The sequence below is a fragment of the Coregonus clupeaformis genome, unplaced genomic scaffold (genome assembly GCF_020615455.1).
Source record: "Coregonus clupeaformis isolate EN_2021a unplaced genomic scaffold, ASM2061545v1 scaf1876, whole genome shotgun sequence".
Taxonomy (NCBI): domain Eukaryota; kingdom Metazoa; phylum Chordata; class Actinopteri; order Salmoniformes; family Salmonidae; genus Coregonus; species Coregonus clupeaformis.
In genome coordinates, this window is record NW_025535330.1 from 4665 (window position 1) to 76753 (window position 72089).

The 72089-nt window shown below is 49.5% G+C and overlaps 1 protein-coding gene across 2 annotated transcripts; it reads left to right on the forward strand.

Annotated features, from left to right (window-relative positions):
- Positions 1–5211: 5211 nt before the first annotated feature.
- LOC121558506 (TBC1 domain family member 30) lies at positions 5212–41606 on the forward strand (the record flags this gene model as incomplete). 2 transcript variants are annotated; one of them, XM_045218889.1, is given in 12 exon segments in its annotated part: positions 5212–5273; positions 5722–5787; positions 15475–15600; positions 18358–18543; positions 18624–18792; positions 18931–19099; positions 19743–19848; positions 24051–24154; positions 25367–25506; positions 32141–32356; positions 38911–39236; positions 39390–41606. In XM_045218889.1, coding segments are annotated over 12 exon segments (2933 nt in total), but the record flags the coding sequence as incomplete, so codon positions are not given.
- Between the last annotated feature and the right edge of the window lie 30483 nt (positions 41607–72089).

A 72089-nucleotide genomic window follows, 5' to 3' on the forward strand; every position in this document is an offset into this window, starting at 1 on the left:
TTAATAAGATGATTTCATTCATTCAGATCTAGGATGTGTTATTTTAGTGTTCCCTTTATTTTTTTGAGCAGTGTATATAGGCAGCAGCCTCTGTGCTAGTGAAGGCTATTTAACAGTCTGATGGCCTTGAGATGGAAGCTGTTTTTCAGTCTCTCTGTCCAAGCTTTGATGCAGTGATTGTTAGTGATGTGTACGCCGACAAACTTGAAGCTTTCCACCTTCTCCACTGTGGTCCCATCGATGTGGATAGGGGGGTGCTCCCTCTGCTGTTTCCTGAAGTCCACAATCATCTCCTTTGTTTTGTTGATGTTGAGGGAGAGGTTATTTTCCTGGCACCACACTCCGAGCCCTCACCTCCTCCCTGTAGGCGGTCTCGTCATTGTTGGTAATCAAGCCTACTACTGTTGTGTCATCTGCAAACTTGATGATTGAGTTGGAGGCGTGCTTGGCCACGCAGTCATGGGTGAACAGGGAGTACAGGAGGGGGCTGAGCATGCACCCTTGTGGGGCCCCAGTGTTGAGGATCAGCGAGGTGGATGTGTTGTTTCCTACCTTCACCACCTGGGGGCGGCCCGTCAGGAAGTCCAGGACCCAGTTGCACAGGGCGGGGTTCAGACCCAGGGCCTCGAGCTTAATGATGAGCTTGGAGGGTACTATGGTGTTGAAGGCTGAGCTATAGTCAATGAACAGCATTCTTACGTAGGTATTCCTCTTGTCCAGATGGGATAGGGCAGTGTGATGAAGATTGGATCGTCTGAGGATCTATTGGCGCGGTAAGCAAATTGAAGTGGGTCTAAGGTGTCAGGTAAGGTAGAGGTGATATGTTCCTTGAGTTGTCTCTCAAAGCACTTCATGATGACCGAAGTGAGTGCTACGGGGCGATAGTCATTTAGTTCAGTTACCTTTGCTTTCTTGGGTACAGGGACAATGGTGGCCATCTTGAAGCATGTGGGGACAGCAGACTGGGAAAGGGAGAGATTGAATATGTCCGTAAACACACCAGCCAGCTGGTCTGCGCATGCTCTGAGGACGCGGCTAGGGATGCTGTCTGGGCCGGCAGCCTTGTGAGGGTTAACATGCTTAAATGTCTTACTCACGTCGGCCACGGAGAAGGAGAGCTCACAGTCCTTGGTAGTTGGCCGCGTCGGTGGCACTGTATTATCCTCAAAGTGGGCGAAGAAGGTGTTTATGGGTAAAAACATTTTTTTTATTAATGCTGTAACACAACAAAATGTGGATTAAGTGAAGGGGTATGAATACTTTCTGCTGTCCCGGTCTGTTCTGTCAACCCCCACCCACCCAGTTGACCCCCTTCAACCCCCACCCACCCAGTTGACCCCCTTCAACCCCCACCCACCCAGTTGACCCCCTTCAACCCCCACCCACCCAGTTGACCCCCTTCAACCCCCACCCACACAGTTGACCCCCTTCAACCCCCACCCACCTAGTTGACCCCCTTCAACCCCCACCCACCCAGTTGACCCCCTTCAACCCCCACCCACCCAGTTGACCCCCTTCAACTCCCACCCACCCAGTTGACCCCCTTCAACCCCCACCCACCCAGTTGACCCCCTTCAACCCCCACCCACCCAGTTGACCCCCTTCTCTTCAGTTGTTGATGTCTTTGTCTTCAGGGTGGATGTGGATGGTTGCAGGCAGCTTTACTTTTATTGGCCAGGAAGTGTTGTGGGTGTTTCCCCCAGAGAGCTGAGTCGGATATCATGTTCCACGTCTCGGCACCATATTATAACCCTTTCCACAATATCCTGCCCAGTGTAGCCTACTCTGCTCTCTGGGATATCATGTTCCACGTCTCAGCACCATATTATAACCTACCAACACCTTTCCACAATATCCTGCCCAGTGTAGCCTACTCTGCTCTCTGTGGGATATCATGTTCCACGTCTCAGCACCATATTATAACCTACCAACACCTTTCCACAATATCCTGCCCAGTGTAGCCTACTCTGCTCTCTGGGATATCATGTTCCACGTCTCAGCACCATATTATAACCTACCAACACCTTTCCACAATATCCTGCCCAGTGTAGCCTACTCTGCTCTCTGGGATATCATGTTCCACGTCTCAGCACCATATTATAACCTACCAACACCTTTCCACAATATCCTGCCCAGTGTAGCCTACTCTGCTCTCTGTGGGATATCATGTTCCACGTCTCAGCACCATATTATAACCTACCAACACCTTTCCACAATATCCTGCCCAGTGTAGCCTACTCTGCTCTCTGGGATATCATGTTCCACGTCTCAGCACCATATTATAACCTACCAACACCTTTCCACAATATCCTGCCCAGTGTAGCCTACTCTGCTCTCTGGGATATCATGTTCCACGTCTCAGCTCCATATTATAACCTACCAACACCTTTCCACAATATCCTGCCCAGTGTAGCCTACTCTGCTCTCTGGGATATCATGTTCCACGTCTCAGCACCATATTATAACCTACCAACACCTTTCCACAATATCCTGCCCAGTGTAGCCTACTCTGCTCTCTGTGGGATATCATGTTCCACGTCACAGCACCATATTATAACCTACCGACACCTTTCCACAATATCCTGCCCAGTGTAGCCTACTCTGCTCTCTGGGATATCATGTTCCACGTCTCAGCACCATATTATAACCTACCGACACCTTTCCACAATATCCTGCCCAGTGTAGCCTACTCTGCTCTCTGGGATATCATGTTCCACGTCTCAGCACCATATTATAACCTACCAATATCCTGCCCAGTGCCCAACCAGATGGTATTCTATGTCTGCTTGGATAGGTTCTTTTCACATAGTACTTTCCCAGCAGGACTCCATGATCTACAGTAGATGTGGGACTGTAGCCAGGCGAGTGCAGGATCAGGACGTCTTGTTTCTTCCTTCTTACAGCTCAGTTTTCTTAATGTCCTTCTCTGTTTTGATCAACATGCAGCATGGCACCTACCATGGAGGTAAAGTGTATCAGTGACAGTGTGTTAAAGTGTGACTTGTCTTCTCACTGTACCAGCAGCATGTTACTGTAACCCGACCTGAAGTCATCTGGCATGCCTTGTTATTTAGGGATGTAGCAGCACTGACTGTCTTTCCATTCACAATGGCTCTCTCTCTCTCTTCTTTTTGGGGAGAGGTTGTTTCCCTACTCATCTCCTCTCTCTCTCTACCCCTCCACCCCTCCCTTCACATGACCTCATCACTGCTCTCTTCCCCTCCTTCCATCATACCGCATTCCTCCCTGTGACGCTGGGTAGGGGTGTATACCGGGGCAGTAGCTCAGGAGCCCGCTGCAGAGCCGCGTCTCCTCTGTACCATTAGAGGGAGAACTGATATCTGATCATCGATTTAAGACCGATCTATATATTTTAACAACTCCTAAATAAGTGTTTTTAAAGGTATAATTACGCGCGATTTCCTCCTGGATGTAACAAGACATCAAGGCCATTTTTCCTGTGGGCGCGAGACTGTAAAGAGATCTTGGGCTGGAGACAGAAAGATCAATCTGATCGATCAACCTCCCTCCTCCCCGGAAGACACCGTGCTGTTCTGGAGCAGCTAGGCGACGGGATTCGCGAGGCACGGAGGGAATAACGGACATTTTAGATTGAAGCAGAGCCGCGCACAAAGGGAAACATGTTTTAATGTAGCCAACCGACAATAACTTTTAGGCTACACGGTGCGTGTGTCGGTTTGATTGGGAAATGAAGCAGGCCCGGTTTAACGCGGGGAGGAGGTCTCGGTCTGGGGCGTGTGTGTTGCGGCAGGGCTCGAGCGGCGTCGGTAACATCATCAGCAACGTCCTGAAGAAAAGGAACGGCATCTCCCGGAGCGCGCCCCGTCTGCTCTGCATGCTCGAGCCAGGTGACCGACCGGAGCCTGATTTGATGCACTCTGTCCGTTTTTGGCTCAGGGGAGTGGGCACTGTGGTCTGTCTGCACAGAGTCACATGCCACTGGTGGGGCGTCATGGGCGCTGTCAAGTCATTGTGGTTCTGAAATGATGGCGATACTTTTTTATAAGGCGTTTCATTGATCCGATTCCTTGTCAACTCGGTGTGTTAGAACTGATAGAACTATCAGCCTAAAGCCCAGTAGTTGAATTCCTTCATTCATGTTGTCTTCTGTTGGATGCTGCTGTCTGACGTAGCCTAGCCTATAGGTCTAGCCGGCTGTCAGCGTCCGTTAGGCTACGGGTTTCTACGAAGGAGGGTGTCACGGTAATACGTCGCTGTAATGGAAACACGGTGTCGGGGCGACTCTGGTGGCCAGCAGCTAGCCAGCTAGAGAAGACCTGACCCAGATCTCAAAATGTCGGAGACAGACAGCGCTCAGAGAGACCCAGGTTGGAGCTATACTCTATACTGTATAAAGGTTAGTGTAGGTGGGGGGAGTTGGAGAGGCCGGTGTGAGCTGAAGCCGCAGGGAGCCGGGGAAAATGGCGGCTGTGTGGTCGCTGGCTGGCCGCCAGACAGGTTAGGGCTGGAGGAACGGGTTCAGTCTGAATCATTATCTCTTTCACGTTTGTTTCATTTAAGGATGCTCTGATATGGGTTTATAGTTTCTTTACTTCCGTTGTGTGAGAGTGTCGGAGCGTAAGCCGTGTCGTTAGGACCTGTTGTAGTGTAACCGGAAGGATTCAGCACCACAGCAGCAGACAGCGACATCCAATAAAACACAACCTGGGGCAGATTCATTATGGAAACGTTTACCGTTTAAGAACCAAACAGAAGCAAACAGAGCAAAACTAGAGTTTTTAGTGGACAAATTCGGGTAGATCCTTCCCTGTTTTAGTTCCGTTTGCTCCCGTTTTAAGAAACGTTTTGCAACAGAATTGGCATGGCGTAATGAATACGCCCCAGAGAGCCTAGCGTTCGGTCCTGGTGAAAATAAAGAGTAAATCATTGGAAGAAGGCAAAGTCATTGTCACTAATATATTTCCACATCGCCATGTTTCAGTACTGTGATAAATGTTGGTTTGTTTAGCCCTGGTGGAGACGGGAGAGCAGTGACGTCATTATTGATGGACGGGCTTATTTTCCTCCCTGCATGTCACTGTACTTTTCAATAATAATTTAAATAGTAATAAGTTGACGTAAATGATTAGTCAGTAAGCCTTTGTTGGAGAGCTTTCAATGTCTGTGTTGAGTGGCGCCTGACAGTCCTGCTACAGTGGGGTTTTTCAGTCTGTGCATTGTGCTCTGTAGGAGCGGACACCAGGCTGAAGTTCACCATAGAACCTGCTCTGGGCAAGAACGGCTTCCAGCAGGTCAGTATGGTGGCGTCTCATCACATCTTTAGCTCAGTTTGAGGTGTGTTTCTGTGTATCTAATATTTATATGATGTCTGTCTAATGTGTGCATCTGATCTGTGTGACGTCTGTCTGTCTGTGTGTATCTGATCTGTGTGATGTCTGTCTGTCTGTGTATCTTATCTGGGTGATGTCTGTCTGTGTGTATCTGATCTGTGTGATGTCTGTCTGTCTGTGTGTATCTGATCTGTGTGACGTCTGTCTGTCTGTGTGCGTGACGTCTGTCTGTCTGTGTGTATCTGATCTGTGTGATGTCTGTCTGTCTGTGTGTATCTGATCTGTGTGACGTCTGTCTGTCTGTGTGTATCTGATCTGTGTGACGTCTGTCTGTCTGTGTGCATCTGATCTGTGTGATGTCCGTCTGTCTGTCTGTGTATCTGATCTGTGTGTGTTCTCTCCTTCCCAGTGGTATGATGCTCTGAAGGCTGTGGTCAGACTTCCTACCGGCATCCCTAAGGAGTGGAGGAAGAGGGTACGTCAAATATTAGTACTACTGATGTAACCGATGTGATCGTACTTTGTAAATCTCTTGCGTTGTGTTTATAAAGAAAGGACTGTCCAGCCAGCGATCCCCAGTTGATTGGTGTTTATTCTGACGATAGACACAAGGAAGGGTATTAGATGTGCAGGACAACAGTATGTTGATGGCTGTAGATTAGTCTGTTAGCATGGAAATAACTAACTAACTCTCTTACAGCAATAACATACAAAACTACATCCCAGGATGCCCTCCATTTTTTAGAATGGAAGTTTAATAGTCACATGTACAGGGTTGCCGGTGTAATTACACGGTACAGTGGAAATCTCCAAGCTCCGAGCTCCAACCATGCAGCTGAAATAAAACAATACATATAATAATAAAGAATGTAAATACATGTAAAATAGATACATATTACCAATGGGGTGGGGGCAGGGTACAGGGTGGGGGCAGGGTACAGGGTGGGGGGCAGGGTACATGTCCATTGGGGTGGGGGCAGGGTACAGGGTGGGGGCAGGGGTACAGGGTGGGGGCAGGGTACATGTCCATTGGGGTGGGGGCAGGGTACAGGGTGGGGGCAGGGTACATGTCCATTGGGGTGGGGGGCAGGGTACAGGGTGGGGGCAGGGTACATGTCCATTGGGGTGGGGGGCAGGGTACAGGGTGGGGGCAGGGTACATGTCCATTGGGGTGGGGGGCAGGGTACAGGGTGGGGGGCAGGGTACATGTCCATTGGGGTGGGGGCAGGGTACAGGGTGGGGGCAGGGTACATGTCCGTTGGGGTGGGGGGGCAGGGTACATGTCCGTTGGGGTGGGGGGGCAGGGTACATGTCCATTGGGGTGGGGGCAGGGTACATGTCCGTTGGGGTGGGGGCAGGAGCTTGATTAGATAGCGGACTAGTGGTGTCTATTCAGCAGCCTGATGGTCTGGGGGGTAGAACCAGCTGACTAGTGGTGTCTATTCAGCAGACTGATGGTCTGGGGGGTAGAACCAGCTGACTAGTGGTGTCTATTCAGCAGACTGATGGTCTGGGGGTAGAACCAGCTGACTAGTGGTGTCTATTCAGCAGACTGATGGTCTGGGGGGTAGAACCAGCTGACTAGTGGTGTCTATTCAGCAGACTGATGGTCTGGGGGTAGAACCAGCTGACTAGTGGTGTCTATTCAGCAGACTGATGGTCTGGGGGGTAGAACCAGCTGACTAGTGGTGTCTATTCAGCAGACTGATGGTCTGGGGGTAGAACCAGCTGACTAGTGGTGTCTATTCAGCAGCCTGATGGTCTGGGGGTAGAACCAGCTGACTAGTGGTGTCTATTCAGCAGACTGATGGTCTGGGGGGTAGAACCAGCTGACTAGTGGTGTCTATTCAGCAGACTGATGGTCTGGGGGGGTAGAACCAGCTGACTAGTGGTGTCTATTCAGCAGACTGATGGTCTGGGGGTAGAACCAGCTGACTAGTGGTGTCTATTCAGCAGACTGATGGTCTGGGGGGTAGAACCAGCTGACTAGTGGTGTCTATTCAGCAGACTGATGGTCTGGGGGTAGAACCAGCTGACTAGTGGTGTCTATTCAGCAGACTGATGGTCTGGGGGGTAGAACCAGCTGACTAGTGGTGTCTATTCAGCAGACTGATGGTCTGGGGGTAGAACCAGCTGACTAGTGGTGTCTATTCAGCAGACTGATGGTCTGGGGGTAGAACCAGCTGACTAGTGGTGTCTATTCAGCAGACTGATGGTAGAACCAGCTGACTAGTGGTGTCTATTCAGCAGACTGATGGTCTGGGGGTAGAACCAGCTGACTAGTGGTGTCTATTCAGCAGACTGATGGTCTGGGGGTAGAACCAGCTGACTAGTGGTGTCTATTCAGCAGACTGATGGTCTGGGGGTAGAACCAGCTGACTAGTGGTGTCTATTCAGCAGACTGATGGTCTGGGGAGTAGAACCAGCTGACTAGTGGTGTCTATTCAGCAGACTGATGGTCTGGGGGTAGAACCAGCTGACTAGTGGTGTCTATTCAGCAGACTAATGGTCTGGGGGTAGAACCAGCTGACTAGTGGTGTCTATTCAGCAGACTGATGGTCTGGGGGTAGAACCAGCTGACTAGTGGTGTCTATTCAGCAGACTGATGGTCTGGGGGGTAGAACCAGCTGACTAGTGGTGTCTATTCAGCAGACTGATGGTCTGGGGGTAGAACCAGCTGACTAGTGGTGTCTATTCAGCAGACTGATGGTCTGGGGGGTAGAACCAGCTGACTAGTGGTGTCTATTCAGCAGACTGATGGTCTGGGGGTAGAACCAGCTGACTAGTGGTGTCTATTCAGCAGACTGATGGTCTGGGGGGTAGAACCAGCTGACTAGTGGTGTCTATTCAGCAGACTGATGGTCTGGGGGGTAGAACCAGCTGACTAGTGGTGTCTATTCAGCAGACTGATGGTCTGGGGGTAGAACCAGCTGACTAGTGGTGTCTATTCAGCAGACTGATGGTCTGGGGGTAGAACCAGCTGACTAGTGGTGTCTATTCAGCAGACTGATGGTCTGGGGGTAGAACCAGCTGACTAGTGGTGTCTATTCAGCAGACTGATGGTCTGGGGGTAGAACCAGCTGACTAGTGGTGTCTATTCAGCAGACTGATGGTCTGGGGGTAGAACCAGCTGACTAGTGGTGTCTATTCAGCAGACTGATGGTCTGGGGGTAGAACCAGCTGACTAGTGGTGTCTATTCAGCAGACTGATGGTCTGGGGGTAGAACCAGCTGACTAGTGGTGTCTATTCAGCAGACTGATGGTCTGGGGGTAGAACCAGCTGACTAGTGGTGTCTATTCAGCAGACTGATGGTCTGGGGGGGGTAGAACCAGCTGACTAGTGGTGTCTCTTCAGCAGACTGATGGTCTGCGGGTAGAACCAGCTGACTAGTGGTGTCTATTCAGCAGACTGATGGTCTGGGGGGGTAGAACCAGCTGACTAGTGGTGTCTATTCAGCAGACTGATGGTCTGGGGGGTAGAACCAGCTGACTAGTGGTGTCTATTCAGCAGACTGATGGTCTGGGGGTAGAACCAGCTGACTAGTGGTGTCTATTCAGCAGACTGATGGTCTGGGGGGTAGAACCAGCTGACTAGTGGTGTCTATTCAGCAGACTGATGGTCTGGGGGTAGAACCAGCTGACTAGTGGTGTCTATTCAGCAGACTGATGGTCTGGGGGTAGAACCAGCTGACTAGTGGTGTCTATTCAGCAGACTGATGGTCTCGGGGTAGAACCAGCTGACTAGTGGTGTCTATTCAGCAGACTGATGGTCTGGGGGGTAGAACCAGCTGACTAGTGGTGTCTATTCAGCAGACTGATGGTCTGGGGGTAGAAACTATTGGCCAGTCCTGTACTGCCCAAGGGCAGGCGGTGTGTGCACCCAATGGTGTCCTGAAGGGCAGGCGGTGTGCGCACCCAATGGTGTCCTGAAGGGCAGGCGGTGTGCGCACCCAATGGTGTCCTGAAGGGCAGGCGGTGTGCGCACCCAATGGTGTCCTGAAGGGCAGGCAGGGTGCGCACCCAATGGTGTCCTGAAGGGCAGGCGGTGTGCGCACCCAATGGTGTCCTGAAGGGCAGGCGGTGTGTGCACCCAATGGTGTCCTGAAGGGCAGGCGGTGTGTGCACCCAATGGTGCGTTCGGCTGAGCGTAACACCCTTGCGGTCCGGGGCGGTGGAGTTGCCGTACCCCGGCTGTGATGCAGCCTGACAGTATGCTCTCGATGGTGCTCCTGTAGAACACTGAGGGACGAATTTCTTCACCACCTGAGGTTGGAGTCTCTGTTGTGCCTTCTTCTCCCCAGTGGTTTGACCAGTTCAGCTCCTCAGTCAACATCAGTCCTGACTTACCACTCCTGTATGTAGTAGATAAGTTGTGAAATATGTATTATTGAGGAGAACTTGTCAGGTAGTGACCAATACTAAGTTGTTTTTTCATGAGGCGATATACTGCCATCTGGTGGCGATATACTGCCATCTGGTGGTGACTAGAAACAATGGCATAATAGGAACTATTACAAGTTGATGGTAATTGAAAATAGATATTAGTGCTTGAAAAAGTACTTGAATGTCCTTGAATTTGACTTGCCAATGTCTGTACGGACGCACCCTTGTGGGGCCCCCGTGTTGAACATCAGTTTCGAGGAGGTAATGTTGCCTACCTTCACCACCAGGGGGTGGTCTGTCAGGAAGTCCAGGACCCAGTTGCATAAGGAGGAGTTCAGACCCAGGGCCGTTGAGCTTTGTAATGAGCTTGGAGAGCACTATGGTATTGAAGGCTGAGTTGTAGTCAATGAACAGTATCCTCATATATGCATTCCTTTTGTCCAGGTGGGTGAGGGCAGAGCGCAGTACAATGGCGATTACGTCGTCTGTAGCTCTGTCAGGGTGCTAGGTGAATTGGAGAGGGTTGAGCGTGTCGGGGAGGGAGGAGGTGATATGGACTTTGACTAGCCTCTCAAAGCACTTCATGATGACAGAAGTGAGAGCTACGGGTCGGTAGTCATTCAGTTCAGTTACTTTCCCTTCCTTGGGCAGGGGGATGACAGTGGACATCTTGAAGCAGGTGGAGATAACGGCCTGAGCTAGAGAGAGATTGAAAATGTCAGAGAACACAACAGCCAGCAGGTCTGCACATGCTCTGAGGGCGCTGCTAGGGATGCCGTCTGGTCCGGCAGCCTTGCGAGGGTTAACAAGTTTGAATGACTTCCATACGTCCTCCGTGGAGACCGTAAGGACATATCCTTCGTTGTCCTCAGCAGGAGAAAGAGGTGTTTAGCTCGTCTGGTAGGGCGGCGTTGGTGTCCGTGGCTGTTTTTTTTTGTAATCTGTGAACGTTAGGAGCCTGTTCCACATCCGACCCGCTGAGTTGCTCCTCCACTTTGTCTCTATACTTGTGTTTCACCATCTTGATCCATCTGTGTAAGTCCTATTTGTGCCGTTTAACCAAACTATTGTCCCTGGTCACCTTGCCCTGTCTATAAGCAGCATCTCTCTCCTTCAGTTTCCCTACAAGGCTGCTATCAATCCATGGTTTTTGATTCGGGCACGTTTTGAAAGAGACTATCGGTATCACGTCATCTATGCATTTTTTTGATGAATCCGGTAACTGAGTCGGCATATTCATTGATTTTATCCCGAGAGGCGACCCGTAACATAGAAAAACAGAGTATGTTGCAGAATCTGATGTCCCCCTGGAAGGAGGTCCTCACTCTGATCTGATGTCCCCCTGGAAGGAGATCCTCACTCTGATCTGATGTCTCTCTGGAAGGAGATCCTCACTCTGATCTGATGTCTCTCTGGAAGGAGATCCTCACTCTGATCTGATGTCTCTCTGGAAGGAGATCCTCACTCTGATCTGATGTCCCTCTGGAAGGAGATCCTCACTCTGATCTGATGTCCCTCTGGAAGGAGATCCTCACTCTGATCTGATGTCTCCCTGGAAGGAGGTCCTCACTCTGATCTGATGTCCCCCTGGAAGGAGATCCTCACTCTGATCTGATGTCTCTCTGGAAGGAGATCCTCACTCTGATCTGATGTCCCCCTGGAAGGAGGTCCTCACTCTGATCTGATGTCCCTCTGGAAGGAGATCCTCACTCTGATCTGATGTCCCTCTGGAAGGAGATCCTCACTCTGATCTGATGTCCCCCTGGAAGGAGATCCTCACTCTGATCTGATGTCCCCCTGGAAGGAGGTCCTCACTCTGATCTGATGTCTCTCTGGAAGGAGATCCTCACTCTGATCTGATGTCTCTCTGGAAGGAGATCCTCACTCTGATCTGATGTCTCCCTGGAAGGAGATCCTCACTCTGATCTGATGTCTCTCTGGAAGGAGGTCCTCACTCTGATCTGATGTCCCCCTGGAAGGAGGTCCTCACTCTGATCTGATGTCTCTCTGGAAGGAGGTCCTCACTCTGATCTGATGTCCCCCTGGAAGGAGATCCTCACTCTGATCTGATGTCTCTCTGGAAGGAGGTCCTCACTCTGATCTGATGTCCCCCTGGAAGGAGATCCTCACTCTGATCTGATGTCTCTCTGGAAGGAGGTCCTCACTCTGATCTGATGTCTCTCTGGAAGGAGGTCCTCACTCTGATCTGATGTCCCCCTGGAAGGAGGTCCTCACTCTGATCTGATGTCCCCCTGGAAGGAGGTCCTCACTCTGATCTGATGTCTCTCTGGAAGGAGATCCTCACTCTGATCTGATGTCCCCCTGGAAGGAGGTCCTCACTCTGATCTGATGTCCCTCTGGAAGGAGGTCCTCACTCTGATCTGATGTCCCCCTGGAAGGAGGTCCTCACTCTGATCTGATGTCCCCCTGGAAGGAGGTCCTCACTCTGATCTGATGTCCCCCTGGAAGGAGGTCCTCACTCTGATCTGATGTCTCCCTGGAAGGAGATCCTCACTCTGATCTGATGTCTCTCTGGAAGGAGGTCCTCACTCTGATCTGATGTCTCTCTGGAAGGAGGTCCTCACTCTGATCTGATGTCCCCCTGGAAGGAGATCCTCACTCTGATCTGATGTCTCTCTGGAAGGAGATCCTCACTCTGATCTGATGTCCCCCTGGAAGGAGGTCCTCACTCTGATCTGATGTCCCTCTGGAAGGAGATCCTCACTCTGATCTGATGTCCCTCTGGAAGGAGGTCCTCACTCTGATCTGATGTCTCTCTGGAAGGAGGTCCTCACTCTGATCTGATGTCCCTCTGGAAGGAGGTCCTCACTCTGATCTGATGTCCCTCTGGAAGGAGGTCCTCACTCTGATCTGATGTCCCTCTGGAAGGAGGTCCTCACTCTGATCTGATGTCTCTCTGGAAGGAGATCCTCACTCTGATCTGATGTCCCTCTGGAAGGAGGTCCTCACTCTGATCTGATGTCCCTCTGGAAGGAGATCCTCACTCTGATCTGATGTCTCTCTGGAAGGAGATCCTCACTCTGATCTGATGTCCCCCTGGAAGGAGATCCTCACTCTGATCTGATGTCTCTCTGGAAGGAGGTCCTCACTCTGATCTGATGTCTCTCTGGAAGGAGGTCCTCACTCTGATCTGATGTCCCCCTGGAAGGAGGTCCTCACTCTGATCTGATGTCCGCCTGGAAGGAGGTCCTCACTCTGATCTGATGTCTCTCTGGAAGGAGGTCCTCACTCTGATCTGATGTCTCTCTGGAAGGAGATCCTCACTCTGATCTGATGTCTCTCTGGAAGGAGATCCTCACTCTGATCTGATGTCTCTCTGGAAGGAGATCCTCACTCTGAGTTCACCAAGTTTATTCATTAATGATTGAACATTGGCTGCTGGGTAATGGAGGACTGGTTGCTGTAGTAGTATGCTGGGTAATGGAGGACTGGTTGCTCTAGTAGTATGCTGGGTAATGGAGGACTGGTTGCTGTAGTAGTATGCTGGGTAATGGAGGACTGGTTGCTGTAGTAGTATGCTGGGTAATGGAGGACTGGTTGCTGTAGTAGTATGCTGGGTAATGGAGGACTTGTTGCTGTAGTAGTATGCTGGGTAATGGAGGACTGGTTGCTCGGCATCTTCATTTCACTAAGACCCCGCCACGTCTGCCTCTATGTCGGCGTCTCCGCTTCCTTCTCTCCGGTAGGACTCCCAGGCAGCCCGGAGGTCTCACCGACGAGACTAGCCCACTGTTCTTCCGTCTCTGGGAATTGGGGAAGGTGGTGTGGGCAGTGAGTGCCCAGCGATTCATATTTCAGTAGTTCTGCCCGGGTGTAAGAAGTAATGCAGGAAACAAACTGAGGAAGAACATTTGAGAAAAACACTAGAAAAAGCAGAAACCTGCAGTGTTTTGTATCAGCTCGAGGCACGGCGCCATCTGTCGTCGCCATCTTACCACCAACTACACTGAACAAAAATATAAACATAGTGTTATTTCTCTCCAATGTTGTGCACAAATGTTTTTACATCCCTGTTAGTGAGCATTTCTCCTTTGCCAAGATAATCCATCCACCTGACAGGTGTGGCATATCAAGAAGCTGATTAAACAGCATGATCATTACACAGGTGCACCTTGGGCTGCGGACAATAAAAGGCCACTCTAAAATGTGCAGTTTTGTCACAACACAATGCCACAGATGTCTCAAGTTTTGAGGGAGCGTGCAATTGGCATGCTGACTGCAGGAATGTCCACCAGAACTGTTGCCAGAGAATTTAATGTTCATTTCTCTACACATCCGGCTTCTTTACCTGCGTGATCGTCTGAGACCAGCCACCCAGACAGCTGATGAAACTGAGGAGTATTTCTGTCTGTAATAAAGCCCTTTTGTGGGGAAAAACTCATTCTGATTGGCTGGACCTGGCTCCCCAGTGGGTGGGCCTGGATCCCAAGTGGGTGGGCCTATGCCCTCCCAGGCCAACCCATGGCTGTGCCTCTGCCCAGTCATGTGAAATCCACAGATTAGGCCCTAATTAATTTATTTCAATTGACTGATTTCCTTATATGAACTGTAACTCGTTGAAATTGTTGCATGTTACATTTAATATTTTTGTTCAGTGTATCTAACGGGTACCGTACACCTATACACGAAGTGTACAAAACATTAAGAGCACCTTCCTAATATTGAGTTGCACCCCCTTTTGACCAGATCTTGACACAAACCGGTGCACCTGGCACCTACTACCATACCCCGTTCAAAGGCTTAAATATTTTGTCTTTCCCGTTCACCCCCTGAATGGAACACATACACAATCCATGTCTCAATTGTCTCAAGGCTTAAACATCCTTCTTTAACCAGTCTCCTCCCCTTCATCTACACTGATTGAAGTGGATTTAACAGGTGACATCAATAAGGGATCATAGCTTTCACCTGGATTCACCTGGTCAGTCTGTCATGGAAAGAGCAGGTGTTCCTAATGTTTTGTCCACTCAGTGTATAATGCCTCTACTGTGTCTCCTCTGTAATGCCTCTCTACTGTGTCTCCTCTGTAATGCCTCTCTACTGTGTCTCCTCTGTAATGCCTCTCTACTGTGTCTCCTCTGTAATGCCTCTCTACTGTGTCTCCTCTGTAATGCCTCTCTACTGTGTCTCCTCTGTAATGCCTCTCTACTGTGTCTCCTCTGTAATGCCTCTCTACTGTGTCTCCTCTATAATGACTCTCTACTGTGTCTCCTCTGTAATGCCTCTCTACTGTGTCTCCTCTGTAATGCCTCTCTACTGTGTCTCCTCTGTAATGCCTCTCTACTGTGTCTCCTCTGTAATGCCTCTCTACTGTGTCTCCTCTGTAATGCCTCTCTACTGTGTCTCCTCTATAATGACTCTCTACTGTGTCTCCTCTGTAATGCCTCTCTACTGTGTCTCCTCTGTAATGCCTCTCTACTGTGTCTCCTCTGTAATGCCTCTCTACTGTGTCTCCTCTGTAATGCCTCTCTACTGTGTCTCCTCTGTAATGCCTCTCTACTGTGTCTCCTCTGTAATGCCTCTCTACTGTGTCTCCTCTGTAATGCCTCTTTACTGTGTCTCCTCTGTAATGCCTCTTTACTGTCTCTCCTCTATAATGACTCTCTACTGTGTCTCCTCTGTAATGCCTCTCTACTGTGTCTCCTCTGTAATGCCTCTCTACTGTGTCTCCTCTGTAATGCCTCTCTACTGTGTCTCCTCTGTAAGGACTAGTGTGTACAGTATATATGTGAATACTCTATATGTATGTGTTGTCCAGGTATGGCTGACTCTAGCTGATCAGTACCTCCACAGTATCTCTATCGACTGGGACAAAACTCTCCGCTTCGCTTTCAACGAACGCAGTAACCCTGACGATGACTCACTGGGCATCCAGATTGTTAAGGTAACACACAGACTAGTGTGTGTGTGTGTGTGTGTGTGTGTGTGTGTGTGTAGCAGGATATTTGTTCATGGCAGTGCGTCAGCTCTGAGTCCATCATGGAAAACAACTGATCTCTCCTTCCCTCCTTCCCTTGTCCAGACAGAACCATGAATTAGTGGGACAAAGTCCACACCCCTCTTCTCTCTCTCTCTCTCTCTCTCTCTCTCTCTCTCCCCTCTATCATCTCTCTCTCTCCTCTCCCTCTCTCCCCTCTATCATCTCTCTCTCTCCTCTCCCTCTCCCCTCTATCCCCTCTCTCTCCTCCCTCTCTCTCCTCTCCCTCTCTCTCCTCTATCATCTCTCCCTCTCCCTCTCTCCCCTCTATCCTCTCCCTCTCTCCCCTCTATCCTCTCTCTCTCCTCTCTCTCCTCCCTCTCTCTCCTCTCCCTCTCTCCCCTCTATCCTCTCTCTCTCCTCCCTCTCTCTCCTCCCTCTCTCTCCTCCCTCTCTCTCCTCTCTCTCCTCCCTCTCTCTCCTCTCTCTCCTCCCTCTCTATCCTCTCCCTCTCTCTCCTCTCCTCTCTCTCTCTCTCTCTCCTCCCTCTCTCTCCTCTATCATCTCTCTCTCTCTCTCCTCTCCCTCTCTCCCCTCTATCCTCTCTCTCCTCTATCCTCTCCCTCTCTCCTCTCCCTCTCTCTCCTCTCTCTCTCTCTCTCTCTCTCTCTCCTCTCCCTCTCTCCCCTCTATCCTCTCTCTCTCCTCCCTCTCCTCCCTCTCTCTCCTCCTCTCTCTCCTCCTCTCTCTCTCCTCCTCTCTCTCTCCTCCCTCTCTCTCCTCTCCCTCTCTCTCCTCTCCTCTCTCCTCTCTCTCTCTCCTCCCTCTCTCTCCTCTATCATCTCTCTCTCTCTCCTCTCCATCTCTCCCCTCTATCCTCTCTCTCCTCTATCCTCTCCCTCTCTCCTCTCCCTCTCTCTCCTCTCTCTCTCTCTCTCCCTCTCTCCCCTCTATCCTCTCTCTCTCCTCCCTCTCTCTCCTCCCTCTCTCCTCTCCCTCTCCTCCCTCTCTCTCCTCCTCTCTCTCTCCTCCCTCTCTCTCTCCTCCCTCTTGCTTCTCTCTCTCCCCCCTCTCTCTCTTCTCTCTCTCTTCTCTCTCTCCTCTCTCCTCTCCCTCTATCCCCTCTCTCTCCTCTCTCTCTCTCTGTCCTCTCTCTCCTCTCTCTGTCCTCTCTCTCTCTCCTCTCTCTCTCTGTCCTCTCTCTCTCCTCTCTCTCTCTCTCTCTCTCTCCTCTCTCTCTGTCCTCTCCTCTCTCCCCTCTCTCTCCTCTCTCTCTCTCCTCCCTCTCTCTCTTCTCTCTCTCCTCCCTCTCTCCTCTCTCTGTCCACTCTCTCTGTCCTCTCCTCTCTCTCTCTCCTCTCTCCCCTCTCTCTCTCCCCTCTCTCTTCCCTCTCTCTCTCCCCTCTCTCTGTCCTCTCTTCTCTATCTCCTCTCTCTCTGTCCTCTCCTCTCTCCTCTCTCTCTGTCCTCTCCTCTCTCTGTCCTCTCTCTCTCTCTCTCTCTCTCTCTCTCCTCTCTCTCTCTCCTCTCTCTCTCTCTCTGTCCTCTCTCCTCTCTCTCTGTCCTCTCTCCTCTCTCCCCTCTCTCTGTCCTCTCTCTCTCCTCTCTCTCTGTCCTCTCTCCCCTCTCCCCTCTCCCTCTCCCCTCTCCCCTCTCCCCTCTCCCCTCTCCCCTCTCCTCTCTCTCTCCCCTCTCTCTCTCTCCTCTCTTCTCACCTCTCTCTGTCTTCTCTCTCTCTCGCTCTCTCCTCTCCTCTCTCTCTCTCTGTCCTCTCTCTCTGTCCTCTCTCTCGTCTCTATTCTCCTCCCTCTCTCTCCTCTCTCTGTCCTCTCATCTCTCTCCTCTCTTCTCTCCTCTCTCTGTCCTCTCTCCTCTCTTCTCTCTCTGTCCTCTCTCTCTCCTCTCTTCTCTATTCTCTCTCTCCTCCCTCTCTCTCCTCTCTTCTCTATTCTCTCTCCCCTCTCTTCTCTCTTCTCTCTTCTCTTCTCTCCTCTCTCTGTCCCTCTCTCTCTCTCTCTGTCCTCTCTCTCTCTCCTCTCTTCTATATTCTCTCTCTCCTCCCTCTCTCTCCTCTCTCTCTGTCCTCTCTCCCTCCCTCTCCCTCTCTCTCTCCTCTCTCCTCTCTCTCTCTCTCTCTCACTCCCTCTCTCCCCTCTCTCGCCTCTCTCGCTCTCCTCTCTCTGTCCTCTCTCTCCTCTCCTCTCTCTGTCCTCTCTCCTCTCTCCTCTCTCCTCTCGCTCTCTGTCCTCTCTCTCTCTCTCTCTCTCTCTCTCTCTCTCTCTCTCTCTCCTCTCTCTCCTCTTCTCTCTCTCTCTCTCGCTCTCTCCTCTCCTCTCTCTCCTCTCTCTCCTCTCTGTCCTCTCTTCTTTCTCTACTCTCTCCTCTCTCTGTCCTCTCTTCTTTCTCTACTCTGTCCTCTCTTCTTTCTCTACTCTCTCCTCTCTCTGTCCTCTCTCTCCTCTCTTCTCTCTCTTCTCTCTCCTCTCTCTCCTCTCTTCTCTCTCTCCTCTCTCTCCTCCCTCTCTCCTCTTTCTCCTCTCTTCTCTCTCTCCCTCTCTCTCCCTCTCTGTCCTCTCCTCTCTCCCCTCTCTCCTCTCTGTCCTCTCCTCATTCCCCCTCTCACATACTTTTTATGTCCCTAATTCACACTGTAAAACTGTGTGTTGTAGTCATTAAAAGCTATCCCCTGGTATGGATGAATAAAGTATTCTTCGTCTTCACTAGGACCTGCACAGGACAGGTTGTAGTTCATACTCCGGCCAGGAGGGGGAGCAGGACAGGGTGGTGCTGAAGAGAGTACTCTTGGCGTATGCTCGCTGGAATAAGGCTGTAGGATACTGTCAGGGCTTCAACGTACTGGCAGCTCTCATACTGGAGGTTACAGAGGGCAACGAGAGCCATGCACTCAAGGTACACACACACACTAACACTGCTCTGAAAGGGATTGATTTATCTGTTCTACTAATTGTCATTGATCCTCTCTCCTCCAGGTGATGATCTACCTGATAGACAAGGTGCTACCAGAGAGTTATTTTGCCAACAACCTGCGTTCTCTGTCTGTGGACATGGCTGTGTTTAGAGATCTCCTGAGGATGAAGCTCCCTCGTCTCTCACAGCACCTACACCACCTGCAGAAGACTGCTAATAGAGAGGCTGGAGGTGGGTCTGTCTGCCTGTCTGTCTGTCTGCCTGTCTGCCTGCCTGCCTGCCTGCCTGCCTGTCTGCCTGCCTGGCGTTGTGTGTGTGTTAGACAGCTACAAGCCCCCTGACTAACGCCAGCGTGTTTGTGTCTTACAGGCAGCTACGAGCCTCCTCTGACCAACGTATTCATGATGCAGTGGTTTCTGACCATGTTTGCTACCTGCCTGCCCCCCAACACCGTACTAAAGATCTGGGATTCTGTGTTCTTCGACGGCTCTGAGGTTCTACTGAGAGTAGCTCTGGCTATCTGGTCTCACCTGGGGGAGTGAGTTCACTACCCCTAACCCCTACACACTATAACCCTAACTCTGGCTGTCTGGTCTCACCTGGGGGAGTGAGTTCACTACCCCTAACCCCTACACACTATAACCCTAACTCTGGCTATCTGGTCTCACCTGGGGGAGTGAGTTCACTACCCCTAACCCCTACATACTATAACCCTAACTCTGGCTATCTGGTCTCACCTGGGGGAGTGAGTTCACTACCCCTAACCCCTACACACTATAACCATAACTCTGGCTATCTGGTCTCACCTGGGGGAGTGAGTTCACTACCCCTAACCCCTACACACTATAACCCTAACTCTGGCTATCTGGTCTCACCTGGGGGGAGTGAGTTCACTACCCCTAACCCCTACACACTATAACCCTAACTCTGGCTATCTGGTCTCACCTGGGGGAGTGAGTTCACTACCCCTAACCCCTACACACTATAACCATAACTCTGGCTGTCTGGTCTCACCTGGGGGAGTGAGTTCACTACCCCTAACCCCTACACACTATAACCATAACTCTGGCTGTCTGGTCTCACCTGGGGGAGTGAGTTCACTACCCCTAACCCCTACATACGAACCCTAACCCCTACATACGAACCCTAACCCTCTCCCTGTGTCCTCCATCTCTCTCCAGGCGTATAGAGAACTGTCAGACAGCAGACCACTTCTACAGCACCATGGGCTGGATCACTCAGGAGATGCTGGAGAACAGCCTCGTAGACTGTAGCCACCTCATGCAGGTAAGAGATGCTGGAGAACAGCCTCGTAGACTGTAGCCACCTCATGCAGGTAAGAGATGCTGGAGAACAGCCTCGTAGACTGTAGCCACCTCATGCAGGTAGGAGATGTTGGAGAACAGCCTCGTAGACTGTAGCCACCTCATGCAGGTAAGAGATGCTGGAGAACAGCCTCGTAGACTGTAGCCGCCTCGTGCAGGTAAGAGATGCTGGAGAACAGCCTCGTAGACTGTAGCCGCCTCATGCAGGTAGGAGATGCTGGAGAACAGCCTCGTAGACTGTAGCCGCCTCATACAGGTAGGAGATGCTGGAGAACAGCCTCGTAGACTGTAGCCACCTCATGCAGGTAGGAGATGCTGGAGAACAGCCTCGTAGACTGTAGCTACCTCATGCAGGTAGGAGATGCTGGAGAACAGCCTCGTAGACTGTAACCGCCTCATGCAGGTAAGAGATGCTGGAGAACAGCCTCGTAGACTGTATTGTCCTCATGCAGGTAAGAGATGTTGGAGAACAGCCTCGTAGACTGTAGCCACCTCATGCAGGTAAGAGATGCTGGAGAACAGCCTCGTAGACTGTAGCCACCTCATGCAGGTAGGAGATGTTGGAGAACAGCCTCGTAGACTGTCGCCACCTCATGCAGGTAGGAGATGCTGGAGAACAGCCTCGTAGACTGTAACCACCTCATGCAGGTAAGAGATGCTGGAGAACAGCCTCGTAGACTGTAGCCACCTCATGCAGGTAAGAGATGCTGGAGAACAGCCTCGTAGACTGTAGCCACCTCATGCAGGTAAGAGATGTTGAACAGCCTCGTAGACTGTAGTCACCTCATGCAGGTAAGAGATGCTGGAGAACAGCCTCGTAGACTGTCGCCACCTCATGCAGGTAGGAGATGTTGGAGAACAGCCTCGTAGACTGTCGCCACCTCATGCAGGTAGGAGATGCTGGAGAACAGCCTCGTAGACTGTAACCACCTCATGCAGGTAAGAGATGCTGGAGAACAGCCTCGTAGACTGTAGCCACCTCATGCAGGTAAGAGATGCTGGAGGACAGCCTCGTAGACTGTAGCCACCTCATGCAGGTAAGAGATGTTGAACAGCCTCGTAGACTGTAGTCACCTCATGCAGGTAAGATATGCTGGAGAACAGCCTCATAGACTGTAGCCACCTCATGCAGGTAAGAGATGCTGGAGAACAGCCTCGTAGACTGTAGCCACCTCATGCAGGTAAGAGATGCTGGAGAACAGCCTCGTAGACTGTAGCCACCTCATGCAGGTAAGAGATGCTGGAGAACAGCCTCGTAGACTGTAACCACCTCATGCAGGTAAGAGATGCTGGAGAACAGCCTCGTAGACTGTAGCTACCTCATGCAGGTAAGAGATGTTGGAGAACAGCCTCGTAGACTGTAACCACCTCATGCAGGTAAGAGATGGAGAACAGCCTCGTAGACTGTAACCACCTCATGCAGGTAAGAGATGGAGAACAGCCTCGTAGACTGTAGCCACCTCATGCAGGTAAGAGATGTTGAACAGCCTCGTAGACTGTAGTCACCTCATGCAGGTAAGAGATGCTGGAGAACAGCCTCGTAGACTGTAGCCACCTCATGCAGGTAAGAGATGCTGGAGAACAGCCTCGTAGACTGTAGCCACCTCATGCAGGTAAGAGATGCTGGAGAACAGCCTCGTAGACTGTAGCCACCTCATGCAGGTAAGAGATGTTGGAGAACAGCCTCGTAGACTGTAGCCACCTCATGCAGGTAGGAGATGTTGGAGAACAGCCTCGTAGACTGTCGCCACCTCATGCAGGTAGGAGATGCTGGAGAACAGCCTCGTAGACTGTAGCCACCTCATGCAGGTAAGAGATGCTGGAGAACAGCCTCGTAGACTGTAGCCACCTCATGCAGGTAAGAGATGTTGAACAGCCTTGTAGACTGTAGTCACCTCATGCAGGTAAGAGATGCTGGAGAACAGCCTCGTAGACTGTAGCCACCTCATGCAGGTAAGAGATGCTGGAGAACAGCCTCGTAGACTGTAGCCACCTCATGCAGGTAAGAGATGCTGGAGAACAGCCTCGTAGACTGTAGCCACCTCATGCAGGTAAGAGATGTTGGAGAACAGCCTCGTAGACTGTAGCCACCTCATGCAGGTAAGAGATGCTGGAGAACAGCCTCGTAGACTGTAGCCACCTCATGCAGGTAAGAGATGTTGGAGAACAGCCTCGTAGACTGTAGCCACCTCATGCAGGTAAGAGATGTTGAACAGCCTCGTAGACTGTAGTCACCTCATGCAGGTAAGAGATGCTGGAGAACAGCCTCGTAGACTGTAGCCACCTCATGCAGGTAAGAGATGTTGGAGAACAGCCTCGTAGACTGTAGCCACCTCATGCAGGTAAGAGATGTTGGAGAACAGCCTCGTAGACTGTATTGTCCTCATGCAGGTAAGAGATGTTGGAGAACAGCCTCGTAGACTGTATTGTCCTCATGCAGGTAAGAGATGTTGGAGAACAGCCTTGTAGACTGTAGCCGCCTCATGCAGGTAAGAGATGTTGGAGAACAGCCTCGTAGACTGTAGCCGCCTCATGCAGGTAAGAGATGCTGGAGAACAGCCTCGTAGACTGTAGCCACCTCATGCAGGTAAGAGATGTTGGAGAACAGCCTCGTAGACTGTAGCCACCTCATGCAGGTAAGAGATGTTGGAGAACAGCCTCGTAGACTGTATTGTCCTCATGCAGGTAAGAGATGTTGGAGAACAGCCTCGTAGACTGTAGCCGCCTCATGCAGGTAAGAGATGTTGGAGAACAGCCTCGTAGACTGTAGCCGCCTCATGCAGGTAAGAGATGTTGGAGAACAGTCTCGTAGACTGTAGCCGCCTCATGCAGGTAAGAGATGCTGGAGAACAGCATCGTAGACTGTAGCCACCTCATGCAGGTAAGAGATGCTGGAGAACAGCCTCGTAGACTGTAGCCACCTCATGCAGGTAAGAGATGCTGGAGAACAGCCTCGTAGACTGTAGCCACCTCATGCAGGTAAGAGATGTTGGAGAACAGCCTCGTAGACTGTAGCCACCTCATGCAGGTAAGAGATGTTGGAGAACAGCCTCGTAGACTGTAGCCACCTCATGCAGGTAAGAGATGTTGGAGAACAGCCTCGTAGACTGTATTGTCCTCATGCAGGTAAGAGATGTTGGAGAACAGCCTCGTAGACTGTATTGTCCTCATGCAGGTAAGAGATGTTGGAGAACAGCCTCGTAGACTGTATTGTCCTCATGCAGGTAAGAGATGTTGGAGAACAGCCTCGTAGACTGTTGTCCTCATGCAGGTAAGAGATGTTGGAGAACAGCCTCGTAGACTGTATTGTCCTCATGCAGGTAAGAGATGTTGGAGAACAGCCTCGTAGACTGTAGCCACCTCATGCAGGTAAGAGATGTTGGAGAACAGCCTCGTAGACTGTAGCCACCTCATGCAGGTAAGAGATGCTGGAGAACAGCCTCGTAGACTGTTGCCACCTCATGCAGGTAAGAGATGTTGGAGAACAGCCTCGTAGACTGTATTGTCCTCATGCAGGTAAGAGATGTTGGAGAACAGCCTCGTAGACTGTAGCCACCTCATGCAGGTAAGAGATGTTGGAGAACAGCCTCGTAGACTGTAGCCACCTCATGCAGGTAAGAGATGTTGGAGAACAGCCTCGTAGACTGTAGCCACCTCATGCAGGTAAGAGATGCTGGAGAACAGCCTCGTAGACTGTTGCCACCTCATGCAGGTAAGAGATGTTGGAGAACAGCCTCGTAGACTGTATTGTCCTCATGCAGGTAAGAGATGCTGGAGAACAGCCTCGTAGACTGTAGCTACCTCATGCAGGTAAGAGATGTTGGAGAACAGCCTCGTAGACTGTAGCCGCCTCATGCAGGTAAGAGATGAATAAAAACCTTTATTTACATCCACAAATCCCATTCAAAATGCATGGACATGATAATGGAGAAAAAGCACTTTCTCCTCCTCTGTTTCCAAACTGCTTAAGCTGACACCCTGATCTCTCCTCTCCTCTCCTCTCCTCTCCTCTCCTCTCCTCTCCTCTCCTCTCCTCTCCTCTCCTCTCCTCTCCTCTCCTCTCCTCTCCCTCTCCTCTCCTCTCCTCTCCTCCTCCTCCTCCTCCTCCTCCTCCTCCTCCTCCTCCTCCTCCTCCTCCTCCTCCTCCTCCTCTCCTCTCTCCAGACAGTGTACTCCATGGCAGTGTTTCCATTCCCTCAGCTGGCTGAACTCAGAGAGAAATACACCTACAACATCACCCCCTTCCCCACCTCCAACCCTAACGGCAGGTTGGTGCATGTCCTATAGTGTGTCTAGCGGCTTGTATCTAGAGGTCATGTAGTGTATCTACAGCCAGGTCTAGTCATGACATACTGGTCTAGTCTTGACATACTGGTCTAGTCTTGACATACTGGTCTAGTCTTGACATACTGGTCTAGTCTTGACATACTGGTCTAGTCATGACATACTGGTCTAGTCTTGACATACTGGTCTAGTCATGACATACTGGTCTAGTCTTGACATACTGGTCTAGTCTTGACATACTGGTCTAGTCTTGACATACTGGTCTAGTCATGACATACTGGTCTAGTCTTGACATACTGGTCTAGTCATGACATACTGGTCTAGTCATGACATACTGGTCTAGTCTTGACATACTGGTCTAGTCATGACATACTGGTCTAGTCTTGACATACTGGTCTAGTCATGACATACTGGTCTAGTCTTGACATACTGGTCTAGTCTTGACATACTGGTCTAGTCATGACATACTGGTCTAGTCTTGACATACTGGTCTAGTCTTGACATACTGGTCTAGTCATGACATACTGGTCTGGCTGTCAGAGTGAAGGATGACTAGTGGCTGTCAGAGAGATGGATGACTAGTGGCTGTCAGTAGAGAGAGATGGATGCCAGACTGGAGTGGCATCTGAAGAACCCAAACCACACTGAGCTATAGTGGGCAGGCGATGGTGATATTGGTGGTGGTGGTGATGTTACTGTATTCCAGTGGTGGTCTCTGGGGCTGGGAGGATGATGATGATGATGTTACTGTATTCCAGTGGTGGTCTCTGGGGCTGGGAGGAGGATGATGATGTTACTGTATTCCAGTGGTGGTCTCTGGGGCTGGGAGAGTGATGATGTTACTGTATTCCAGTGGTGGTCTCTGGGGCTGGGAGAGTGATGATGATGATGTTACTGTATTCCAGTGGAGGTCTCTGGGGCTGGGAGAGTGATGATGATGATGTTACTGTATTCCAGTGGAGGTCTCTGGGGCTGGGAGAGTGATGATGATGATGTTACTGTATTCCAGTGGTGGTCTCTGGGGCTGGGAGAGTGATGATGATGAGGATTTTACTGTATTCCAGTGGTGGTCTCTGGGGCTGGGAGAGTGATGATGATAATGTTACTGTATTCCAGTGGTGGTGATGATGTTACTGTATTCCAGTGGTGGTCTCTGGGGCTGGGAGAGTGATGATGATGATGTTACTGTATTCCAGTGGTGGTCTAGGTGACTGGGAAGGTGATGAAGATGTTGAAGATGATGAAGATGCAGTGGTGACAGCAGCGTTGGGGTGTTTGGGCCCACTGGGGGGGCTGTTAGCTCCAGAACTACAGCGGTACCAGAGACACATCAAAGGTTGGTCTGACCCCTGACCTCTTTACCCTTAACCCTTACCTATTTATCAAATCAAATGTTATTTGTCACATACACGTGTTTAGCAGATGTTAGAGCGGGTGTAGCGAAATGCTTGTGCTTCTAGCTCCGACAGTGCAGTAATATCTAACAATTTCACAACATATCCCCAATACACACAAAACTAGTAAGGAATGGGATTTAAGAATATATATATATATATATATGGACGAGCAATGACAGAGCGGCTTGGTCCTGTATCATGTAGAGGACCCGTCAGGAAGCATTTCACTGTTATATATATATATGGCCAAGCAATGACAGAGCGGCTTGGTCCTGCATCATGTAGAGGACCCGTCAGGAAGCATTTCACTGTTATATATATATGGACGAGCAATGACAGAGCGGCTTGGTCCTGCATCATGTAGAGGACCCGTCAGGAAGCATTTCACTGTTATATATATATGGACGAGCAATGACAGAGCGGCTTGGTCCTGTATCATGTAGAGGACCCGTCAGGAAGCATTTCACTGTTATATATATATATGGCCAAGCAATGACAGAGCGGCTTGGTCCTGTATCATGCAGAGGACCCGTCAGGAAGCATTTCACTGTTATATATATATATATGGCCAAGCAATGACAGAGCGGCTTGGTCCTGCATCATGTAGAGGACCCGTCAGGAAGCATTTCACTGTTATATATATATGGCCGAGCAATGACAGAGCGGCTTGGTCCTGTATCATGTAGAGGACCCGTCAGGAAGCATTTCACTGTTATATATATATATGGCCAAGCAATGACAGAGCGGCTTGGTCCTGTATCATGTAGAGGACCCGTCAGGAAGCATTTCACTGTTATATATATGGCCAAGCAATGACAGAGCGGCTTGGTCCTGTATCATGTAGAGGACCCGTCAGGAAGCATTTCACTGTTATATATATATATGGCCGAGCAATGACAGAGCGGCTTGGTCCTGCATCATGTAGAGGACCCGTCAGGAAGCATTTCACTGTTATATATATATATGGCCAAGCAATGACAGAGCGGCTTGGTCCTGTATCATGCAGAGGACCCGTCAGGAAGCATTTCACTGTTATATATATATGGCCAAGCAATGACAGAGCGGCTTGGTCCTGCATCATGTAGAGGACCCGTCAGGAAGCATTTCACTGTTATATATATGGACGAGCAATGACAGAGCGGCTTGGTCCTGTATCATGTAGAGGACCCGTCAGGAAGCATTTCACTGTTATATATATATATATGGCCAAGCAATGACAGAGCGGCTTGGTCCTGTATCATGTAGAGGACCCGTCAGGAAGCATTTCACTGTTATATATATATGGACGAGCAATGACAGAGCGGCTTGGTCCTGTATCATGTAGAGGACCCGTCAGGGAAGCATTTCACTGTTATATATATATGGACGAGCAATGACAGAGCGGCTTGGTCCTGCATCATGTAGAGGACCCGTCAGGAAGCATTTCACTGTTATATATATATGGCCAAGCAATGACAGAGCGGCTTGGTCCTGTATCATGTAGAGGACCCGTCAGGAAGCATTTCACTGTTATATATATATATGGACGAGCAATGACAGAGCGGCTTGGTCCTGCATCATGTAGAGGACCCGTCAGGAAGCATTTCACTGTTATATATATATATGGCCAAGCAATGACAGAGCGGCTTGGTCCTGTATCATGCAGAGGACCCGTCAGGAAGCATTTCACTGTTATATATATATGGCCAAGCAATGACAGAGCGGCTTGGTCCTGCATCATGTAGAGGACCCGTCAGGAAGCATTTCACTGTTATATATATATGGACGAGCAATGACAGAGCGGCTTGGTCCTGTATCATGTAGAGGACCCGTCAGGAAGCATTTCACTGTTATATATATATATATGGCCAAGCAATGACAGAGCGGCTTGGTCCTGTATCATGTAGAGGACCCGTCAGGAAGCATTTCACTGTTATATATATATGGACGAGCAATGACAGAGCGGCTTGGTCCTGTATCATGTAGAGGACCCGTCAGGGAAGCATTTCACTGTTATATATATATGGACGAGCAATGACAGAGCGGCTTGGTCCTGCATCATGTAGAGGACCCGTCAGGAAGCATTTCACTGTATATATATATGGCCAAGCAATGACAGAGCGGCTTGGTCCTGCATCATGTAGAGGACCCGTCAGGAAGCATTTCACTGTTATATATATATGGACGAGCAATGACAGAGCGGCTTGGTCCTGCATCATGTAGAGGACCCGTCAGGAAGCATTTCACTGTTATATATATATGGCCAAGCAATGACAGAGCGGCTTGGTCCTGCATCATGTAGAGGACCCGTCAGGAAGCATTTCACTGTTATATATATATGGCCAAGCAATGACAGAGCGGCTTGGTCCTGTATCATGTAGAGGACCCGTCAGGAAGCATTTCACTGTTATATATATATATGGCCAAGCAATGACAGAGCGGCTTGGTCCTGTATCATGTAGAGGACCCGTCAGGAAGCATTTCACTGTTATATATATATATGGACGAGCAATGACAGAGCGGCTTGGTCCTGCATCATGTAGAGGACCCGTCAGGAAGCATTTCACTGTTATATATATATGGCCAAGCAATGACAGAGCGGCTTGGTCCTGCATCATGTAGAGGACCCGTCAGGAAGCATTTCACTGTTATATATATATATGGACGAGCAATGACAGAGCGGCTTGGTCCTGCATCATGTAGAGGACCCGTCAGGAAGCATTTCACTGTTATATATATATATGGCCAAGCAATGACAGAGCGGCTTGGTCCTGTATCATGTAGAGGACCCGTCAGGAAGCATTTCACTGTTATATATATATGGCCAAGCAATGACAGAGCGGCTTGGTCCTGCATCATGTAGAGGACCCGTCAGGAAGCATTTCACTGTTATATATATATATATGGCCAAGCAATGACAGAGCGGCTTGGTCCTGTATCATGTAGAGGACCCGTCAGGAAGCATTTCACTGTTATATATATATGGCCAAGCAATGACAGAGCGGCTTGGTCCTGTATCATGTAGAGGACCCGTCAGGAAGCATTTCACTGTTATATATATGGCCGAGCAATGACAGAGCGGCTTGGTCCTGCATCATGTAGAGGACCCGTCAGGAAGCATTTCACTGTTATATATATATATGGCCAAGCAATGACAGAGCGGCTTGGTCCTGCATCATGTAGAGGACCCGTCAGGAAGCATTTCACTGTTATATATATATGGACGAGCAATGACAGAGCGGCTTGGTCCTGCATCATGTAGAGGACCCGTCAGGAAGCATTTCACTGTTATATATATATGGCCAAGCAATGACAGAGCGGCTTGGTCCTGTATCATGTAGAGGACCCGTCAGGAAGCATTTCACTGTTATATATATATGGCCAAGCAATGACAGAGCGGCTTGGTCCTGTATCATGTAGAGGACCCGTCAGGAAGCATTTCACTGTTATATATATATGGACGAGCAATGACAGAGCGGCTTGGTCCTGTATCATGTAGAGGACCCGTCAGGAAGCATTTCACTGTTATATATATATATATATGGCCAAGCAATGACAGAGCGGCTTGGTCCTGTATCATGTAGAGGACCCGTCAGGAAGCATTTCACTGTTATATATATATGGCCAAGCAATGACAGAGCGGCTTGGTCCTGCATCATGTAGAGGACCCGTCAGGAAGCATTTCACTGTTATATATATATGGCCAAGCAATGACAGAGCGGCTTGGTCCTGCATCATGTAGAGGACCCGTCAGGAAGCATTTCACTGTTATATATATATGGCCAAGCAATGACAGAGCGGCTTGGTCCTGTATCATGTAGAGGACCCGTCAGGAAGCATTTCACTGTTATATATATATGGACGAGCAATGACAGAGCGGCTTGGTCCTGTATCATGTAGAGGACCCGTCAGGAAGCATTTCACTGTTATATATATATGGCCAAGCAATGACAGAGCGGCTTGGTCCTGTATCATGTAGAGGACCCGTCAGGAAGCGTTTCACTGTTATATATATATGGCCAAGCAATGACAGAGCGGCTTGGTCCTGTATCATGTAGAGGACCCGTCAGGAAGCATTTCACTGTTATATATATATGGACGAGCAATGACAGAGCGGCTTGGTCCTGTATCATGTAGAGGACCCGTCAGGAAGCATTTCACTGTTATATATATATATGGACGAGCAATGACAGAGCGGCTTGGTCCTGTATCATGTAGAGGACCCGTCAGGAAGCATTTCACTGTTATATATATATATATGGACGAGCAATGACAGAGCGGCTTGGTCCTGTATCATGTAGAGGACCCGTCAGGAAGCATTTCACTGTTATATATATATGGACGAGCAATGACAGAGCGGCTTGGTCCTGTATCATGTAGAGGACCCGTCAGGAAGCATTTCACTGTTATATATATATATGGACGAGCAATGACAGAGCGGCTTGGTCCTGCATCATGTAGAGGACCCGTCAGGAAGCGTTTCACTGTTATATATATATGGCCAAGCAATGACAGAGCGGCTTGGTCCTGTATCATGTAGAGGACCCGTCAGGAAGCATTTCACTGTTATATATATATGGCCGAGCAATGACAGAGCGGCTTGGTCCTGTATCATGTAGAGGACCCGTCAGGAAGCGTTTCACTGTTAGTCTACTCCCGTTGTTTACCAAGCATGTGACAGATAACATTTGATTCTCATCAAGGGTTAATGTTTGTACCCATTTTAGTTCTTTAGTCTAAACTCTGTTAGCACCCAGACACCACTTCTGAGAGGGACTGGAATCCAATCTGTCATTTAAATGTGGAATGCTAGTAAGCCAGTTAGACGTCCAGGAAACTGGACCCAGTGTGTATATACACTATACACAGTGCATTCGGAAAGTATTCAGACCCCTTGACGTTTTTCCACATTTTGTTACGTTACAGCATTATTCTAAAATTGATTAAATAGTTTTTTTCCCTCATCAATCTACACAAAATACCCCATAATGACGAAGCAAAAACAGGTTTGTAGAAATGTTTGCTAATGTATGTTAAAAAAAAACTAGCTATTTTCAGGTCTCTCCAGAGATGTTAAATCGGGTTCAAGTCCGGGCTCTGGCTGGGCCACTCAAGGACATTCAGAGACTTGTCCCGAAGCCACTCCTGTGTTGTCTTGGCTGTGTGCTTAGGGTCGTTGTCCTGTTGGAAGTTGAACCTTCACCCCAGTCTTCACCCCTCACCTCAGTCTCCCAGTCCCTGCCGCTGAAAAACATCCCTACAGCATTGGACACGCCTTTCCAAATCATGTCCAATCAATAGAATTTACCACAGGTGGACTCTAATCAAGTTGTAGAAACATCTCAAGGATGATCAATGGAAACAGGATACACCAGAGCTCAATTTCGAGTCTCATAGCAAAGGGTCTGAATACTTATGTAAAATAAGGTATTTCTGTTTTGTTTTTTTCAAAAAACCTGTTTTCGCTTTGTCATTATGGGGTATTGTGTGTAGAATGAGGAAAACAAATAATTGAATCCATTTTAGAATAAGGCTGTCACAAAACAAAATGTGGAAAAAGTCAAGGGGTCTGAATACTTTCTGAATACTCTATAATTAGTCACCATTTGGCAGTCCGACAGATGTATCTGGGTTTGGCGGATGCCAGGGGAACGCTACCTGCCCCAATGCATAGTGCCAACTGTAGAGTTAGGTGGAGGAGGAATAATGGTCTGGGGCTGTTTTCCATGGTTCGGGCTAGGCCCCTTAGTTCCAGTGAAGGGAAATCTTAACGCTACAGCATACAATGATATTCTAGACAAATCTGTGCTTCCAACTTTGTGGCAACAGTTTGGGGAAGGCCCTTTCCTGTTTCAGCATGCCGATGCCCCCTTGCACAAGAAATGGTTTGTCGAGATCGTTGTGGAAGAACTTGACTGGCCTGCACAGAGCCCTGACCTCAACCACATCGAACACCTTTGGGATGAATTGGAACGCCGACTGCGAGCCAAGGCCTAATCGCCCAACATCAGTGCCCGACCTCACTAATGCTCTTGTGGCTGAATGGAAGCAAGTCCCCGCGGCAATGTTCCAACATCTAGTGGAAAGCCTTCCCAGAAGAGTGGAGGCTGTTATAGCAGCAAAGGGGGGACCAACTCCATATTAATGTCCATGATTTTGGAATGAGATGTTGGACCAGCAGGTGTCCACGTCCTACTGGTCATGTAGTGTATGTGGACCCTCAGAGTCCTGCTCTGCTCTCCTCTCCAGCCAAGACCCATTAGTTGAATGTAGTGGAAGTCAGTAATGTGTTATCTGGTCAGCTGCTGTTGATCTCAGACCTGAAAAGACAAAGGAACATCTAAGTGTCTCTATATGAAAGGGAACCCCGTGGTCCTCTGTAGCTCAGCTGGTAGAGCACGGCGCTTGTAACGCCAGGGTAGTGGGTTCCATCCCCGGGACCACCCATACGTAAAAATGTATGCACACATGACTGTAAGTCGCTTTGGATAAAAGCGTCTGCTAAATGGCATATTATTAACATGGTGTCAGTACTGAGGGCATTTCTGGTTGGATTTGAATCTCTAATTCTTTCTCTCTCTCTCCCCTCTCCAGACCAGCGTGTGGGGGAGCAGGGGGTTAACATGGCAGACCTGAGTCCCGGGGCGGTAGGGGGTGTTGGGTCGGGGGGGGGCCGAGCGGAGCATCAAGCAGCCATCAACAGTATGATGCAGGAGAGGATGAGTACTGACATCAGCGCTCTGAAGAAACAGTACTCACGTATCAAGAGACATCAGCAACAACAGGCCAGGCAGCTGTACATTCACACAGGTAACACACAATCTGTCAACTCTATGCACGCAATATAGATGTGTTGATGGTGGGGTCTATAGAGATGATGTGTTGATGGTGGTGTGTCTATAGAGATGATGTGTTGATGGTGGTGTGTCTATAGAGATGATGTGTTGATGGTGGTGTCTATAGAGATGATGTGTTGATGGTGGTGTGTCTATAGAGATGATGTGTTGATGGTGGTGTCTATAGAGATGATGTGTTGATGGTGGTGTGTCTATAGAGATGATGTGTTGATGGTGGTGTCTATAGAGATGATGTGTTGATGGTGGTGTGTCTATAGAGATGATGTGTTGATGGTGGGGTGTCTATAGATATAGAGATGATGTGTTGATGGTGGTGTGTCTATAGAGATGATGTGTTGATGGTGGTGTGTCTATAGATATAGAGATGATGTGTTGATGGTGGTGGTGTCTAGAGATGATGTGTTGATGGTGGTGTGTCTATAGATATAGAGATGATGTGTTGATGGTGGTGTGTCTATAGATATAGAGATGATGTGTTGATGGTGGTGTGTCTATAGATAGAGATGATGTGTTGATGGTGGGGTGTCTATAGATATAGAGATGATGTGTTGATGGTGGTGTGTCTATAGATATAGAGATGATGTGTTGATGGTGGTGGTGTCTAGAGATGATGTGTTGATGGTGGTGTGTCTATAGATATAGAGATGATGTGTTGATGGTGGTGTGTCTATAGATATAGAGATGATGTGTTGATGGTGGTGTGTCTATAGATAGAGATGATGTGTTGATGGTGGTGTGTCTATAGATATAGAGATGATGTGTTGATGGTGGTGTCTATAGATAGAGATGATGTGTTGATGGTGGTGGTGTCTATAGAGATGATGTGTTGATGGTGGTGTGTCTATAGATAGAGATGATGTGTTGATGGTGGTGGTGTCTATAGAGATGATGTGTTGACGGTGGTGTGTCTATAGATATAGAGATGATGTGTTGATGGTGGTGTGTCTATAGAGATGATGTGTTGACGGTGGTGTGTCTATAGATATAGATATGATGTGTTGATGGTGGTGTGTCTATAGATATGATGTGTTGATGGTGGTGTGTCTATAGAGATGATGTGTTGATGGTGGTGTGTCTATAGAGATGATGTGTTGATGGTGGTGTGTCTATAGAGATGATGTGTTGATGGTGGTGTGTCTATAGATATAGAGATGATGTGTTGATGGTGGTGTGTCTATAGATATAGAGATGATGTGTTGATGGTAGTGTGTCTATAGAGATGATGTGTTGATGGTGGTGTGTCTATAGAGATGATGTGTTGATGGTGGTGTGTCTATAGATATAGAGATGATGTGTTGATGGTGGTGTGTCTATAGATATAGAGATGATGTGTTGATGGTGGTGTGTCTATATATATAGAGATGATGTGTTGATGGTGGTGTGTCTATAGATATAGAGATGATGTGTTGATGGTGGTGTGTCTATAGAGATGATGTGTTGATGGTGGTGTGTCTATAGAGATGTGTTGATGGTGGTGTGTCTATAGAGATGATGTGTTGATGGTGGTGTGTCTATAGATATAGAGATGATGTGTTGATGGTGGTGTCTATAGAGATGATGTGTTGATGGTGGTGTGTCTATAGAGATGATGTGTTGATGGTGGGGTGTCTATAGATATAGAGATGATGTGTTGATGGTGGTGTGTCTATAGAGATGATGTGTTGATGGTGGTGTCTATAGAGATGATGTGTTGATGGTGGTGTGTCTATAGATATAGAGATGATGTGTTGATGGTGGTGTGTCTATAGATATAGAGATGATGTGTTGATGGTGGTGTCTATAGATATAGAGATGATGTGTTGATGGTGGTGTCTATAGATATAGAGATGATGTGTTGATGGTGGTGTGTCTATAGATAGAGATGATGTGTTGATGGTGGTGTGTCTATAGATATATAGATGATGTGTTGATGGTGGTGTGTCTATAGAGATGATGTGTTGATGGTGGTGTGTCTATAGAGATGATGTGTTGACGGTGGTGTGTCTATAGATATAGAGATGTGTTGATGGTGGTGTCTATAGAGATGATGTGTTGACGGTGGTGTGTCTATAGATATAGAGATGATGTGTTGATGGTGGTGTGTCTATAGAGATGATGTGTTGATGGTGGTGTGTCTATAGAGATGATGTGTTGATGGTGGTGTGTCTATAGATATAGAGATGATGTGTTGATGGTGGTATCTATAGATATAGAGATGATGTGTTGATGGTGGTATCTATAGATATAGAGATGATGTGTTGATGGTGGTGTGTCTATAGAGATGATGTGTTGATGGTGGTGTGTCTATAGAGATGATGTGTTGATGGTGGTGTGTCTATAGAGATGATGTGTTGATGGTGGTGTGTCTATAGAGATGATGTGTTGATGGTGGTGTGTCTATAGAGATGATGTGTTGATGGTGGTGTGTCTATAGAGATGATGTGTTGATGGTGGTGTGTCTATAGAGATGATGTGTTGATGGTGGTGTCTATAGATAGAGATGATGTGTTGATGGTGGTGTGTATAGATATAGAGATGATGTGTTGATGGTGGTGTGTCTATAGAGATGATGTGTTGATGGTGGTGTCTCTATAGAGATGATGTGTTGATGGTGGTGTCTATAGATAGAGATGATGTGTTGATGGTGGTGTGTCTATAGATATAGAGATGATGTGTTGATGGTGGTGTGTCTATAGATAGAGATGATGTGTTGATGGTGGTGTGTCTATAGAGATGATGTGTTGATGGTGGTGTGTCTATAGAGATGATGTGTTGATGGTGGTGTGTCTATAGATAGAGAGATGATGTGTTGATGGTAGTGTGTCTATAGAGATGATGTGTTGATGGTGGTGTGTCTATAGATATAGAGATGATGTGTTGATGGTGGTGTGTCTATAGAGATGATGTGTTGATGGTGGTGTGTCTATAGAGATTATGTGTTGACGGTGGTTTGTCTATAGATATAGAGATGATGTGTTGATGGTGGTGTGTCTATAGAGATGATGTGTTGATGGTGGTGTGTCTATAGAGATGATGTGTTGATGGTGGTGTGTCTATAGAGATGATGTGTTGATGGTGGTGTGTCTATAGAGATGATGTGTTGATGGTGGTGTGTCTATAGAGATGATGTGTTGACGGTGGTGTCTATAGATAGAGATGATGTGTTGACGGTGGTGTGTCTATAGATAGAGAGATGTGTTGATGGTGGTGTGTCTATAGATATAGAGATGATGTGTTGATGGTGGTGTGTCTATAGAGATGATGTGTTGATGGTGGTGTGTCTATAGATATAGAGATGATGTGTTGATGGTGGTGTCTATAGATATAGAGATGATGTGTTGATGGTGGTGTGTCTATAGATAGAGATGATGTGTTGATGGTTGTGTGTCTATAGAGATGATGTGTTGATGGTGGTGTGTCTATAGAGATGATGTGTTGACGGTGGTGTGTCTATAGATATAGAGATGATGTGTTGATGGTGATGTGTTGATGGTGGTGTGTCTATAGAGATGATGTGGTCCTCTGTAGCTCAGCTGGTAGAGCACAGCGCTTGTAACGCCAAGGTAGTGGGTTCGATCCCCGGGACCACCCATACACAAAAAAAAAAATGTATGCACGCATGACTGTAAGTCGCTTTGGATAAAAGCGTCTGCTAAATGGCATATTATTATTATTATTATGTGTTGACGGTGGTGTCTATAGATATAGAGATGATGTGTTGATGGTGGTGTGTCTATAGAGATGATGTGTTGATGGTGGTGTGTCTATAGATATAGAGATGATGTGTTGATGGTGGTATCTATAGATATAGAGATGATGTGTTGATGGTGGTGTGTCTATAGAGATGATGTGTTGATGGTGGTGTGTCTATAGAGATGATGTGTTGACGGTGGTGTGTCTATAGATATAGAGATGATGTGTTGATGGTGGTGTGTCTATAGAGATGATGTGTTGATGGTGGTGTGTCTATAGAGATGATGTGTTGATGGTGGTGTGTCTATAGAGATGATGTGTTGATGGTGGTGTCTATAGATAGAGATGATGTGTTGATGGTGGTGTCTATAGATATAGAGATGATGTGTTGATGGTGGTGTGTCTATAGATAGAGAGATGATGTGTTGATGGTGGTGTGTCTATAGAGATGTGTTGATGGTGGTGTCTATAGATAGAGATGATGTGTTGATGGTGGTGTGTCTATAGATATAGAGATGTGTTGATGGTGGTGTGTCTATAGAGATGATGTGTTGATGGTGGTGTGTCTATAGAGATGATGTGTTGATGGTGGTGTGTCTATAGAGATGATGTGTTGATGGTGGTGTGTCTATAGAGATGATGTGTTGATGGTGGTGTGTCTATAGATAGAGATGATGTGTTGATGGTGGTGTGTTGATGGTGGTGTGTCTATAGATATAGAGATGATGTGTTGATGGTGGTGTGTCTATAGAGATGATGTGTTGATGGTGGTGTGTCTATAGATATAGAGATGATGTGTTGATGGTGGTGTGTTGATGGTGGTGTGTCTATAGAGATGATGTGTTGATGGTGGTGTGTCTATAGAGATGATGTGTTGATGGTGGTGTGTCTATAGATAGAGAGATGATGTGTTGATGGTGGTGTGTCTATAGAGATGATGTGTTGATGGTGGTATCTATAGATATAGAGATGATGTGTTGATGGTGGTGTGTCTATAGAGATGATGTGTTGATGGTGGTGTCTATAGAGATGATGTGTTGACGGTGGTGTGTCTATAGATATAGAGATGATGTGTTGATGGTGGTGTGTCTATAGAGATGATGTGTTGATGGTGGTGTGTCTATAGAGATGATGTGTTGATGGTGGTGTATCTATAGAGATGATGTGTTGATGGTGGTGTGTCTATAGAGATGATGTGTTGATGGTGGTGTCTATAGATAGAGATGATGTGTTGATGGTGGTGTCTATAGATAGAGATGATGTGTTGATGGTGGTGTGTCTATAGATAGAGATGATGTGTTGATGGTGGTGTGTATATAGATAGAGATGATGTGTTGATGGTGGTGTGTCTATAGAGATGATGTGTTGATGGTGGTGTGTCTATAGAGATGATGTGTTGATGGTGGTGTGTCTATAGAGATGATGTGTTGATGGTGGTGTCTATAGAGATGATGTGTTGATGGTGGTGTCTATAGAGATGATGTGTTGATGGTGGTGTGTCTATAGAGATGATGTGTTGATGGTGGTGTGTCTATAGATAGAGAGATGATGTGTTGATGGTGGTGTGTCTATAGAGATGATGTGTTGATGGTGGTATCTATAGATATAGAGATGATGTGTTGATGGTGGTGTGTCTATAGAGATGATGTGTTGATGGTGTGTCTATAGAGATGATGTGTTGACGGTGGTGTGTCTATAGATATAGAGATGATGTGTTGATGGTGGTGTGTCTATAGAGATGATGTGTTGATGGTGGTGTGTCTATAGATATAGAGATGATGTGTTGATGGTGGTGTGTCTATAGAGATGATGTGTTGATGGTGGTGTATCTATAGAGATGATGTGTTGATGGTGGTGTGTCTATAGAGATGATGTGTTGATGGTGGTGTCTATAGATAGAGATGATGTGTTGATGGTGGTGTCTATAGATAGAGATGATGTGTTGATGGTGGTGTGTCTATAGATAGAGATGATGTGTTGATGGTGGTGTGTATATAGATAGAGATGATGTGTTGATGGTGGTGTGTCTATAGAGATGATGTGTTGATGGTGGTGTGTCTATAGAGATGATGTGTTGATGGTGGTGTGTCTATAGAGATGATGTGTTGATGGTGGTGTCTATAGATATAGAGATGATGTGTTGATGGTGGTGTGTCTATAGAGATGATGTGTTGATGGTGGTGTGTCTATAGAGATGATGTGTTGATGGTGGTGTGTCTATAGATAGAGAGATGTTGGTGTTTGTGACCGTCTGTCTGTCAGGAAGAGCAGGCAGACCAGTTGTCCCCCAGGACGCCTCCATCCAGCCCTCACATGGTTCTGACAGCCAGTATGGAGCGGGGGGTTTCTGGGCTGATGATAGGTGGTCTGGGGTTAATTGAGACAGTGGTGTAGCTGGTTGAGGGTTGGATGGTGCTGTGACTGACAGGAGAGTGTGTGTCTGGGCTGGTGGCTGCCCATCTAAACACGTCATCACCCAGTAGGAACCTACTACTTGTGTAACAGACTTACGTTGGATTTGGCTTCGGAGCTTCTATTCCCCAAACTATTTTTCTAACTCCCGGATGTGTCGGTCTTCAGTAATCAGGGCTCAAAGCTCCTTACAACCCAAAGTAGTATTTTATGTAACTGTGTAAGCTTCTTCATCTGGTTCCCGTGGTAAATGGAAGCTCAGAGTTTGGGACGGAGCCAGAATGATGTCTTAATGCTAGATGTTCTTATTGCTGGATGTGGAATCATCTTTATAATCATGTCATGCTGTGGTGCTGCAGTATGCAGACAAAACAGTGCCACACTGAGCTGACCTGTGTGTGTGTGTGTCTGTTCTCTCTGTAGACAGGTGTCCAGTCACCAGCGTGCTAGGGTCTCAGCTCCGTCCCTCTCCTGTCGTCAACCACCTGTTGCTAGGCAGGAAGCCCAGGAACAGCCTGACACACCCTCCCTCCAGCCTGCTAGGCGCCCCCCAGGCACAGTCCAGCCCTGCCAACCCTGGCCCTAACCCTACCCCAAGGGGGGAGAGGGGGAGGAACCGACTGGTATCTCAGGCTGAAGACTGTCACAGCAGGGTGGGGTCCCCCTGGCGCGCCCACGTACGTGCCCACCGCAGGAACATAGCCCGAGCACGGGTACAGCTAGGGTTTGGCAACATGGAGGAGGAGGAGGAGGAGGACAGACACACTCATCAGACGAAGGAGGAGGAGGACAGACACACTCATCAGACGAAGGAGGAGGACAGACACACTCATCAGACGGAGGAGGAGGACAGACACACTCATCAGACGAAGGAGGAGGACAGACACACTCATCAGACGGAGGAGGAGGAGGACAGACACACTCATCAGACGAAGGAGGAGGAGGAGGAGGACAGACACACTCATCAGACGGAGGAGGAGGAGGAGGAGGACAGACACACTCATCAGACGAAGGAGGAGGACAGACACAGTCATCAGACGAAGGAGGAGGAGGAGAGAGATGGAGTGGGCGAGGGAAAGGCTGCTGATGATGATGATGAGGAGGAGGAGGAAGATGGTAGTCACCTCCCTGTGTCTCCTGCCCAGGCCTTCAGTAAGGAGGTGCCAGCTGTGGTGGAGAAGGAGGTGGAAGTGGAGGAGCACCTGGTGTCTCTAGAGCTGAAGTCTGGATCAGAACCAAACCAGACCCCACCTCCACAACCCTCCTCTCTAAACTATACCCCCTCTCCCACAGAGACCACCCCACCTCCACAACCCGCCTCTCCCACAGAGACCACCCCAGACACGCTACCCTCCTCTCCCACAGAGACTACCCCAGACACACTACCCTCCTCTCCCACAGAGACTACCCCAGACACACTACCCTCCTCTCCCACAGAGACCACCCCAGACCCACAACCCGCCTCTCCCACAGAGACCACCCCACCTCCACACACCCGCCTCTCCCACAGAGACCACCCCACCTCACACTACCCTCCTCTCCCACAGAGACCACCCCACCTCCACTACCCTCCTCTCCCACAGAGACTACCCCAGACACACTACCCTCCTCTCCCACAGAGACCACCCCAGACACACTACCCTCCTCTCCCACAGAGACCACCCCAGACACACTACCCTCCTCTCCCACAGAGACCACCCCACCTCCACTACCCTCCTCTCCCACAGAGACCACCCCAGACACACTACCCTCCTCTCCCACAGAGACCACCCCAGACACACTACCCTCCTCTCCCACAGAGACCACCCCAGACACACTACCCTCCTCTCCCACAGAGACCACCCCAGACACACTACCCTCCTCTCCCACAGAGACCACCCCAGACACACTACCCTCCTCTCCCACAGAGACTACCCCAGACACACTACCCTCCTCTCCCACAGAGACCACCCCAGACACACTACCCTCCTCTCCCACAGAGACCACCCCAGACACACTACCCTCCTCTCCCACAGAGACCACCCCAGACACACTACCCTCCTCTCCCACCATCCCAGAGCTGCCTGTCCCTGTCCTTCCTCTTCCTCCTCCTCCTCCATCACACCACCACCACCACAGTCAACAGTCTGACCCTCCAGTCTCCTCTCAGAACATCTACTGTATGAGACGCTCCCCAGGTGCACCTGTTTCCCCCTTTAACCCCCCCACCCCTGGTACACCGCTTACCCCCTCCCTCCCTCTCTCCTGCCCCTCCGTGCCCCAGGACCGACCCAGGGCCTCCCCCCAGCAGGTGGTGTTCTCTCCCTTCCCCAGTGTGAAGCAGCACAGGAGGTCAGCTGCAGCCCGTAACCTGGGACTCTATGGCCCCACAGCCAGAACCCCCACGGTTCACTTCCCTCAGCTCAGCCTGACCCGTACCACCTCCACCGTCACCACCAGGAAGCGCTAGAGGGACCGCGAGTGACTGGCTCTGGCAGATACAGCCCGGTTCTTTCTGATGGTCTGGCTCTGGCAGATACAGCCCGGTTCTTTCTGATGGTTCTGGCTCTGGCAGATACAGCCCGGTTCTTTCTGATGGTCTGGCTCTGTACCTGAGAGAAACAGACTGAGTCAGCATGTGTCAGTATCCGCTATGGTCTGATCCACTGCTGTGTGTAGCGGTGTGGGTCACTGGGACAGAGGACGAGCTGCTGTGGACTGGGTCTGTCTGTGTGAACGGCATCATGGAACATCTCTGTCCTCATGTTATCTTCCCAGGTCAAGTTGTGTTGAACCCTTCAGCACCTTCCTCCTCTCTGCTGAGTTCTGTTTCTGTCCAATGTTTCTCCACAGTAAGACCCCATACTAAAAGATCCATAGACCATATTATGTCAATGATCTGATTGTATTGTTCCCTACAGTCTGAATGATCTGATTGTATTGTTCCCTACAGTCTGAATGATCTGATTGTATAGTTCCCTACAGTCTGAATGATCTGATTGTATAGTTCCCTACAGTCTGAATGATCTGATTGTATTGTTCCCTACAGTCTGAATGATCTGATTGTATAGTTGGTAAAAGGACCCACACCATTCTGGGGCCAGAGGTCACTGCACTCCTAATAAAGAAAGTGAAAGGATGCTGTCGGGTGTTTTTTGTTTTATTTATCTAGGTAAGGGCTCGATTCAATCTAGCGTGATTTACATTTAAAGGCAAAGTTCTGAGACTATAACGCAGACCTTCCGTGCTATGGATTGACTGTCTCGCCCAATTTCAGTGCTTTAGCGAGCTTGAAATTAAGATGGTTTCCGCCGCCATATGCAGCGTTTACCGTAAATGCAGTCTCCACGAATGCGGTAACGTTGCCTTTAAACTTCAATCACGCTATAGCGCTGAACCTAGGTGATACCGATTGAATCAAGACCGAAGTCTCCTTGAGATGACGTCTATTTTTCCAGAGTGCATCATGTGACTCAACCTGGACGACTGTACAGAGGTTCAGGCCAAGTGGAATGAACAGATTTACAAAGGATTGGAAAGGTGTAAGGCTCTGTGATGACTTCAAAGAAGCTAGGATGCATTTGATTTCTGATGTATTGAAACCGGGCCCTGGTAACTGTTTCCAAACCATGAATGATACGTGACCCGTGTTTAAAACCACTGTAGTGGTGTTGGGCTGGAACGCCACAACTACTCCACCGGGGGGTAAAAGACACATTCATGTCCAAGCCAGGTTGGCCTTGGGTCTGTGTGAGAGGCCCATTTAGTGTGTGTGTGTGTGTGTGTGTGTGAGCCAGATGGGGAGAGGAGAAACGTTAGCAAGAGGAATGTAAACTTCACTTCACAGGATAAAGAGTGTGTGAGTGCGTGTAGCGTTTCATAAACCGAAAGAATGTCCGATCTAGATGAGTGGGGAATTAAACACGGAAAGTAATGAATCTCTTCCATTAACATACTGGTTATTATATTCATCACTGCTGTACTCTTCATGACCACTAGATGGCAGAAGGACATCAGGAGGAGGTGGTGTGGGGGACATCAGGAGGTGGTGGTGTGGGGGACATCAGGAGGAGGAGGAGGAGGATGTGGTGTGGGGGATATCAGGAGGAGGTGGTGGTGTGGGGGACATCAGGAGGAGGAGGAGGAGATGTGGGGGATATCAGGAGGAGGTGGTGGTGTGGGGGACATCAGGAGGAGGTGGTGGTGTGGGGGACATCAGGAGGAGGAGGAGATGTGGGGGACATCAGGAGGAGGAGGAGATGTGGGGGACATCAGGAGGAGGAGGAGGAGGAGGATGTGGTGTGGGGGATATCAGGAGGAGGAGGTGGTGTGGGGGATATCAGGAGGAGGTGGTGTGGGGGACATCAGGAGGTGGTGGTGTGGAGGACATCAGGAGGAGGTGGTGTGGGGGACATCAGGAGGAGGAGGAGATGTGGGGGACATCAGGAGGAGGAGGAGGAGGAGGATGTGGTGTGGGGGATATCAGGAGGAGGAGGTGGTGTGGGGGATATCAGGAGGAGGAGGTGGTGTGGGGGACATCAGGAGGAGGAGGTGGTGGTGTGGGGGATATCAGGAGGAGGAGGTGGTGTGGGGGATATCAGGAGGAGGAGGTGGTGGGGGGGACATCAGGAGGAGCTGGTGTGGGGGACATCAGGAGGAGGTGGTGTGGGGGACATCAGGAGGAGGAGGTGGTGTGGGGGACATCAGGAGGAGGTGGTGGTGTGGGGGACATCAGGAGGAGGAGGTGGTGTGGGGGGACATCAGGAGGAGGAGGTGGTGTGGGGGACATCAGGAGGAGGTGGTGTGGGGGACATCAGGAGGAGGTGGTGGTGTGGGGGACATCAGGAGGAGGAGGTGTGGGGGGACATCAGGAGGTGTGTGGGACATCAGGAGGTGTGGGGGACATCAGGAGGTGGTGGTGTGGGGGACATCAGGAGGTGGTGGTGTGGGGGACATCAGGAGGTGGTGGTGTGGGGGACATCAGGAGGAGGAGGAGATGTGGGGGACATCAGGAGGAGGAGGAGGAGGAGGTGGTGTGGGGGACATCAGGAGGAGGAGGTGGTGGTGTGGGGGACATCAGGAGGAGGTGGTGGTGTGGGGGACATCAGGAGGAGGTGTGGGGGACATCAGGAGGAGGTGGTGGTGTGGGGGACATCAGGAGGTGGTGGTGTGGGGGACATCAGGAGGTGGTGGTGTGGGGGACATCAGGAGGAGGAGGAGGAGGATGTGGTGTGGGGGATATCAGGAGGAGGAGGTGGTGTGGGGGACATCAGGAGGAGGTGGTGTGGGGGACATCAGGAGGTGGTGGTGTGGGGGACATCAGGAGGAGGAGGAGGTGGTGTGGGGGACATCAGGAGGAGGTGGTGTGGGGGACATCAGGAGGAGGAGGTGGTGTGGGGGACATCAGGAGGAGGTGGTGTGGGGGACATCAGGAGGAGGAGGTGGTGTGGGGGGACATCAGGAGGAGGAGGAGGTGGTGTGGGGGACATCAGGAGGAGGAGGTGGTGTGGGGGACATCAGGAGGAGGAGGTGGTGGGGGGACATCAGGAGGAGGAGGTGGTGGGGGACATCAGGAGGAGGAGGTGGTGTGGGGGACATCAGGAGGAGGAGGAGGTGTGGGGGAACATCAGGAGGAGGTGGGGGACATCAGGAGGAGGTGGTGTGGGGGACATCAGGAGGAGGTGGGGGACATCAGGAGGAGGTGGTGGAGTGGAGGACATCAGGAGGAGGAGGTGTGGGGGACATCAGGAGGAGGAGGAGGAGGTGGTGTGGGGGACATCAGGAGGAGGAGGAGGAGGTGTGGGGGACAACGGGAGGAGGAGGTGGTGTGGGGGACATCAGTAGGAGGTGGTGGTGGGGGGACATCGGGAGGAGGAGGAGGTGTGGGGGACATCAGGAGGAGGAGGTGGTGTGGGGGACATCAGGAGGAGGAGGAGGTGGGGGGTGGTGGGGGGACATCAGGAGGGGGAGGAGGTGTGGGGGACATCAGGAGGAGGAGGAGGTGTGGGGGACATCAGGAGGAGGAGGTGTGGGGGACATCAGGAGGAGGAGGAGGAGGTGTGGGGGACATCAGGAGGAGGAGGTGGTGTGGGGGGACATCAGGAGGAGGAGGTGTGGGGGACATCAGGAGGAGGAGGTGGGGGGACATCAGGAGGAGGAGGAGGAGGTGGGGGGACATCAGGAGGAGGAGGTGGTGTGGAGGACATCAGGAGGAGGAGGTGTGGGAGGGACATCAGGAGGGGGAGGAGGTGTGGGGGACATCAGGAGGAGGAGGTGTGGGGGACATCAGGAGGGGGAGGAGGTGTGGGGGGACATCAGGAGGAGGTGGTGTGGGGGACATCAGGAGGAGGTGGTGTGGGGGACATCAGGAGGAGGAGGAGGAGGTGGGGGACATCAGGAGGAGGTGGGGGACATCAGGAGGAGGAGGAGGTGTGGGGGACATCAGGAGGAGGTGGTGGTGTGGGGGGACATCAGGAGGAGGTGGTGTGGGGAGCATCAGGAGGAGGTGGGGGACATCAGGAGGAGGTGGTGGTGTGGAGGACATCAGGAGGAGGAGGAGGAGGTGTGGGGGACATCAGGAGGAGGAAAAGGTGGTGTGGGGGACATCAGGAGGAGGAGGTGGTGTGGGGGACATCAGGAGGAGGAGGTGGTGTGGGGGACATCAGAGGAGGAGGTGGTGTGGGGGGACATCGGGAGCAGGTGGTGTGGGGGGACATCAGGAGGAGGAGGTGGTGTGGGGGACATCAGGAGGAGGAGGTGTGGGGGACATCAGGAGGAGGAGGAGGTGGTGTGGGGGACATCAGGAGGAGGAGGAGGAGGTGGTGTGGGGGACAACGGGAGGAGGAGGTGGTGGGGGGACATCAGGAGGAGGAGGTGGTGTGGAGGGACATCAGGAGGAGGTGTGGGGGACATCAGGAGGAGGAGGTGGTGTGGGGGACATCAGGAGGAGGAGGTGTGGGGGACATCAGGAGGAGGAGGAGGTGTGGGGGACATCAGGAGGAGGAGGAGGTGTGGGGGACATCAGGAGGAGGAGGAGGAGGTGTGGGGGACATCAGGAGGAGGAGGTGGTGTGGGGGACATCAGGAGGAGGAGGTGGTGTGGAGGACATCAGGAGGAGGAGGAGGTGTGGGGGACATCAGGAGGAGGAGGAGGTGTGGGGGACATCAGGAGGAGGAGGTAGTGTGGGGGACATCAGGAGGAGGAGGTGGTGTGGAGGACATCAGGAGGAGGAGGAGGTGTGGGGGACATCAGGAGGAGGAGGAGGTGTGGGGGACATCAGGAGGAGGAGGAGGAGGAGGTGTGGGGGACATCAGGAGGAGGAGGTGTGGGGGACATCAGGAGGAGGAGGAGGTGTGGGGGACATCAGGAGGAGGAGGAGGTGTGGGGGACATCAGGAGGAGGAGGAGGTGTGGAGGACATCAGGAGGAGGAGGTGTGGGGGACATCAGGAGGAGGAGGTGTGGAGGACATCAGGAGGAGGAGGAGGTGTGGGGGACATCAGGAGGGGGAGGAGGTGTGGGGGACATCAGGAGGAGGTGGTGTGGGGGACATCAGGAGGGGGAAGAGGTGTGGAGGACATCAGGAGGAGGAGGAGGAGGTGGGGGACATCAGGAGGAGGAGGTGTGGGGGACATCAGGAGGAGGAGGTGTGGAGGACATCAGGAGGGGGAGGAGGTGTGGGGGACATCAGGAGGGGGAGGAGGTGTGGGGGACATCAGGAGGGGGAGGAGGTGTGGGGGACATCAGGAGGAGGAGGTGGTGTGGGGGACATCAGGAGGAGGTGGTGTGGGGGACATCAGGAGGAGGTAGGTGGTGTGGGGGGACATCAGGAGGAGGAGGTGGTGTGGGGGACATCAGGAGGAGGAGTAGGTGGTGTGGGGGACATCAGGAGGAGGAGGTGGTGTGGGGGGACATCAGGAGGAGGTGGTGGTATGGGGGACATCAGGAGGACGAGGTGGTGTGGGAGACATCAGGAGGAGCTGGTGTGGGGGGACATCAGGAGGAGGTGGTGTGGGGGACATCAGGAGGAGGAGGTGGTGTGGGGGGACAGGAGGAGGAGGTGGTGTGGGGGACATCAGGAGGAGGAGGTGTGGGGGACATCAGGAGGAGGTGGTGTGGGGGGGACATCAGGAGGAGGAGGTGGTGTGGGGGACATCAGGAGGAGGTGGGGGACATCAGGAGGAGGTGGTGGAGTGGGGGACATCAGGAGGAGGAGGTGGTGTGGGGGACATCAGGAGGAGGAGGAGATGTGGGGGACATCGGGAGGAGGAGGTGGTGTGGGGGACATCAGGAGGAGGAGGAGGAGGTGTGGGGGACATCGGGAGGAGGAGGTGGTGTGGGGGACATCAGTAGGAGGTGGTGGTGTGGGGGACATCAGGAGGAGGAGGTGGTGTGGTGGACATCAGGAGGAGGAGGTGGTGTGGAGGACATCAGGAGGAGGAGGTGTGGGGGACATCAGGAGGAGGAGGAGGTGTGGGGGACATCAGGAGGAGGAGGAGGTGTGGAGGACATCAGGAGGAGGAGGAGGTGTGGGGGGACATCAGGAGGAGGAGGGGTGTGGAGGACATCAGGAGGAGGAGGAGGTGTGGGGGACATCAGGAGGAGGAGGAGGTGTGGAGGACATCAGGAGGAGGAGGTGTTGGGGACATCAGGAGGGGGAGGAGGTGTGGGGGACATCAGGAGGAGGTGGTGTGGGGGACATCAGGAGGGGGAAGAGGTGTGGAGGACATCAGGAGGAGGAGGTGGGGGACATCAGGAGGAGGAGGTGTGGAGGACATCAGGAGGAGGAGGTGTGGGGGACATCAGGAGGGGGAGGAGGTGTGGGGGACATCAGGAGGAGGTGGTGTGGGGGACATCAGGAGGAGGAGGAGGAGGTGGTGTGGGGGACATCAGGAGGAGGTGGTGGTGTGGGGGACATCAGGAGGAGGAGGTGGTGTGGGGGACATCAGGAGGAGGAGGTGTGGGGGGACATCAGGAGGAGGTGGTGGTGTGGGGGGACATCAGGAGGAGGAGGTGGTGGTGTGGGGGACATCAGGAGGAGGAGGAGGAGGTGGTGTGGGGGACATCAGGAGGAGGTGGTGGTGTGGGGGACATCAGGAGGAGGAGGAGGATGTGGTGTGGGGGACATCAGGAGGAGGTGGTGGTGTGGGGGACATCAGGAGGAGGAGGTGGTGTGGGGGACATCAGGAGGAGGTGGTGGTGTGGGGGACATCAGGAGGAGGAGGTGTGGGGGACATCAGGAGGAGGTGGTGGTGTGGGGGACATCAGGAGGAGGAGGTGGTGTGGGGGACATCAGGAGGAGGGGGTGGTGTGGGGGACATCAGGAGGAGGAGGAGGTGGTGTGGGGGACATCAGGAGGAGGAGGTGGTGTGGGGGACATCAGGAGGAGGAGGTGGTGGTGTGGGGGACATCAGGAGGAGGTGGTGGTGTGGGGGACATCAGGAGGAGGAGGTGGTGTGGGGGACATCAGGAGGAGGAGGAGGAGGTGGTGTGGGGGACATCAGGAGGAGGAGGTGGTGTGGAGGACATCAGGAGGAGGAGGTGGTGTGGAGGACATCAGGAGGAGGAGGTATAGTGCACTACTTTAGACCAGAGAATGGTACCCTATTCCCTATATAGTGCACTACTTTAGACCAGAGAATGGCACCCTGTTCCCTATATAGTGCACTACTTTAGACCAGAGAATGGTACCCTATTCCCTATATAGTTCACTACTTTAGACCAGAGAATGGTACCCTATTCCCTATATAGTGCACTACTTTAGACCAGAGAATGGCACCCTATTCCCTATATAGTGCACTACATTAGACCAGAGAATGGCACCCTATTCCCTATATAGTGCACTACATTAGACCAGAGAATGGCACCCTATTCCGTATATAGTGTTGTTTGTGCCCAATCTTATGCTGTGTTATTGTCTTGGTGTCTCTCTTTATGTAGTGATGTTGTGGCGTCTCTCTTGTCGTGATGTGTGTGTTGTCCTATATTTTTATTTTTTAATCCCAGCCCCCGTCACCGCAGGAGGCCGCCATTGTAAATAATAATTTCTTCTTAACTGACTTGTCTGGTTAAATAACGTTTATTTTAAAAGTGGACCAGTAGAGGTCTAGAACCAGGCCAGGACCGGTTTTGAAGGGGAACAGGGGTGTTGGGTGGGTGGGACAGATTGGTGTGTTGCCGTTCCTAAAGAGCTGGTTGGCTGCCCCCCCTCCTCCCTGCCAATGACCTCAACGTATCACGTCATTGTTGACCAATGTGTGTGTTGGATATTGATCCATAAGTCTTCAATGACAATATGAAACAGGAAACATTGACTGAACTAGAACTACTACCACCCTGTCTACTGATGGGTAGAACTACTACTACCACCCTGTCTACTGATGGGTAGAACTACTACCACCCTGTCTACTGATGGGTAGAACTACTACTACCACCCTGTCTACTGATGGGTAGAACTACTACTACCACCCTGTCTACTGACTGATGGGTAGAACTACTACTACCACCCTGTCTACTGATGGGTAGAACTACTACTACCACCCTGTCTACTGATGGGTGGACTACTACTACCACCCTGTCTACTGATGGGTAGAACTACTACTACCACCCTGTCTTACTGATGGGTAGAACTACTACTACCACCCTGTCTACTGATGGGTAGAACTACTACTACCACCCTGTCTCTGACTGATGGGTAGAACTACTACTACCACCCTGTCTACTGACTGATGGGTAGAACTACTACTACCACCCTGTCTACTGATGGGTAGAACTACTACTACCACCCTGTCTACTGATGGGTAGAACTACTACTACCACCCTGTCTACTGACTGATGGGTAGAACTACTACTACCACCCTGTCTACTGATGGGTAGAACTACTACTACCACCCTGTCTACTGACTGATGGGTAGAACTACTACTACCACCCTGTCTGCTGACTGATGGGTAGAACTACTACTACCACCCTGTCTACTGATGGGTAGAACTACTACTACCACCCTGTCTACTGATGGGTAGAACTACTACTACCACCCTGTCTCGACTGATGGGTAGAACTACTACTACCACCCTGTCTACTGACTGATGGGTAGAACTACTACTACCACCCTGTCTACTGACTGATGGGTAGAACTACTACTACCACCCTGTCTACTGATGGGTAGAACTACTACTACCACCCTGTCTACTGATGGGTAGAACTACTACTACCACCCTGTCTACTGACTGATGGGTAGAACTACTACTACCACCCTGTCTACTGATGGGTAGAACTACTACTACCACCCTGTCTACTGATGGGTAGAACTACTACTACCACCCTGTCTACTGACTGATGGGTAGAACTACTACTACCACCCTGTCTACTGATGGGTAGAACTACTACTACCACCCTGTCTACTGATGGGTAGAACTACTACTACCACCCTGTCTACTGATGGGTAGAACTACTACTACCACCCTGTCTTGACTGATGGGTAGAACTACTACTACCACCCTGTCTACTGATGGGTAGAACTACTACTACCACCCTGTCTACTGACTGATGGGTAGAACTACTACTACCACCCTGTCTACTGATGGGTAGAACTACTACTACCACCCTGTCTACTGATGGGTAGAACTACTACTACCACCCTGTCTACTGATGGGTAGAACTACTACTACCACCCTGTCTACTGACTGATGGGTAGAACTACTACTACCAACTTGTCTACTGACTGATGGGTAGAACTACTACTACCACCCTGTCACTGACTGATGGGTAGAACTACTACTACCACCCTGTCTACTGATGGGTAGAACTACTACTACCACCCTGTCTCTGACTGATGGGTAGAACTACTACTACCACCCTGTCTACTGATGGGTAGAACTACTACTACCACCCTGTCTACTGACTGATGGGTAGAACTACTACTACCACCCTGTCTACTGATGGGTAGAACTACTACTACCACCCTGTCTACTGATGGGTAGAACTACTACTACCACCCTGTCTACTGATGGGTAGAACTACTACTACCACCCTGTCTACTGACTGATGGGTAGAACTACTACTACCAACCTGTCTACTGATGGGTAGAACTACTACTACCACCCTGTCTACTGATGGGTAGAACTACTACTACCACCCTGTCTACTGACTGATGGGTAGAACTACTACTACCACCCTGTCTACTGATGGGTAGAACTACTACTACCACCCTGTCTATACTGATGGGTAGAACTACTACTACCACCCTGTCTACTGATGGGTAGAACTACTACTACCACCCTGTCTACTGATGGGTAGAACTACTACTACCACCCTGTCTACGACTGATGGGTAGAACTACTACTACCACCCTGTCTACGACTGATGGGTAGAACTACTACTACCACCCTGTCTACTGATGGGTAGAACTACTACTACCACCCTGTCTACTGATGGGTAGAACTACTACTACCACCCTGTCTACTGACTGATGGGTAGAACTACTACTACCACCCTGTCTACTGATGGGTAGAACTACTACTACCACCCTGTCTACTGATGGGTAGAACTACTACTACCACCCTGTCTACTGATGGGTAGAACTACTACTACCACCCTGTCTCACTGATGGGTAGAACTACTACTACCACCCTGTCTTACTGATGGGTAGAACTACTACTACCACCCTGTCTACTGACTGATGGGTAGAACTACTACTACCACCCTGTCTACTGATGGGTAGAACTACTACTACCACCCTGTCTACTGATGGGTAGAACTACTACTACCACCCTGTCTACTGACTGATGGGTAGAACTACTACTACCACCCTGTCTACTGATGGGTAGAACTACTACTACCACCCTGTCTACTGATGGGTAGAACTACTACTACCACCCTGTCTGCTGATGGGTAGAACTACTACTACCACCCTGTCTACTGACTGATGGGTAGAACTACTACTACCACCCTGTCTACTGATGGGTAGAACTACTACTACCACCCTGTCTACTGATGGGTAGAACTACTACTACCACCCTGTCTACGACTGATGGGTAGAACTACTACTACCACCCTGTCTACTGACTGATGGGTAGAACTACTACTACCACCCTGTCTACTGATGGGTAGAACTACTACTACCACCCTGTCTACTGACTGATGGGTAGAACTACTACTACCACCCTGTCTTGACTGATGGGTAGAACTACTACTACCACCCTGTCTACTGATGGGTAGAACTACTACTACCACCCTGTCTACTGATGGGTAGAACTACTACTACCACCCTGTTACTGACTGATGGGTAGAACTACTACTACCACCCTGTCTACTGATGGGTAGAACTACTACTACCACCCTGTCTACTGATGGGTAGAACACTACTACCACCCTGTCTACTGATGGGTAGAACTACTACTACCACCCTGTCTGACTGATGGGTAGAACTACTACTACCACCCTGTCTACTGACTGATGGGTAGAACTACTACTACCACCCTGTCTACTGATGGGTAGAACTACTACTACCACCCTGTCTACTGACTGATGGGTAGAACTACTACTACCACCCTGTCTCTGACTGATGGGTAGAACTACTACTACCACCCTGTCTACTGATGGGTAGAACTACTACTACCACCCTGTCTACTGATGGGTAGAACTACTACTACCACCCTGTCTACTGACTGATGGGTAGAACTACTACTACCACCCTGTCTACTGATGGGTAGAACTACTACTACCACCCTGTCTACTGATGGGTAGAACTACTACCACCCTGTCTACTGACTGATGGGTAGAACTACTACTACCACCCTGTCTACTGACTGATGGGTAGAACTACTACTACCACCCTGTCTACTGATGGGTAGAACTACTACTACCACCCTGTCTACTGATGGGTAGAACTACTACTACCACCCTGTCTACTGACTGATGGGTAGAACTACTACTACCACCCTGTCTACTGATGGGTAGAACTACTACTACCACCCTGTCTACTGATGGGTAGAACTACTACTACCACCCTGTCTCTGACTGATGGGTAGAACTACTACTACCACCCTGTCTACTGACTGATGGGTAGAACTACTACTACCACCCTGTCTACTGATGGGTAGAACTACTACTACCACCCTGTCTTGACTGATGGGTAGAACTACTACTACCACCCTGTCTACTGATGGGTAGAACTACTACTACCACCCTGTCTACTGATGGGTAGAACTACTACTACCACCCTGTCTACTGATGGGTAGAACTACTACTACCACCCTGTCTACTGACTGATGGGTAGAACTACTACTACCACCCTGTCTACTGACTGATGGGTAGAACTACTACTACCACCCTGTCTACTGATGGGTAGAACTACTACTACCACCCTGTCTACTGATGGGTAGAACTACTACTACCACCCTGTCTACTGACTGATGGGTAGAACTACTACTACCACCCTGTCTACTGACTGATGGGTAGAACTACTACTACCACCCTGTCTACTGATGGGTAGAACTACTACTACCACCCTGTCTACTGATGGGTAGAACTACTACTACCACCCTGTCTACTGACTGATGGGTAGAACTACTACTACCACCCTGTCTACTGATGGGTAGAACTACTACTACCACCCTGTCTACTGACTGATGGGTAGAACTACTACTACCACCCTGTCTACTGACTGATGGGTAGAACTACTACTACCACCCTGTCTACTGATGGGTAGAACTACTACTACCACCCTGTCTACTGATGGGTAGAACTACTACTACCACCCTGTCTACTGATGGGTAGAACTACTACTACCACCCTGTCTACTGACTGATGGGTAGAACTACTACTACCACCCTGTCTACTGATGGGTAGAACTACTACTACACCCTGTCTCTGACTGATGGGTAGAACTACTACTACCACCCTGTCTACTGATGGGTAGAACTACTACTACCACCCTGTCTACTGATGGGTAGAACTACTACTACCACCCTGTCTTACTGATGGGTAGAACTACTACTACCACCCTGTCTACTGACTGATGGGTAGAACTACTACTACCACCCTGTCTACTGATGGGTAGAACTACTACTACCACCCTGTCTACTGATGGGTAGAACTACTACTACCACCCTGTCTACTGATGGGTAGAACTACTACTACCACCCTGTCTACTGACTGATGGGTAGAACTACTACTACCAACCTGTCTAGACTGATGGGTAGAACTACTACTACCACCCTGTCTACTGACTGATGGGTAGAACTACTACTACCACCCTGTCTGACTGATGGGTAGAACTACTACTACCACCCTGTCTACTGATGGGTAGAACTACTACTACCACCCTGTCTACTGATGGGTAGAACTACTACTACCACCCTGTCTACTGACTGATGGGTAGAACTACTACTACCACCCTGTCTACTGATGGGTAGAACTACTACTACCACCCTGTCTACTGATGGGTAGAACTACTACTACCACCCTGTCTGACTGATGGGTAGAACTACTACTACCACCCTGTCTACTGACTGATGGGTAGAACTACTACTACCACCCTGTCTGACTGATGGGTAGAACTACTACTACCACCCTGTCTACTGATGGGTAGAACTACTACTACCACCCTGTCTACTGACTGATGGGTAGAACTACTACTACCACCCTGTCTACTGATGGGTAGAACTACTACTACCACCCTGTCTACTGACTGATGGGTAGAACTACTACTACCACCCTGTCTACTGATGGGTAGAACTACTACTACCACCCTGTCTACTGATGGGTAGAACTACTACTACCACCCTGTCTACTGATGGGTAGAACTACTACTACCACCCTGTCTACTGACTGATGGGTAGAACTACTACTACCACCCTGTCTACTGATGGGTAGAACTACTACTACCACCCTGTCTACTGATGGGTAGAACTACTACTACCACCCTGTCTACTGACTGATGGGTAGAACTACTACTACCACCCTGTCTACTGACTGATGGGTAGAACTACTACTACCACCCTGTCTACTGATGGGTAGAACTACTACTACCACCCTGTCTACTGATGGGTAGAACTACTACTACCACCCTGTCTACTGATGGGTAGAACTACTACTACCACCCTGTCTACTGATGGGTAGAACTACTACTACCACCCTGTCTACTGACTGATGGGTAGAACTACTACTACCACCCTGTCTACTGATGGGTAGAACTACTACTACCACCCTGTCTACTGATGGGTAGAACTACTACTACCACCCTGTCTACTGACTGATGGGTAGAACTACTACTACCACCCTGTCTACTGATGGGTAGAACTACTACTACCACCCTGTCTTGACTGATGGGTAGAACTACTACTACCACCCTGTCTACTGATGGGTAGAACTACTACTACCACCCTGTCTCTGACTGATGGGTAGAACTACTACTACCACCCTGTCTACTGATGGGTAGAACTACTACTACCACCCTGTCTACTGATGGGTAGAACTACTACTACCACCCTGTCTCTGACTGATGGGTAGAACTACTACTACCACCCTGTCTACTGATGGGTAGAACTACTACTACCACCCTGTCTACTGATGGGTAGAACTACTACTACCACCCTGTCTACTGATGGGTAGAACTACTACTACCACCCTGTCTTGACTGATGGGTAGAACTACTACTACCACCCTGTCTACTGATGGGTAGAACTACTACTACCACCCTGTCTACTGATGGGTAGAACTACTACTACCACCCTGTCTACTGATGGGTAGAACTACTACTACCACCCTGTCTACTGATGGGTAGAACTACTACTACCACCCTGTCTACTGATGGGTAGAACTACTACTACCACCCTGTCTATGACTGATGGGTAGAACTACTACTACCACCCTGTCTCTGACTGATGGGTAGAACTACTACTACCACCCTGTCTACTGATGGGTAGAACTACTACTACCACCCTGTCTACTGATGGGTAGAACTACTACTACCACCCTGTCTACTGACTGATGGGTAGAACTACTACTACCACCCTGTCTGACTGATGGGTAGAACTACTACTACCACCCTGTCTACTGATGGGTAGAACTACTACTACCACCCTGTCTACTGATGGGTAGAACTACTACTACCACCCTGTCTACTGACTGATGGGTAGAACTACTACTACCACCCTGTCTACTGATGGGTAGAACTACTACTACCACCCTGTCTACTGATGGGTAGAACTACTACTACCACCCTGTCTACTGACTGATGGGTAGAACTACTACTACCACCCTGTCTACTGATGGGTAGAACTACTACTACCACCCTGTCTGACTGATGGGTAGAACTACTACTACCACCCTGTCTACTGATGGGTAGAACTACTACTACCACCCTGTCTCGACTGATGGGTAGAACTACTACTACCACCCTGTCTACTGATGGGTAGAACTACTACTACCACCCTGTCTACTGACTGATGGGTAGAACTACTACTACCACCCTGTCTACTGATGGGTAGAACTACTACTACCACCCTGTCTACTGATGGGTAGAACTACTACTACCACCCTGTCTACTGACTGATGGGTAGAACTACTACTACCACCCTGTCTACTGATGGGTAGAACTACTACTACCACCCTGTCTACTGATGGGTAGAACTACTACTACCACCCTGTCTACTGACTGATGGGTAGAACTACTACTACCACCCTGTCTACTGACTGATGGGTAGAACTACTACTACCACCCTGTCTACTGACTGATGGGTAGAACTACTACTACCACCCTGTCTACTGATGGGTAGAACTACTACTACCACCCTGTCTACTGACTGATGGGTAGAACTACTACTACCACCCTGTCTACTGATGGGTAGAACTACTACTACCACCCTGTCTACTGACTGATGGGTAGAACTACTACTACCACCCTGTCTACTGATGGGTAGAACTACTACTACCACCCTGTCTACTGACTGATGGGTAGAACTACTACTACCACCCTGTCTACTGATGGGTAGAACTACTACTACCACCCTGTCTACTGACTGATGGGTAGAACTACTACTACCACCCTGTTCTGACTGATGGGTAGAACTACTACTACCACCCTGTCTACTGATGGGTAGAACTACTACTACCACCCTGTCTACTGATGGGTAGAACTACTACTACCACCCTGTCTACTGACTGATGGGTAGAACTACTACTACCACCCTGTCTGACTGATGGGTAGAACTACTACTACCACCCTGTCTACTGATGGGTAGAACTACTACTACCACCCTGTCTACTGACTGATGGGTAGAACTACTACTACCACCCTGTCTACTGATGGGTAGAACTACTACTACCACCCTGTCTACTGATGGGTAGAACTACTACTACCACCCTGTCTACTGACTGATGGGTAGAACTACTACTACCACCCTGTCTACTGATGGGTAGAACTACTACTACCACCCTGTCTACTGACTGATGGGTAGAACTACTACTACCACCCTGTCTACTGACTGATGGGTAGAACTACTACTACCACCCTGTCTGACTGATGGGTAGAACTACTACTACCACCCTGTCTACTGATGGGTAGAACTACTACTACCACCCTGTCTACTGATGGGTAGAACTACTACTACCACCCTGTCTACTGATGGGTAGAACTACTACTACCACCCTGTCTACTGACTGATGGGTAGAACTACTACTACCACCCTGTCTACTGATGGGTAGAACTACTACTACCACCCTGTCTAACTGATGGGTAGAACTACTACTACCACCCTGTCTACTGACTGATGGGTAGAACTACTACTACCACCCTGTCTACTGATGGGTAGAACTACTACTACCACCCTGTCTACTGACTGATGGGTAGAACTACTACTACCACCCTGTCTGACTGATGGGTAGAACTACTACTACCACCCTGTCTACTGACTGATGGGTAGAACTACTACTACCACCCTGTCTACTGATGGGTAGAACTACTACTACCACCCTGTCTACTGACTGATGGGTAGAACTACTACTACCACCCTGTCTACTGATGGGTAGAACTACTACTACCACCCTGTCTAACTGATGGGTAGAACTACTACTACCACCCTGTCTTGACTGATGGGTAGAACTACTACTACCACCCTGTCTACTGACTGATGGGTAGAACTACTACTACCACCCTGTCTGACTGATGGGTAGAACTACTACTACCACCCTGTCTACTGATGGGTAGAACTACTACTACCACCCTGTCTACTGATGGGTAGAACTACTACTACCACCCTGTCTACTGACTGATGGGTAGAACTACTACTACCACCCTGTCTACTGATGGGTAGAACTACTACTACCACCCTGTCTACTGATGGGTAGAACTACTACTACCACCCTGTCTACTGACTGATGGGTAGAACTACTACTACCACCCTGTCTACTGACTGATGGGTAGAACTACTACTACCACCCTGTCTACTGATGGGTAGAACTACTACTACCACCCTGTCTACTGACTGATGGGTAGAACTACTACTACCACCCTGTCTACTGATGGGTAGAACTACTACTACCACCCTGTCTGACTGATGGGTAGAACTACTACTACCACCCTGTCTACTGACTGATGGGTAGAACTACTACTACCACCCTGTCTACTGACTGATGGGTAGAACTACTACTACCACCCTGTCTACTGATGGGTAGAACTACTACTACCACCCTGTCTACTGATGGGTAGAACTACTACTACCACCCTGTCTACTGATGGGTAGAACTACTACTACCACCCTGTCTCTGACTGATGGGTAGAACTACTACTACCACCCTGTCTACTGATGGGTAGAACTACTACTACCACCCTGTCTTACTGATGGGTAGAACTACTACTACCACCCTGTCTACTGACTGATGGGTAGAACTACTACTACCACCCTGTCTACTGATGGGTAGAACTACTACTACCACCCTGTCTACTGATGGGTAGAACTACTACTACCACCCTGTCTACTGACTGATGGGTAGAACTACTACTACCACCCTGTCTACTGATGGGTAGAACTACTACTACCACCCTGTCTACTGATGGGTAGAACTACTACTACCACCCTGTCTACTGACTGATGGGTAGAACTACTACTACCACCCTGTCTGACTGATGGGTAGAACTACTACTACCACCCTGTCTACTGATGGGTAGAACTACTACTACCACCCTGTCTGACTGATGGGTAGAACTACTACTACCACCCTGTCTACTGATGGGTAGAACTACTACTACCACCCTGTCTACTGATGGGTAGAACTACTACTACCACCCTGTCTACTGATGGGTAGAACTACTACTACCACCCTGTACTGACTGATGGGTAGAACTACTACCACCCTGTCTACTGACTGATGGGTAGAACTACTACTACCACCCTGTCTACTGACTGATGGGTAGAACTACTACTACCACCCTGTCTATGACTGATGGGTAGAACTACTACTACCACCCTGTCTACTGACTGATGGGTAGAACTACTACTACCACCCTGTCTACTGATGGGTAGAACTACTACTACCACCCTGTCTTACTGATGGGTAGAACTACTACTACCACCCTGTCTACTGATGGGTAGAACTACTACTACCACCCTGTCTACTGACTGATGGGTAGAACTACTACTACCACCCTGTCTACTGATGGGTAGAACTACTACTACCACCCTGTCTACTGATGGGTAGAACTACTACTACCACCCTGTCTACTGATGGGTAGAACTACTACTACCACCCTGTCTACTGATGGGTAGAACTACTACTACCACCCTGTCTACTGACTGATGGGTAGAACTACTACTACCACCCTGTCTACTGATGGGTAGAACTACTACTACCACCCTGTCTACTGACTGATGGGTAGAACTACTACTACCACCCTGTCTGACTGATGGGTAGAACTACTACTACCACCCTGTCTACTGACTGATGGGTAGAACTACTACTACCACCCTGTCTACTGATGGGTAGAACTACTACTACCACCCTGTCTACTGATGGGTAGAACTACTACTACCACCCTGTCTACTGATGGGTAGAACTACTACTACCACCCTGTCTACTGATGGGTAGAACTACTACTACCACCCTGTCTACTGATGGGTAGAACTACTACTACCACCCTGTCTACTGACTGATGGGTAGAACTACTACTACCACCCTGTCTACTGACTGATGGGTAGAACTACTACTACCACCCTGTCTACTGACTGATGGGTAGAACTACTACTACCACCCTGTCTACTGATGGGTAGAACTACTACTACCACCCTGTCTACTGACTGATGGGTAGAACTACTACTACCACCCTGTCTACTGATGGGTAGAACTACTACTACCACCCTGTCTCTGACTGATGGGTAGAACTACTACTACCACCCTGTCTACTGATGGGTAGAACTACTACTACCACCCTGTCTTGACTGATGGGTAGAACTACTACTACCACCCTGTCTACTGATGGGTAGAACTACTACTACCACCCTGTCTACTGATGGGTAGAACTACTACTACCACCCTGTCTACTGACTGATGGGTAGAACTACTACTACCACCCTGTCTACTGACTGATGGGTAGAACTACTACTACCACCCTGTCTACTGATGGGTAGAACTACTACTACCACCCTGTCTACTGACTGATGGGTAGAACTACTACTACCACCCTGTCTACTGACTGATGGGTAGAACTACTACTACCACCCTGTCTACTGATGGGTAGAACTACTACTACCACCCTGTCTACTGACTGATGGGTAGAACTACTACTACCACCCTGTCTACTGATGGGTAGAACTACTACTACCACCCTGTCTACTGATGGGTAGAACTACTACTACCACCCTGTCTACTGATGGGTAGAACTACTACTACCACCCTGTCTACTGATGGGTAGAACTACTACTACCACCCTGTCTACTGATGGGTAGAACTACTACTACCACCCTGTCTACTGATGGGTAGAACTACTACTACCACCCTGTCTACTGATGGGTAGAACTACTACTACCACCCTGTCTACTGATGGGTAGAACTACTACTACCACCCTGTCTACTGACTGATGGGTAGAACTACTACTACCACCCTGTCTACTGACTGATGGGTAGAACTACTACTACCACCCTGTCTACTGACTGATGGGTAGAACTACTACTACCACCCTGTCTACTGATGGGTAGAACTACTACTACCACCCTGTCTACTGATGGGTAGAACTACTACCACCCTGTCTACTGATGGGTAGAACTACTACCACCCTGTCTACTGATGGGTAGAACTACTACTACCACCCTGTCTACTGATGGGTAGAACTACTACTACCACCCTGTCTACTGACTGATGGGTAGAACTACTACTACCACCCTGTCTTACTGATGGGTAGAACTACTACTACCACCCTGTCTTGACTGATGGGTAGAACTACTACTACCACCCTGTCTACTGATGGGTAGAACTACTACTACCACCCTGTCTACTGACTGATGGGTAGAACTACTACTACCACCCTGTCTACTGATGGGTAGAACTACTACTACCACCCTGTCTACTGATGGGTAGAACTACTACTACCACCCTGTCTACTGACTGATGGGTAGAACTACTACTACCACCCTGTCTACTGACTGATGGGTAGAACTACTACTACCACCCTGTCTACTGATGGGTAGAACTACTACTACCACCCTGTCTACTGATGGGTAGAACTACTACTACCACCCTGTCTACTGATGGGTAGAACTACTACTACCACCCTGTCTACTGACTGATGGGTAGAACTACTACTACCACCCTGTCTACTGACTGATGGGTAGAACTACTACTACCACCCTGTCTACTGACTGATGGGTAGAACTACTACTACCACCCTGTCTACTGATGGGTAGAACTACTACTACCACCCTGTCTACTGATGGGTAGAACTACTACTACCACCCTGTCTACTGATGGGTAGAACTACTACTACCACCCTGTCTACTGACTGATGGGTAGAACTACTACTACCACCCTGTCTACTGATGGGTAGAACTACTACTACCACCCTGTCTACTGACTGATGGGTAGAACTACTACTACCACCCTGTCTACTGATGGGTAGAACTACTACTACCACCCTGTCTACTGACTGATGGGTAGAACTACTACTACCACCCTGTCTACTGACTGATGGGTAGAACTACTACTACCACCCTGTCTACTGATGGGTAGAACTACTACTACCACCCTGTCTACTGATGGGTAGAACTACTACTACCACCCTGTCTACTGATGGGTAGAACTACTACTACCACCCTGTCTACTGATGGGTAGAACTACTACTACCACCCTGTCTACTGACTGATGGGTAGAACTACTACTACCACCCTGTCTACTGATGGGTAGAACTACTACTACCACCCTGTCTACTGATGGGTAGAACTACTACTACCACCCTGTCTACTGACTGATGGGTAGAACTACTACTACCACCCTGTCTACTGACTGATGGGTAGAACTACTACTACCACCCTGTCTACTGACTGATGGGTAGAACTACTACTACCACCCTGTCTTGACTGATGGGTAGAACTACTACTACCACCCTGTCTACTGACTGATGGGTAGAACTACTACTACCACCCTGTCTACTGACTGATGGGTAGAACTACTACTACCACCCTGTCTACTGATGGGTAGAACTACTACTACCACCCTGTCTACTGACTGATGGGTAGAACTACTACTACCACCCTGTCTGACTGATGGGTAGAACTACTACTACCACCCTGTCTACTGACTGATGGGTAGAACTACTACTACCACCCTGTCTACTGACTGATGGGTAGAACTACTACTACCACCCTGTCTACTGATGGGTAGAACTACTACTACCACCCTGTCTACTGACTGATGGGTAGAACTACTACTACCACCCTGTCTACTGATGGGTAGAACTACTACTACCACCCTGTCTACTGATGGGTAGAACTACTACTACCACCCTGTCTACTGATGGGTAGAACTACTACTACCACCCTGTCTACTGATGGGTAGAACTACTACTACCACCCTGTCTACTGATGGGTAGAACTACTACTACCACCCTGTCTTACTGATGGGTAGAACTACTACTACCACCCTGTCTGACTGATGGGTAGAACTACTACTACCACCCTGTCTACTGACTGATGGGTAGAACTACTACTACCACCCTGTCTACTGACTGATGGGTAGAACTACTACTACCACCCTGTCTACTGATGGGTAGAACTACTACTACCACCCTGTCTACTGATGGGTAGAACTACTACTACCACCCTGTCTACTGACTGATGGGTAGAACTACTACTACCACCCTGTCTACTGACTGATGGGTAGAACTACTACTACCACCCTGTCTACTGACTGATGGGTAGAACTACTACTACCACCCTGTCTGACTGATGGGTAGAACTACTACTACCACCCTGTCTACTGACTGATGGGTAGAACTACTACTACCACCCTGTCTACTGATGGGTAGAACTACTACTACCACCCTGTCTACTGATGGGTAGAACTACTACTACCACCCTGTCTACTGATGGGTAGAACTACTACTACCACCCTGTCTACTGATGGGTAGAACTACTACTACCACCCTGTCTACTGATGGGTAGAACTACTACTACCACCCTGTCTGACTGATGGGTAGAACTACTACTACCACCCTGTCTACTGATGGGTAGAACTACTACCACCCTGTCTACTGACTGATGGGTAGAACTACTACTACCACCCTGTCTACTGATGGGTAGAACTACTACTACCACCCTGTCTACTGATGGGTAGAACTACTACTACCACCCTGTCTACTGACTGATGGGTAGAACTACTACTACCACCCTGTCTACTGATGGGTAGAACTACTACTACCACCCTGTCTACTGATGGGTAGAACTACTACTACCACCCTGTCTACTGATGGGTAGAACTACTACTACCACCCTGTCTACTGACTGATGGGTAGAACTACTACTACCACCCTGTCTACTGATGGGTAGAACTACTACTACCACCCTGTCTACTGACTGATGGGTAGAACTACTACTACCACCCTGTCTACTGACTGATGGGTAGAACTACTACTACCACCCTGTCTGCTGATGGGTAGAACTACTACTACCACCCTGTCTACTGATGGGTAGAACTACTACTACCACCCTGTCTGACTGATGGGTAGAACTACTACTACCACCCTGTCTGACTGATGGGTAGAACTACTACTACCACCCTGTCTGACTGATGGGTAGAACTACTACTACCACCCTGTCTACTGATGGGTAGAACTACTACTACCACCCTGTCTACTGATGGGTAGAACTACTACTACCACCCTGTCTACTGACTGATGGGTAGAACTACTACTACCACCCTGTCTACTGATGGGTAGAACTACTACTACCACCCTGTCTACTGATGGGTAGAACTACTACTACCACCCTGTCTACTGATGGGTAGAACTACTACCACCCTGTCTACTGACTGATGGGTAGAACTACTACTACCACCCTGTCTACTGATGGGTAGAACTACTACTACCACCCTGTCTACTGACTGATGGGTAGAACTACTACTACCACCCTGTCTACTGATGGGTAGAACTACTACTACCACCCTGTCTACTGATGGGTAGAACTACTACTACCACCCTGTCTACTGATGGGTAGAACTACTACTACCACCCTGTCTACTGACTGATGGGTAGAACTACTACTACCACCCTGTCTACTGATGGGTAGAACTACTACTACCACCCTGTCTACTGATGGGTAGAACTACTACTACCACCCTGTCTACTGATGGGTAGAACTACTACTACCACCCTGTCTACTGACTGATGGGTAGAACTACTACTACCACCCTGTCTACTGATGGGTAGAACTACTACTACCACCCTGTCTACTGATGGGTAGAACTACTACTACCACCCTGTCTACTGACTGATGGGTAGAACTACTACTACCACCCTGTCTACTGACTGATGGGTAGAACTACTACTACCACCCTGTCTGACTGATGGGTAGAACTACTACTACCACCCTGTCTGCTGACTGATGGGTAGAACTACTACTACCACCCTGTCTGCTGATGGGTAGAACTACTACTACCACCCTGTCTACTGATGGGTAGAATACTACTACCACCCTGTCTACTGACTGATGGGTAGAACTACTACTACCACCCTGTCTACTGATGGGTAGAACTACTACTACCACCCTGTCTACTGATGGGTAGAACTACTACTACCACCCTGTCTACTGATGGGTAGAACTACTACTACCACCCTGTCTACTGACTGATGGGTAGAACTACTACTACCACCCTGTCTACTGATGGGTGGAACTACTACTACCACCCTGTCTACTGATGGGTAGAACTACTACTACCACCCTGTCTACTGACTGATGGGTAGAACTACTACTACCACCCTGTCTACTGATGGGTAGAACTACTACTACCACCCTGTCTACTGATGGGTAGAACTACTACTACCACCCTGTCTCTGACTGATGGGTAGAACTACTACTACCACCCTGTCTACTGACTGATGGGTAGAACTACTACTACCACCCTGTCTACTGATGGGTAGAACTACTACTACCACCCTGTCTACTGATGGGTAGAACTACTACTACCACCCTGTCTACTGACTGATGGGTAGAACTACTACTACCACCCTGTCTGACTGATGGGTAGAACTACTACTACCACCCTGTCTGACTGATGGGTAGAACTACTACTACCACCCTGTCTACTGACTGATGGGTAGAACTACTACTACCACCCTGTCTACTGACTGATGGGTAGAACTACTACTACCACCCTGTCTACTGATGGGTAGAACTACTACTACCACCCTGTCTACTGATGGGTAGAACTACTACTACCACCCTGTCTACTGATGGGTAGAACTACTACTACCACCCTGTCTACTGATGGGTAGAACTACTACTACCACCCTGTCTACTGACTGATGGGTAGAACTACTACTACCACCCTGTCTACTGACTGATGGGTAGAACTACTACTACCACCCTGTCTACTGATGGGTAGAACTACTACTACCACCCTGTCTACTGATGGGTAGAACTACTACTACCACCCTGTCTACTGACTGATGGGTAGAACTACTACTACCACCCTGTCTACTGACTGATGGGTAGAACTACTACTACCACCCTGTCTACTGATGGGTAGAACTACTACTACCACCCTGTCTACTGATGGGTAGAACTACTACTACCACCCTGTCTACTGACTGATGGGTAGAACTACTACTACCACCCTGTCTACTGACTGATGGGTAGAACTACTACTACCACCCTGTCTACTGATGGGTAGAACTACTACTACCACCCTGTCTCTGACTGATGGGTAGAACTACTACTACCACCCTGTCTTGACTGATGGGTAGAACTACTACTACCACCCTGTCTACTGATGGGTAGAACTACTACTACCACCCTGTCTACTGACTGATGGGTAGAACTACTACTACCACCCTGTCTACTGATGGGTAGAACTACTACTACCACCCTGTCTTACTGATGGGTAGAACTACTACTACCACCCTGTCTGACTGATGGGTAGAACTACTACTACCACCCTGTCTACTGATGGGTAGAACTACTACTACCACCCTGTCTACTGATGGGTAGAACTACTACCACCCTGTCTACTGACTGATGGGTAGAACTACTACTACCACCCTGTCTACTGACTGATGGGTAGAACTACTACTACCACCCTGTCTGCTGATGGGTAGAACTACTACTACCACCCTGTCTACGACTGATGGGTAGAACTACTACTACCACCCTGTCTACTGATGGGTAGAACTACTACTACCACCCTGTCTACTGATGGGTAGAACTACTACTACCACCCTGTCTGACTGATGGGTAGAACTACTACTACCACCCTGTCTACTGACTGATGGGTAGAACTACTACTACCACCCTGTCTGACTGATGGGTAGAACTACTACTACCACCCTGTCTGCTGATGGGTAGAACTACTACTACCACCCTGTCTGACTGATGGGTAGAACTACTACTACCACCCTGTCTACTGACTGATGGGTAGAACTACTACTACCACCCTGTCTACTGATGGGTAGAACTACTACTACCACCCTGTCTACTGATGGGTAGAACTACTACTACCACCCTGTCTCTGACTGATGGGTAGAACTACTACTACCACCCTGTCTACTGACTGATGGGTAGAACTACTACTACCACCCTGTCTACTGATGGGTGGAACTACTACTACCACCCTGTCTACTGATGGGTAGAACTACTACTACCACCCTGTCTACTGATGGGTAGAACTACTACTACCACCCTGTCTGCTGACTGATGGGTAGAACTACTACTACCACCCTGTCTACTGACTGATGGGTAGAACTACTACTACCACCCTGTCTACTGACTGATGGGTAGAACTACTACTACCACCCTGTCTACTGATGGGTAGAACTACTACTACCACCCTGTCTGACTGATGGGTAGAACTACTACTACCACCCTGTCTTGACTGATGGGTAGAACTACTACTACCACCCTGTCTACTGACTGATGGGTAGAACTACTACTACCACCCTGTCTTACTGATGGGTAGAACTACTACTACCACCCTGTCTACTGACTGATGGGTAGAACTACTACTACCACCCTGTCTACTGATGGGTAGAACTACTACTACCACCCTGTCTACTGACTGATGGGTAGAACTACTACTACCACCCTGTCTACTGACTGATGGGTAGAACTACTACTACCACCCTGTCTACTGATGGGTAGAACTACTACCACCCTGTCTACTGATGGGTAGAACTACTACTACCACCCTGTCTACTGATGGGTAGAACTACTACTACCACCCTGTCTACTGATGGGTAGAACTACTACTACCACCCTGTCTGACTGATGGGTAGAACTACTACTACCACCCTGTCTACTGATGGGTAGAACTACTACTACCACCCTGTCTACTGATGGGTAGAACTACTACTACCACCCTGTCTACTGACTGATGGGTAGAACTACTACTACCACCCTGTCTACTGACTGATGGGTAGAACTACTACTACCACCCTGTCTACTGACTGATGGGTAGAACTACTACTACCACCCTGTCTCACTGATGGGTAGAACTACTACTACCACCCTGTCTACTGACTGATGGGTAGAACTACTACTACCACCCTGTCTACTGATGGGTAGAACTACTACTACCACCCTGTCTACGTCTACTGATGGGTAGAACTACTACTACCACCCTGTCTACTGATGGGTAGAACTACTACTACCACCCTGTCTACTGACTGATGGGTAGAACTACTACTACCACCCTGTCTACTGATGGGTAGAACTACTACTACCACCCTGTCTGACTGATGGGTAGAACTACTACTACCACCCTGTCTGACTGATGGGTAGAACTACTACTACCACCCTGTCTACTGATGGGTAGAACTACTACTACCACCCTGTCTACTGATGGGTAGAACTACTACCACCCTGTCTTGACTGATGGGTAGAACTACTACTACCACCCTGTCTGACTGATGGGTAGAACTACTACTACCACCCTGTCTACTGATGGGTAGAACTACTACTACCACCCTGTCTACTGACTGATGGGTAGAACTACTACTACCACCCTGTCTACTGATGGGTAGAACTACTACCACCCTGTCTGCTGATGGGTGGAACTACTACTACCACCCTGTCTACTGACTGATGGGTAGAACTACTACTACCACCCTGTCTACTGACTGATGGGTAGAACTACTACCACCCTGTCTACTGACTGATGGGTAGAACTACTACTACCACCCTGTCTACTGATGGGTAGAACTACTACTACCACCCTGTCTACTGACTGATGGGTAGAACTACTACTACCACCCTGTCTACTGACTGATGGGTAGAACTACTACTACCACCCTGTCTGCTGATGGGTAGAACTACTACTACCACCCTGTCTTGACTGATGGGTAGAACTACTACTACCACCCTGTCTACTGACTGATGGGTGAGAACTACTACTACCACCCTGTCTACTGATGGGTAGAACTACTACTACCACCCTGTCTACTGATGGGTAGAACTACTACTACCACCCTGTCTACTGATGGGTAGAACTACTACTACCACCCTGTCTACTGACTGATGGGTAGAACTACTACTACCACCCTGTCTACTGATGGGTAGAACTACTACTACCACCCTGTCTACTGATGGGTAGAACTACTACTACCACCCTGTCTACTGACTGATGGGTAGAACTACTACTACCACCCTGTCTACTGACTGATGGGTAGAACTACTACCACCCTGTCTACTGATGGGTAGAACTACTACTACCACCCTGTCTACTGACTGATGGGTAGAACTACTACTACCACCCTGTCTACTGACTGATGGGTAGAACTACTACCACCCTGTCTACTGACTGATGGGTAGAACTACTACTACCGTGTCTACTGATGGGTAGAACTACTACCACCCTGTCTACTGATGGGTAGAACTACTACTACCACCCTGTCTACTGATGGGTAGAACTACTACTACCACCCTGTCTACTGACTGATGGGTAGAACTACTACTACCACCCTGTCTACTGATGGGTGGGAACTACTACTACCACCCTGTCTACTGATGGGTAGAACTACTACTACCACCCTGTCTACTGATGGGTGGAGACTACTACTACCACCCTGTCTACTGATGGGTGGAACTACTACTACCACCCTGTCTACTGATGGGTAGAACTACTACTACCACCCTGTCTACTGATGGGTAGAACTACTACTACCACCCTGTCTACTGATGGGTAGAACTACTACTACCACCCTGTCTACTGATGGGTAGAACTACTACTACCACCCTGTCTACTGATGGGTAGAACTACTACTACCACCCTGTCTACTGATGGGTAGAACTACTACTACCACCCTGTCTACTGATGGGTAGAACTACTACTACCACCCTGTCTACTGACTGATGGGTAGAACTACTACTACCACCCTGTCTACTGACTGATGGGTGAGAACTACTACTACCACCCTGTCTACTGATGGGTGAGAACTACTACTACCACCCTGTCTACTGATGGGTAGAACTACTACTACCACCCTGTCTACTGACTGATGGGTAGAACTACTACTACCACCCTGTCTGACTGATGGGTGAGAACTACTACTACCACCCTGTCTACTGATGGGTAGAACTACTACTACCACCCTGTCTACTGATGGGTAGAACTACTACTACCACCCTGTCTACTGACTGATGGGTAGAACTACTACTACCACCCTGTCTGACTGATGGGTAGAGACTACTACTACCACCCTGTCTACTGATGGGTAGAACTACTACTACACCCTGTCTACTGACTGATGGGTAGAACTACTACTACCACCCTGTCTCTACTGATGGGTAGAACTACTACTACCACCCTGTCTCACTGATGGGTAGAACTACTACTACCACCCTGTCTACTGATGGGTAGAACTACTACTACCACCCTGTCTACTGATGGGTAGAACTACTACTACCACCCTGTCTACTGATGGGTAGAACTACTACTACCACCCTGTCTACTGATGGGTAGAACTACTACTACCACCCTGTCTTACTGATGGGTAGAACTACTACTACCACCCTGTCTACTGATGGGTAGAACTACTACTACCACCCTGTCTACTGATGGGTGAGAACTACTACTACCACCCTGTCTACTGATGGGTAGAACTACTACTACCACCCTGTCTACTGACTGATGGGTAGAACTACTACTACCACCCTGTCTACTGACTGATGGGTAGAACTACTACTACCACCCTGTCTACTGACTGATGGGTAGAACTACTACTACCACCCTGTCTACTGCTGATGGGTAGAACTACTACTACCACCCTGTCTACTGATGGGTAGAACTACTACTACCACCCTGTCTACTGATGGGTAGAACTACTACTACCACCCTGTCTCTGACTGATGGGTAGACACTACTACCACCCTGTCTACTGATGGGTAGAACTACTACTACCACCCTGTCTACTGATGGGTAGAACTACTACTACCACCCTGTCTACTGATGGGTAGAACTACTACCACCCTGTCTACTGACTGATGGGTAGAACTACTACTACCACCCTGTCTACTGATGGGTAGAACTACTACTACCACCCTGTCTACTGATGGGTAGAACTACTACTACCACCCTGTCTACTGATGGGTAGAACTACTACTACCACCCTGTCTACTGATGGGTAGAACTACTACTACCACCCTGTCTACTGATGGGTAGAACTACTACTACCACCCTGTCTACTGACTGATGGGTAGAACTACTACTACCACCCTGTCTACTGATGGGTAGAACTACTACTACCACCCTGTCTGCTGATGGGTAGAACTACTACTACCACCCTGTCTACTGACTGATGGGTAGAACTACTACTACCACCCTGTCTACTGACTGATGGGTAGAACTACTACTACCACCCTGTCTACTGATGGGTAGAACTACTACTACCACCCTGTCTACTGATGGGTAGAACTACTACTACCACCCTGTCTGACTGATGGGTAGAACTACTACTACCACCCTGTCTACTGACTGATGGGTAGAACTACTACTACCACCCTGTCTACTGATGGGTAGAACTACTACTACCACCCTGTCTACTGACTGATGGGTAGAACTACTACTACCACCCTGTCTACTGACTGATGGGTAGAACTACTACTACCACCCTGTCTACTGATGGGTAGAACTACTACTACCACCCTGTCTACTGATGGGTAGAACTACTACTACCACCCTGTCTACTGACTGATGGGTAGAACTACTACTACCACCCTGTCTTGACTGATGGGTAGAACTACTACTACCACCCTGTCTACTGACTGATGGGTAGAACTACTACTACCACCCTGTCTACTGACTGATGGGTAGAACTACTACTACCACCCTGTCTACTGACTGATGGGTAGAACTACTACTACCACCCTGTCTCTGACTGATGGGTAGAACTACTACTACCACCCTGTCTACTGACTGATGGGTAGAACTACTACTACCACCCTGTCTACTGACTGATGGGTAGAACTACTACTACCACCCTGTCTGACTGATGGGTAGAACTACTACTACCACCCTGTCTTACTGATGGGTAGAACTACTACTACCACCCTGTCTACTGATGGGTAGAACTACTACTACCACCCTGTCTACTGATGGGTAGAACTACTACTACCACCCTGTCTACTGATGGGTAGAACTACTACTACCACCCTGTCTGACTGATGGGTAGAACTACTACTACCACCCTGTCTACTGATGGGTAGAACTACTACTACCACCCTGTCTACTGACTGATGGGTAGAACTACTACTACCACCCTGTCTACTGATGGGTAGAACTACTACTACCACCCTGTCTACTGATGGGTAGAACTACTACTACCACCCTGTCTGACTGATGGGTAGAACTACTACTACCACCCTGTCTACTGATGGGTAGAACTACTACTACCACCCTGTCTACTGACTGATGGGTAGAACTACTACTACCAC